At 41.3% G+C, this 62,324-nt stretch overlaps 1 protein-coding gene across 2 annotated transcripts; it reads right to left on the bottom strand.

Annotated features, from left to right (window-relative positions):
• Positions 1-14,915: 14,915 nt before the first annotated feature.
• pold4 (DNA polymerase delta 4, accessory subunit) lies at positions 14,916-57,217 on the bottom strand. 2 transcript variants are annotated; one of them, XM_039767543.1, is made up of 5 exons: positions 56,913-57,217; positions 56,705-56,817; positions 47,529-47,630; positions 44,146-44,257; positions 14,916-15,302 (listed from the first exon to the last, which is right to left on the bottom strand). In XM_039767543.1, the coding sequence occupies exons 2-5, from the start codon at positions 56,796-56,798 to the stop codon at positions 15,278-15,280; spliced, it is 333 nt and encodes a 110-aa protein (XP_039623477.1). In that variant the 5' UTR covers positions 56,799-56,817; positions 56,913-57,217; the 3' UTR covers positions 14,916-15,277. The 2 variants fall into 2 exon arrangements, with proteins under 2 accessions (XP_039623477.1, XP_039623478.1); XM_039767544.1 differs by lacking the exon at positions 56,913-57,217 and adding an exon at positions 51,435-51,513 and having other exon boundaries at positions 56,705-56,804.
• Between the last annotated feature and the right edge of the window lie 5,107 nt (positions 57,218-62,324).

Raw genomic sequence — 62,324 nt, 5'->3', positions numbered from 1 at the left:
TGAGCCCCTCCCGGATGACTGAGCTTCTCACCCTATCTTTAAGGGAAAGCCCAGACACCCTGCGGAGGAAACTCATTTCAGCCGCTTGTATTCAGCGATCTCGTTCTTTCGGTCACTACCCATAGCTCATGGCCATAGGTGAGGGTAGGAGCGTAGATCGACTGGTAAATTGAGAGCTTTGCCTTACGGCTCAGCTCCTTTTCACCACGACAGACCGATGCAGAGCCGCATCACTGCGGATGCCGCACCGATCCGCCTGTCGATCTCACGCCCATTCTTCCCTCACTTTCGTGAACAAGACCCCAGATACTTGAACTCCTCCACTTGGGGCAGGATCTCTCCCCAACCCTGAGAGGGCACTCCACCCTTTTCGGCTGAGGACCATGCTCTCGGATTTGGAGGTGCTGATTCTCATCCCAGCCGCTTCACACTCAGCTGCGAACCGATCCAGAGAGAGCTGAAGATCACGGCCTGATGAAGCAAACAGGACAATATCATCTGCTAAAAGCAGTGACCCAATCCTGAGTCCACCAAACAAGGACCCCTTCAACACCCTGGCTGCGCTTAGAAATTCTGTCCATAAAAGTTATGAACAGAATCGGTGACAAAGGGCAGCCCTGGCGGAGTCCAACTCTCACTGGAAACGGGCTCGACTTACTGCGGCAATGCGGACCAAGCTCTGACACCGTTGTACAGAGACCGAACAGCTCTTATCAGGGGTCCGGTACCCCATACTCCCGAGCACCCCCACAGGATTCCCGAGGGACACGGTCGAATGCCTTTTCCAAGTCCACAAAACACATGTAGACCGGTCGGGCAAACTCCCATGCACCCTCCAGGACTCTGCTAAGGGTGAAGAGCTGGTCCACTGTTCCGCGACCAGGACGAAAACCACACTGTTCCTCCTGAATCCGAGGTTCGACTATCCGACGGACCCTCCTCTCCAGAACCCCGAATAGACTTTTCCAGGGAGGCTGAGGAGTGTGATCCCTCTATAGTTGGAACACACCCTCCGTCCCCTTTTAAAGAGGGGACCACCACCCCGGTCTGCCAATCCAGAGGCACTGTCCCGATGTCCATGCGATGTTGCAGAGGCGTGTCAACCAAGACAGTCCTACAACATCCAGAGCCTTAAGGAACTCCGGTATCTCATCCACCCCGGGCCCTGCCACCAAGGAGTTTTTTGACCACCTCGGTGACTTCAGTCCCAGAGATGGGAGAGCCCACCTCAGAGTCCCCAGGCTCTGCTTCCTCATTGGAAGGCATGTTAGTGGGATTGAGGAGGTCTTCGAAGTACTCCTCCCACCGACCCACAACGTCCGAAGTCGAGGTCAGCAGCGCACCATCCCCACTATATACGGTGTTGACACTGCACTGCTTCCCCTCCTGAGACGCCGGACGGTGGACCAGAATCTCCTCGAAGCCGTCCAAAAGTCGTTCTCCATGGCCTCTCCAAACTCCTCCCATGCCCGAAGTTTTGCCTCAGCAACAACCGAAGCCAGCCCGCTTGGCCTGCGGTACCTATCAGCTGCCTCCAGAGACCCACAGGACAAAAAAGTCCTATAGGACTCCTTCTTCAGCTTGATGGCATCCCTCACCGCGGTGTCCACCAACGGTTCGGGATTGCCGCCACGACAGGCACCGACCACCTTGCGGCCACAGCTCCGGTCAGCCGCCTCAACAATAGAGGCACGGAACATGGCCCATTCGGACTCAATGTCCCCACCTCCCTCGGGGCGTGGTTGAAGTTCTGCCGGAGGTGGGAGTTGAAGCTACTTCTGACAGGGGACTCTGCCAGCCGTTCCCAGCAGACCCTCACAACACGCTTTGGGCCTACCAGGTCTGACCGGCATCTTCCCCCACCATCGAAGCCAACTCACCACCAGGTGGTGATCAGTTGACAGCTCTGCCCCTCTCTTCACCCGAGTGTCCAAGACATATGGCCGCAAGTCCGATGACACGACCACAAAGTCGATCATCGACCTGAGGCCTAGGGTGTCCTGGTGCCAAGTGCACATATGAACACCCTTATGCTTGAACATGGTGTTCGTTATGGACAATCCATGGCGAGCACAGAAGTCCAATAACAAAACACCGCTCGGGTTCAGATCGGGGCCATTCCTCCCAATCACGCCCTTCCAGGTCTCACTGTCATTGCCCACGTGAGCATTGAAGTCTCCCAGCAAAACGAGGGAATCCAAAGAAGGTATGCCCTCTCGTCCACCGGGGTAAACCCCAAAGCACAGGCTCCAAGTCGGGGGCAATAAGTATGCCCACACCTGCTCGGCGCCTCTCACCGGGGGCAACTCCAGAGTGGTAGAGAGTCCAGCCCCTCTCAAGGAGATTGGTTCCAGAGTCCAAGCTGTGCGTCGAAGTGAGTCCGACTATATCTAGCCGGAACCTCTCGACCTCGCGCACTAGCTCAGGCTCCTTCCCCTTCAGAGAGTGACATTCCACGTCCCAAGAGCCAGTTTCTGTAGCCGAGGATCAGACCGTCAAGGTCCCCGCCTTCGGCCACCACCCAACTCACACTGCACCCAACCTCCTTGGCCCGTCCCATAGGTGGTGAGCCCATGGGAGGAGGACCCACGTTACCTCTTCGGCTGTGCCCGCCGAGCCCATGGGTGCAGGCCCGGCCACCAGGCGCTCGCCATCGAGCCCCACCTCCAGGCCTGGCTCCAGAGGGGGGCCCCGGTGACCCGCGTCCGGGCAAGGGAAAACGTTGTCCAAAGTTTTTGCTCTTCATCGGAGGTTTGTTGAACCGCTCTTTGTCTCATCCCTCACCTAGGACCAGTTTGCCTTGGGTGGCCCTACCAGGGGCATAAAGCCCCGGACAACATAGCTCCTAGGATCATTGGGACACGCAAACCCCTCCACCACGATAAGGTGACGGTTCAAGGAGGAGATCAATAATTAGTCATTAAACTTTATTTCGACACAGGTGAAAATGTATGCAAGCTTAATACATAATAACATGAGTCTACTGGATGTCTTACCTTGTAATAAAGCAAATGTCTCTGTTTAAGCCAGCAAAACGGTGAATGCCAAACCACTGTTTCACTTTAAGGGTCTCAGATTATGCCCTCAGCTGGAGGATCTCCTCTGTGAGAGACATGTTTTCATCAAGCACCAGGTCCACCATAGTCATAGTCCTCAAGGATTTATTATCCTCCTCCTCACCTGGTGTATCATCCTCCGTCAGTTGGTTCCTCCTCTTCCAAAACCCCTGGGCTTGAAAGTGGAATGGAGAAATTGTTCCACTCAAACAACGCAGGAACTGCTCTCTCTTCTTCAACAGTCTCCTCTGTGTCTCAGACCCTGGCTCGTGAAAATCCTTTTTTTTTTTTAAATGCTTGGAACTAACCATAAAGCTCTCTCTCTCTGGAGAGCAACAATCCATTTAGATCCATCCGCATTGAAGGGAAATGTAAGAAAACTCAGAACAGTAGAACCTCTGGTCACAAATGTTTCCAAACACTTATAAATCGAGTTACGATCAAAAAGTTTGCCAAACTCTTGCATCTGTTCTTGACCACATGCTCTGGTGGCGGACAAAAACACTAACGGCCAGTTTCCCTTCCGGTTCGTAAGCGCCAATGATTTACGCACGTGTTCAGTCTCTCCCTTAACATCGTTCTCGGTCAGATGTGCGTGCATTTGCGGTGAACTCTTTGTGCTTTACAGTATTTCGTGTCCTTTTGCATTAATTTTGCAATTAACCATGGCCTCTAAGCAAGTGAAGAGTGGTAGTGTTGGTGAGAAGAAAGGTTCAAAGAAAATTGAAATCCAATTAAAGAAAGAAATCATTGAAAAGTATGAGTGTGGCGTTCATGTTACCCATCTTGCCGCCGAGTACAACAAGTCGAAATCTACTAGAAATCTATCGATTTCTAAATCGGAATCTTCCTTTGCGGAGCCAAACTCTCCCTCAAAACTGTAACCTCCTCTCCACCCAGCTTTCTCCTCACTCGACTCATACAAGGTTAGTTTTCTTGGTTGTTTATGGTTTGTCTTTATATAAATTAAGGATTTTTCAAACTTTAATTTTTTTCCCCTGTGCTTAAAACTCATTAAAAAAGTGTTTACAGCGAGCGGTTCGTAAGGGTGTAGCAGTGTTAGTTTTCTCTGTTGTTCAAGGTTTTCTCATTGTTATTCAATGTTTTTATATTTAGTTTACTATTACACCGTACATTCTATGGTATATTTAACTATTTTTGTGCTTAAAAATCTTTAAAAAATATATTTACATACAGTTTGTATGGGCTGGAATGGATTAATTGTATTTACATACAATCTTATGGGGAAATTACGTTCAGGTAATTGGTTCACGTCCAGAGTTTTGGAACAAATTAAAATCATGACCAGAGGTACCACTGTACCCTGTTGTACTTACTGGAAGCTCGACATAAAGGTACACAACAATGTTCAGCTGTAGTGCTAACTGTATTCTGAAACTTAAACTTCTTTTTCTCAGACATTCTCACCTCTAAGGAAAAATCACAACCGCAGTATGGACAACGGAAGAGACTGAGCTGGCTGAGATTTGTGTGCTCCAGCCTTCTGCCCTGTGGTTCTCAGATACATTGGTTTCCTGCCACCCAGACTTGGATTAGAGGTTAGTAAAATGGATTGGCATTGCTTTCTACGCAACGGTCCACTGGTATATAACTATAAATTAGCCTTTTACCATGAGCAATTTTAAAATTGCTTACAAAATAATTAACAGATCTACACTACTGTGTAAATAGCCACTCTAGACAGCAAAAGAAACGAGTTAAATAAAACAAAACAGAACGATTTGCGGTTAAGGTGCTGGAAAAGTAAAATGCAAGGTCACCGTTTTTATCCTCCCTACTTATTCACTCTGATTCCCTTTAAATTGACAGGGATCCAATTGCAGTAATATGGAAACAATTGTCTTCATGTTTTCATGCTTTTTTTTTTTCAAATTAAACGGAGGAGTTGGAAATCTCAAATCTGGAACAGACACAGAGGTAAGCAAGAAGGCTGCTTAAATAGCTTTTCCATTTTCAGACAAGTTTACACACATTTTGCAGCTCTGGGGTACAGTATATTCTGGGGGACTTGAGTTCAGGACTTTTTAAGTGAATGCCAGAACTTTGCACATTATCCTGAGAAAGGACAGCAAGCCGTTGGAGGTGGTGCTGCTGAGGAGTAAGGAGGTCACATAGTTTGATTCATTTTAGAACACTGGCAGCGGCATTTAGAAGTTTGTATGTCGTTACCGTGAGAAAACCACAATATATCAAATTTTGATGACGGAAGCACAGGGTGATTGTAATAATGGAAGAAATATTTTTTTCATCTGAGATAAAAATACAAAGTCACATACTAAAGATGTTAAATAGATACAGTAATATGATAAAGTTTTAATGGTAGACGAGGCATGAGAGTCAAATTTTAAGCTATAATTAAAATTCCCGACAAGGCTGGCCAAGAAAAACAATGGCGTAGTTGGCAGAATTGATTCAATTCAAGGTCACAGGGTGCTGGAGCCTATTCCTGCAGCATCAGGCATAAGTCATATACCCAGATTCACACACAGGTGCCAATTTGGAATTGCCAGTTAACCCAACCTGCCTCCCTTGGGGGTATAGGGGGAATACTGAAGTACCCTGAGAAAGATCCATGCAAACACAATGGTCTTGCATGTGAGTTAAAACCAGATTCTGAATCCATGAGATGGCAGCCAACTGGACTCTTGGGACATGAACTTGACCCTGTATCTCATACAGAATGTGGAAAATAACTGTGGGAGCAAACTTAACTAAATAGATGGTCTCAAGTGACTAATCAGGCTGATAACTATGGAGGTACATCTACTTTACAGCAGGCTTGTTCCATTTGAGCCGTGTTACACCGGAAAAGATGATGAATTATGTCCAACTCACCATCCAGCGGTATTTTGATATCGGCTTTATCACACACATCATAACCCACCAGCCATGTCGCTGGCTTTGCCCTTCTTCTTCTTCTACATCTTTTCCCACTTCTATGCAGGGTTGATGTGCTTGATCAACCTTCTCCAAACAGTTTGCTCCTCCACCTTCTCACCAATCATCCCCTTTTCCATCAAATTTTCTTTGACTTTATCCATTTACCTCCACTTTGACCTCCCTCACTTCCTCTTCCACTAGGCTCCCATTTCCATCACTCTTTTGCCCACATATTCATGGTCTGTCATATCACATGTCCATATGATTAGATGAAAATATCATAATGTTAAAGTTTCATCACATTAAGGTCATTATCCAACCTGCTATATCCTAACACGAGGTCACGAGGGTCTGCTGGAGTCAATCCCAGCCAACACCGGGCACAAGGCAGGAACAGACCCCGCCAGCATCACATTAAGTTGAACGTACATTATGTGATTTTGTCAAATGTTACAACATCAGGAGAACACATTTGACAACTCATTTGTACTGCTCAAGAATGATCAGAGGCCATCTGAGCAATCTCACTTGTTTAGTGAACCCTCTGTTTGAGGCTTTACAGTGTCATTGCAATTTGACATTGTCCAATATGTATTCAGTGGAGGAGGCAATGTTTTTCTTGCAGAAATTTAGTCAAACATCCTTTTTCCAGGACTTTGTAGTTTCTGGTCAACATTTGTCACTGTTTCTCTTTCAGACATCTGATCATGATATTTCTTGGAAGGAATTTCATGTACTGGATGGTTTTCTTGTAAGTTAGCAACTAACTTGTCATCCTTCTTGTGCTTTATCACCCACGTTATAACCTGCCAGCTATGCCACTGGCTTTTAACCTTCTTCTTCATTTCCCATTTCCATGTGGGGTCCAGTCCTGCACCTCCTCTTCTGTCAGACCCTTTCCCTTCAGATATTCTTTTACTTTACTCATCCACCTCCACTTTGGCCTCTCTTGCTTTCTCTTCCACCGGACTTCCATTCCCATCGCTACTGTGCCAACATATTCATTTGTATGTCCTCATCACATGTCCATACTGCTAGTTGAAAATAATGTCACATTTTCATCACATTAAGGTGAGCATTCATTATGTAAATTTCTTATATCTTACAATATCAGGACAAAACATTTAATGACTAATTTTTCAAGAATGATTGGAGGCCATTTGCATAATTTCAATTGTGGGCTGAAACTCCTGGGTGAGAGTTTACAGTACCAGTGCATTTTGACACTATGAAGAATGGATTCAGGGGAGAAATTAGTGTTTATCTCCTGCAGCAATTTAGAGTATAATCCATCCATCCATCCATTATCCAACCCGCTATATCCTAACTACAGGGTCACGGGGGTCCGCTGGAGCTAATCCTAGCCAACACGGGGTGTAAGGCAGGAAACAAACCCCCAGGCAAGGCGCCAGCCCACCACAGTGTAATCAAAAAAAAAGAAAAGTCAAACCTAATTCTTCCGAGGACGTTGTAGCTTCTGGTCAATGTTCCTCAGGTGAGCATTTCTTGGTTGTAAGCTGAACACCCCCATATGACTGTGACTTGGAGTTGTGGACTAGTTGGACTGAGTCATTGGGGATGTCGGACCACATCACTGGTGGTCACTCGAGTGCTCTGTTAACTGCCTCTGATCATGCTATTTCTTGGAAGGAATATCATGGACTTGATGGTTTCTTTGCCACTAAGTAAATAATTTGTCATCCTTCTTGTGCATCCAGAAGTGCTTCACAGCTATTCTTGGAAAACTATAAACATGGGGTTGTTTCCTAATTGGTTAATGGGTATTAAATGATAGAACTGGCTCCTCTCACACCTGACAAACTCAAACTGACAGCGGCCAAATTTTATGTGAAAAACCACGTGGAGTCGATAAACCACTCTGATCAGGCCAAAGTGTGAGTAGCGACTTTACTCCTTTCCAAGGCTCCCTTGTGATTTTGTACCAATTTGAAAAAAAAAAAAAAACACTTGTGAGCTTATAAGTAGGGCTACAATTTCACAGGGTGTGTTTTCCTTTACTCCTTGTTTCCCACTATCTTCATTGACAGTAGAGAAGCAAAATAAAATATATTGGATTCGCAAGGGAAAGGCTAACAAATGTACAGCTTTGTTTACTGGATAATAGCTTTCAGTTTCTGTTTGGTGCTTTGACAATCTGTTTCCTTGTGTTTCCCCGTTGAACTGAGCCTTGCCCTACTTTTTTTTTTATTGTTTTTGGCCTTTCGTTTTCTGATCTGTATTGAATAAAAAGATAAGCCCTTTGGGAATTTGTCAGTAGTTGGATAGTATGGTTTTATTTAATTTTTTAAATTATACCTGTGGTTATCATTGTTAATAATTTTGATGTCATTTTGTGAACCATATTTGTTTTTGATGTTTTTATGTACAGTGTTTTTCAAAATACGTTACTAGACATGTGCACTTATCATGTCACCTCGATAAAAAGATAGTGGGTGGTAAAGCTAAGCCACATGATTAGCGCAAAGATTTTGCAGTAAAACGTAGCATTCCAAAAATGCATGAGATAATTTGTGTTTCACTTCCAGCAAAGTTTGTGCCATTTGCACAAGAAGAAATCCATTTGTTTTCAATCTGGAAATGTTTTCATGTACAAATTCCACTTGCTTCTGCCTGTCATTTAAAATTTAAATTAAGATTTCTTTTAGAAAAAAATATCATTGGAAGTGTGGATGTCCTCAGCTAGGATAAGGTGATTACTAGGTGAGAGGGGTGGAGGTTTAGGGACAGTTGGCGTCTCAAAGGGCCAGTTTATACTTCACGCTCAGAATGCGTATGTACGCGTATCACAGCTGCCATGCGTTCGCAGCATTGTTTTAATGCATCCTCTGAGCATATCGTCTGAAATTAACGCAACATGTATGTGAGTTGCAGTACCAGCAAAAATACGGGTGTGTGTTCAAGTTTTGGTACTTGACATCAGCATCGTTGTTCACTATCAATATGTGACGGTAAGGTGCAATGCAGCGCCTTAACAGGATCAATCTGCGTTCTTAGATGTTTGATGAATGGTGAAGAAAATCAACTTAAATGCTGACATGTGAATGTATTTATGGTGGTTTTTCATCCATTTCTCACATAGGCAATACAAGCATCGCATATTCCCCATCATAATGTCACCGATACGTTTAAAGGTACAGTGGGTATAGAAAAAAATCCCGCCCTTCGAAATATTCCCATTTCTTTTTTTGCTTTACAGCCTTAAATGAAAACACACACAAAAATAAATTTCTTCCCAGCTTTACTTACTCAATGCAACCTATAACATCCAAGTGAAATACAGTATATCACAGCTACAGTTGGCAAAAAGGGCAGTGGAAGCACCTATTTTCTGTTGTGTGCCCAAGGCTGCCCTCACTGGGTGTTTTTTCTGCTCTGCAGAGGGAAAAAGAGATGATACTATCAGCAACAGCACCTCCTTTTGTCCCGGAGTGGTATTGCACACCTTAGCTGAGTCCAGAAGGTGATCCGCAGATGCCCATGCGTGACAACAGACTTGGTGGGTGTTAGTGATAATGAGCCAAGGTGAACATAAATGTAGTGCCTAATAAACAAAGAGAGCTGGGATAACAAGGTCTATGTATGGCAGGTTGAATTGGAGATGGACGCTTCTCCTTTCAGAATATGTGGGGTACAATAAGAACAGTGAGATAAGTAAGAGGTTACAGATAACAATTATATAGCTGGTTTCCACATTCATCTTACATTAAGAAGTGAACCCAAGAGACAATATAGGCCGTGATACCAACTCTGAACCCGGCACAGTCAGACACAGGAGTCACATTGCTGAAAACACAAGTGCTTTTATTTTTCTTCACTTGTGGAGAATGTCTTCTCCGTTCCCACGAGTCCACAACACACAGTCCGAAAGCATAATACTGCATAATACTTTCCTCTTCTCTTTATCTCCACCACTCCTCTCCGGCAAGCTTCACCCACTACTACCCGACTCTGGCTTCCTGAGTGTTGGCTGCTGGTACCTTTTATAGCCCAGAGCTCCAGGTGTTGGATGACCTATTTCTGACTGCACTTCCGGGTGTGGTGGAAGAACTGCACACACGGGCTCAGGAACAACTGCAACACCCCCTGGCGGCACCCCCGGATCCCAACAGGGTTGTAGAGGACTCCATCTCCCATGGAGCCCTGCGGGAATCCAAGGCACCACTGCCACCCATGGGGGCTGCAATCTAGCGTCCCGGGGGAGGTACTGTTCTGTCCATGCTTGCTCCCCAAGTCTCCTCAGTGAAGAGGTGTCTCAGCCGGAGAAGGACCCCGGCCATCTGTGACAAGGCTCCTTTCATCATAAGGGCACATCACAGATGATCTGATTACATGATAAAACATCAGCCACGATTCTTCTGCCCATTAGGTCAAATCATCATAATTTACCTCACCGATCATAAGGTCATCTCTGATCCATCACACTATTAGTCCATTAAAGCACAAACTCTGCCCTTAATGTAAAAAAAAAAAGTTTCACAAAAGAACTTCATTATTTTAATTCAATATATGATAGAGGGATTAAGAGCTCATCTAGAAAGGTAAAGAATACCCTTGGACCAGGATTAAAAGAATTTACTCAGGCATAATTTCAGCATACTTGTTTTTACATTTCTTCTTTTTTTTCATCCCATTGAAGGCAGGCAGCCTTTGATGATTGCAGCTTTGTTAATACTGTATTTTATAACCAGTCTTTCAGAGTCTCATTTCACTCCCACACTGAAGTGTTTTGTAATAATTAAGTACTTATGTCTCACTCATATTGCACACAATATAGGCTTAAATTCTTTTAAGTAGCATACCTTACAAAGAGGGTATTCACTGAAAATGCGCCGCTGTAACTGGACGAACGTTTGTAGCGGCAAAGGCGTGGTTACAAATCTCCAGGGGTGGGAGGAGTGTAGGGAGAAGGGGGTGGCGGCTTCTGGGGGGAGGGGTGTGTAAACTATCTATCGTTCCTTTTCTGAATATGCCAGTGATTAAAACACACACACAAACACACACTCTTTTTGTAACCGCTGCAATCTCAAACAAAGAGATTCGGAGCAACCTGCAAACTTAAGATTAGTTTGATCCTTCAGCAAACAGAAGCGATTCACAATAAATGAATTCAATAAAAAAACATACACTGTGAAAAACACTGAAGTGTCCAAGAAAGCAATTTTGTGTTAGTTTTACCAAATCACTACATTGCTGACAGTTGGTTTAAGTGAGTTGATTTCTGTATGAGTGTCTTGGGTGGTGACATTAGCAAAGAAATAATCTGAAACTGTAATGCTTCCAGAAATCTACAAAGTATATTTGAATTCTGTTTTGTCCCCCCAAAAAGCCTTCAGCTTTTCCATATCTTTATTTTCCTCCCCAGCTGTCAATGTGTTTTAACATACAGTATATAGGCATGCCGTTGCTTTTTTGGGGTATAAGTGGCAATTTAGGCTCATCTTCACAAGAAAGCCATTCCATGGTGTTAAAAAGGCATATGATGTCATCACAGGTGGTAGACACACCTTGTGTGGAGTGTATGTGTAGGGGGGCTAACTTGTTCATTGAAAGCAAATGGGATGGAACAGCGCAGATGAGCAGTGCCAGTCATGGAAAAATGGTGGAGTCCAGGAGTGACAACAGCTCAGAACATCTTCAGAATAGACAGGCCTGTCTTAACACGTTGCCCCAGCAGATCTAGGGATGCAGGGGGCCGTGAGATACCATTCCATTCCAGGCTGACAGTTTTCAGTGAAGCTTCTTTAAGGAGCCTTGACACCTGCCAGTGCTGCATACCAAGCTGAAACTGACAGGAACTCTTTCTGTTCTGCTCTGGAAATGTTGTAGTCACATATTCATGTGCTTAATGCCACAATCAATATTATGGTGGTGAATGTACTTGGTGACATACCATGCTGAAGCATGTAAATTTATTTATATACCCCCTGCCACTTTATTAGGTACACCTTGCTAGTACCAGGTTGGATTCCCTTTTGCCTTCAGAACTTCCCTAATTCTTTGTGGTGTAGATTCAACAAGGTGCTGGAAACATTCCTCAGGGATTTTGCTCCATATTGACATAATAGCTTCATACAGTTGCTGCAGATTTGTTGGCTGCATATCCATGATGAGAATCTCCCATTCCACCACATCCTAAAGGAGCTCTACTGGATTGAGATCTTGTGCCTGTGGAGGCCATTTGAGTCCAGTGAACTCATTGTCATGTTCAAGAAACCAGTTTGAGAGGATTTGAGCTTTGTGACATGGTGCATGATCCTGCTGGAAGGAGCCATCAGATGATGGTGGTCATAAAGGGATGGACATGGTCAGCACCAATACTTAGGTAAGCTGAGGCATTTAAATGATGCTCAATTGGTACTAAGGGGCCCAAAGTGTGCCAAGAAAATATCCCCCACACCATTACAGCACCACCACCAGCCTGAACAGTTGATATGAGGAAGGATGGATCAATGCTTTCATGTTGTGGATTCCAAATTCTGACCCTACCTTTTGAATTTTGCAACAGAAATCGAGACTCATCAGACCAGGCGATTTTTTTCCAATCTTCTATTGTCCAATTTTGGCAAGCACATGCGAATTGCAACCTCATTTGCCTTTTCTTAGCTGACAAGATATGCTTCAAGATATGATGTGTTGTGTGTTCAGAGATGCTCTGCCGCATACCTTGGCTGTAACAAGTGCTTATTTAAGTTACTGCTGCCTTTCTATCAGCTCAAACCAGTCTGGCCATTCTTCTCTGACCTCTGGCATCAACAAGGCATTTTTGCCCAGAGAACTGCCGCTCACTGGATATTTTCCCTTTTTTCTGACCATTCTCTGCAAACCCTAGAGATGGTGGTGTATGAAAATCCCAGAAGATCAGCAGCTTCTGAAATACTCAGAGCAGCCCATCTGGCACGAACAACAATACCACATTTAAAATCACTTCTGTCTCCTTTCTTCCTCATTCTGATGTTCAATTTGAACTGCAGCAGGTCGTCTCGACAATGTCTAGAGGCTGAAATGCAATGAGTTGCTGCCATGTGATTGTCTGATTAGATATTTGTGTTAACAAGCAGTTGAACAGGTGTACCTAATAAAGTGACCAGTGAGTGTATGTCCATTTATACACCAGACAGAAGGTTCATAGGGACACACATGTTGCTTTAAAATTTCTTCAAAAGGCTTAAAATTCCTGAGGAATGTGGAACCATTTCTTAGAACATAAGAACAAAGGTGGGCTGGTGTGCCAGACAGGATCAATGGTTCCTTAAGTGGGCCGGAATGCCCTTACAATGGATAGACAAGGATGGACGGACATCCCGGCCAGTTTGGTTGCTGGTGCTTTTCCTGGCTAGGAGAACAATGTGTTGCCCCAATACTCTGACTGGCAGCATTCTCCTGGTGGAGTTTCCGTTTCTACACCTGTAGGGCAACAAGTGAGCTGTAGGCCTTATGGGCAGCCCTGCTGGGGTACTTGGGTGTTGCCGGGAAGCATGCTTGGAGAAGTCTGATCCCAAATAGGAAGATTCCATCTGTTATATTTCAGCCAGGATTCCTTCCATGGCTGGGGTTCATATCTTTGTTTAATGCTCCTTATGAATGTTTTGTGTAGATTAACATTGATTGCATTTATTTTTTGCATTCTTGGTTTTACATTTTGTCTATGTATCAATGCCTTGGTTATGTCCAATGTGTTTTGTGGGTGTTCCCTAAAGAGGTGGGGCCACCTGCCAATCACCACCAGGAAATACCCTCTGCCCTATAAACCTGGAGGGTCTCCCACAGTTTGCAGCAGCTCATTTCTAATGTGCTCTGGAGTGGGGAATTCTTGTGTATTGTAAATTTTTTATGCCTTGATATTATTTAGTATTTTTTTTTTCAACCTACTGGTCTGTATTGGGATTTTATTCGATTTGGATTACCTTGTGTTTCGGGAAATTCCATTTTGCTTTTGTGCTCCACGTAGCTGCATCACTGCAAAAAATGAAATCTAAGCAAGTGAAAAGTATTTATAACATGACATTATATCTTGCTTCTCTTATTGTAAGAATTACTGGCTTATGAAAAAAAATGCATTTACTATTATTTAGCTTATTTTAAGAAATCTGGTCAAGCAAATTTTACTTGCCCCATTGGCAGATTTGTTTGCCAAATAAAAGTAAAACAATTCCCATTCTGTCTAGTTTTTGCATATACATTTTTTTGTGGTGATGGCGAATGGAATCCTTATTGTGAAGAATAAATCTTTTATTTTATAAAGATTCTTATTACTAGCTGGTGAATTTTAGCAGGTTTCACTCCCTCTGCCCAAAGAAATCTCACTATGGCACATTATTCAACAATCCTGCTATCCCAAAGCGGAACATCCATGTTTATTTGACCAGGGCTACAACAAGACTAACGGCAGAGCACCGCATGCTGTGTGTTCGAACTACCCATAAGTCATTGCAAATGGGAATCCGTTGAAATTGTAATTGTAATTTTCAGATTGACTTTACTTTTTGATTTACCTATGCATTATATATACCAGGCAGAAGGATCGATTGTCGGAACTACCCATAAGTCATTGCAAATGGGAATCCGTTGAAATTGTAATTGTAATTTTCAGATTGACTTTACTTTTGATTTACCCCTGTACGTATATATACCATGCAGAAGGATCGATTGTCGGAACTACCCATAAGTCATTGCAAATGGGAATCCGTTGAAATTGTAATTGTAATTTTCAGATTGACTTTACTTTTTGATTTACCCCTGTATGTATATATACCAGGCAGAAGGATCGATTGTCGACTTACTGTGTATGCCAGACTGAAAATTCCAGCTCACCATCAATTTGTACAAGAAAGAAAGGTGACGCATATTTCATTATAAAAGCTTAGATAGGATATAAGTGACATATGAACCCGATCCTTTGGTCAGCTCCTGTGACAAACACACCATTTGAAATCTCCAGGCTCATAAGTTTCAAATTTTAATATACAAAAAAAAAAAAAACAAGCACTCATGCTACACCAGCGTATCTGGAATTTTACACAAAATCTCCCTGTAACCAGAAGCTCTCTTACATTCACAAACACAAGACGCTAATCCGGTATAAAGTTCTCTGTAATTGGCCGAAATTTTTTTTCTCTTCATTTTCTTCTTCTTGTTTACTAAAGAGCTGCATTCATTGCTTTAATAAAACTTGCTAATGAGAAACTGGGAAATAGAATGGCAGAACACCACAGGCGCTATCCAAGGAACGTGAAGAAGAAAAGGGAACGAACATCCAGAAACAAAAAAACTTTTTTTTTTCTTCTCCTTCTTCTTACTCTTCACAGGGGATATTCATGCCATAAGCTGCAAGGTAAAAAAAAAAAGAAATTAGCAGCAGAGACAAACTAGGCAACCCAACCTGCACCTTGCTCTGGGGCACGATCACATCCACCTGCTCTCTAAGCATGAAATTGGGCTGGGTGAGAATTTGTGATCTGATCCCATGTGAGACAAAGACAGAGAAAAAGCGAGACAGGCTGGCCCAGATTGTGGACGCCCAGCTAGAGACTTGTTGGCTCCTTTTTAGATAAGGTGAGTTGGTTAATCCTTTACCAGCTTGTGGCGACCCGAGTGAGGACGCCCTTTGACATGGAGAATGCAGTTTTGTCCTTGTTTTCTTTATTTCTTTTTATTTTCTTAATCTATCGGGACTTAGCAATAATGTAGTGAAGACCATGACTGCCACAGACAGTTTTTTGGGGCTAAACAGATGTTTCCATATTTGTGGCCCACGCAGTTCACACATGCTACTCTTTAGAAAATGTTTCACTCAGAATGATTCATCTGTCCATCCGTTTTTCATGCCTGCATGTTTCCCTGAGAAAAGAAGTGGCACTTTTCTTGAGATCATGGGGAGAACTCACAAAGGAACCCACATCAAACCTCTTTAGTGTCATTCATTACCAAAATCACTGGGAAATCACTGAAGGAGCGAACCAGACAACCCAGACAGAATGTATCTGAAGATGGCGAGAACTTGTAAACCCCACATAAAAAGGGACCGATTTGAAAATAGGTCTCTGAAAATGTGACACAGTAGTACTAACCACTGGGCCCCACTAGAACAACACTGCAAGGATAGGCTTCATCTCCCCATAACCCTGTAATCGAGTAAGTAGGTTCAAAAACTGTATTGAATTTTGTTTTCTGTTCTTCACTCTTGCTTGAGTTTTGTACTTAAAAACACTCTCTCTTCACCTTGATTGTTTTGAAGATACAAAAATATTCTTTAATAGTTGGCCCGGACACAGACAGGCGGACACTGATGGTTCCCCCAACACATGTTAATTATACAGTACATATTATTTACAATTAGTGCTCACACACAACCCCAGTACTCCCCCAAAGTCCAGGCCTTCTTTCCAATGCCTTTCTCAGGTCCGCCTCCTCTCCTCTCTTCCAAGACTCTGTCTCTCTTCCTCCCGACTCCAACCATTGAATGGAGGGAGGTGGCCCCTTTTATGCTCACCCAGACGAGCTTGAGGTGCCACCCGATAACCTTCCGCCGGCCCTCCCAGGTGTGGAGGAAGTGCTGGCTGTGCACCCAGAAGCACTCCGGGTATCCCTGATCTTCTTCCCTCCAGCACTTCCAGGTGTAGCAGAAGTGCTGAGGGCCAGGGCTCTTCAGGCATCCAGACTCCACCTGGCGGTGAACACAGGCCCCTATAGGGTTGAGCTTCCACACTCTGTTCCCGTGGTCCCCATACCATCCAGGGTGGCTGCCCTCTCGTGGTCCGGAGGAGACTTGGACCCTCTTCCGCTCCTTCTGGGCATCCCGGCTGGGTACCACCCCCAGCTACTCGCCACTATATAGTGTAAAATATTGCTTTTGTTTTGGAACTCCTACAGTGGGTATAGAAAAGAATCACCCACCCCTGCCCCCCCCTTCAAAATATTCACATTTTGTTGCTTTGCTGCCTGAACTCAAGGCACACACAAAAAAATATTTCTCCAGCTGTATTAATGCAATGCAACGTATAACAGCCAAGTGAAAGATATAAAACAGCTCAGAGAAAAATAAAAATTAAAAAAACAGTATCACTGGGATGGTTAAAGGATCAGTTCATGTGCCTGGCTCACCTCCTCTCCACTTTTATACTTCCTGTCTTTGAAGGCGACTCTCAGTGTGGTTCCTACACCTTTACTTCTCCTCATGTGTCTCACACTCACACTTCCTCTTTTGCTTGTATTGCCAAAGTCAAACTGACCAATCAGATTGCTCTGAGGGACAGATCACACATACACACAGAGACGTTAGTGTTTTATTATATAGTAGAAGATTGTGATGAGAACTGGTCATTCATCCCAACAAGCTCAGCCACCCTATTCTCCTAGATTGTCCAAAACACAACAAACTTCTTGATAATTTATTCCATATGTCTCTGATTTTTCACTTGAAGAAAAACTTGCTAACATTCGAGATTTAAAGGTCCTTCTCTCCGTCACATTCATATCATAATATTTAACGCTTCAATCACGTCACATTTTAATCTCCATTTGCTTAAACTGAAAAGGTTTAAGTCTTTCAGTCTCTTCCTCATGGCTCTTAACTGCAGTACAATAGATCCTTACAAAAACTGCAACAAAGAATAGGCGACTCAGCCTAGCAAACTCATCCATCCCATTCTTCTGGATTGTCCAAGATAACATCAAGTCAAGATCAGAGAGACCCTAAAGTCCAACTCTTCAACATACTTCTTGATAGTTTATTCTGTATGTCAAGGATTTTCCACTTGAAAAAAAACTTGCTAACATTTATGTGAAATCAGACCCTTAAGAAGTTTTGTTAACTGTGGGCCTGTTTTCAGATTAGTTGTCCTCCTCTGGACTTTCTCTAGTGCTGCATTGTCATTTTTTGTAATATTGAGACCAAAACTGTATAGAGTTCTCCAGGTGAGACCTCATTAGTGTGTTATATACCGTAGATCCCAGAACATAAGCGGACTCGGTATATTAGCCGACCCCCTTCTCTACCTACTAAATTACACGTATTTGCCGATGACCGGTATTTAAGCCGACCCCCTTCTCCAAGCAAAATTTTCTAAATTTCCTTAAAAGTGTCTCTTCAGATATATTTATCATGTTTATTGGCGAGAATTTGAGACTGCCGGCATTTTTGATGAAAACCAGAAAGTGATTGTGGAGAAGTTTGGTAAAATGAAACCTTTGTGTTGAAACTATATACGCAAATACGGTACATCGTCGGGTGGATTTCCAGAGACTCGTTATAAATTTGATTAACTTAAATACGCAATACAGTGGACCCTTGACTTACGAACTTAATTTGTTCGCGAAGGCTAACCCATAATGCCTTCCGAACCTCCCACTGCAACACTTACTTAACCTTTTCATAATAAAAAGGGTTGTATAATGTGCATAATTTACCAAAACACCAATAATTTTTCTAATGTACTAACCAAAAAGTTATACAAAGTACCTAGCCTACCAGAAGTAGGCTAGATTAAGCTAGGAGCATGGCAGTGTGCATGGTCGCAGCGGCTCAGGGCTCTCCGTTTCAGTGCACTTTTTGTTGTTTTTGTACTTTTTTTTTCATTGTTTGTGCACGATCGGTTCGGCGAACATCCGCTACACCTGTCAGAACCTTATAGACATCTGTTTCGAGTGTTTTTCATCACACGCACAACATCCCAGACAACACAGCGAGACCAGTGGGCTCTCCGTGGATTGTTGTCGGGTCTAGGAGACGACGCAGACAGAGGAGGGAAAGAAAGCAGAAGCGGGGCCGCAGATCCGGCGTTATGCTAAGGCTAAAAAAACAACCATACAAGCCCTATACAGAACTTTTAATCTCATTGTAGATGTGTATAGTGACAGTAAAATGCATTCTATTCTATTCTATTCTAGAAACAACAATTTCATACTGTACTCACCATTTAATTTGACTTCTTTGGGCTGCAGGAAGGGAGGAGAAGGAGAATGAAGCGGAAGGTGGTTATTGTTTAGAAGGAGCCCCCTTATGCAAATCTTTTCTTTGTAAAATTGTCGAGATGGTGGATTTTGACATGCTGTACATATTAGCGAGATCGGTCACACGAACAGCACTCTCATATTCCCACACAATTTCCATCTTCGTTTCGATTGTGATCGCTTTCTTTACCTTCTCTTCCTTCCTTAGCAATTATGTGTCTTGTTTGCATGGTCTTAGTGAATTATATATATAGGTAAATCACTGCAATGACCAAAATTACATCCACAAACACATGTATCTGGGCTCCAACTGACGCTACTAACGCTCTCGGTTGTTTGTTTACAATCGCGCAAGCGGATACACGTGACCGCATTTGGGTCGTAACGCAAGATGTTGGTCGTAAATCAAAACAAAATTTTTATTTTAAACTTCCCGATAATTTATTATAAATTTTATTAATAAAATCAACAACTAAAACACTTTTTTGAATAAATTCTTTATTTAATTTAAAGTACGGGCATGCAAAGTTACTTCTTCATCTGAAAGATGGCTCTGTGGTTTAGTCATTATTTACTTCCATATTCATCGGTAAAACCGGCATTGCGCTGGAAATCTTGAATCTGAAACGATACTCGCTGTATAAACCGACCCCCAAACTCCAAGCCAAAAATCTAGGACGAAATACTTGGCTTATATTCCGGGATCTACTGTAACTTAAGCATAACCTCCCTTGACTTGTACTCCAAACTGAATGCTGTTCTGGTCCCTGTGTAACAACTTAATTGATTCAACATTATCTGCCCATCCACCTAGTTTGTTACCATCTGCAGACTTAACCATCTTATTGATTATATTCTTGTTCCGAACATTCATGTATGTTAAACAAAGAAGCAGTCCCAGCACTGACCCCTGAAGGACACGACTTTTAACATCACCTAATTTTCAAAAAGCTACCCTCCCCATAACCCTTTGCTTTCTATGAGCCAATTTTGTACACACCTACGCACCACACCCTGAATGGCCCAAAGAGATTTAGGGGTCTTCCAGGTGGTTTCCAGAGCTAACTTAGCAGTAATGGCACCCAAGAAATACAGTGGATCCAGCCCCCTTCATGTTCTGCACACTTTATTTTATGGTACCGTGAAAGAAAAATGAACAGCTTGCAAGCTACTTAGGGTTAATAGCTGATAAAGCCGTACGACACTATAGAAAAAGTGTCAACACTCTAATGGCAGGTTATAAAATACAGGTGTCTGTCATAGACAGGGTGAAGTAAGCTGACACAGGACAATTTCCAGATTCTTTAGGAACACGTCTATTTGACACAGGAAAGATGACCTTTCCTTCTTTAGGGTCTATCTGACAAATGAAAAGAATAAGAACAGATGGCCCATTAGCGTAATAAAATAAAATGCTTAAGTAAACGATATTATGGTGTTTTTATTTTTATAAATAAGGGGAAGGGGAAGGAAGAAGAAATTATAAAAAGCCAGTACAAAAATGTAACTTTGCCCTTCTGCCTTGCAACGTAGAGTCCAGGTACTCATCTGTGACTGAATAAAAATCGAATTGATCTATCTATCTATCTATCTATCTATCTATCTATCTATCTATCTATCTATCTATCTATCTATCTATCTATCTATCTATCTATCTATCTATCTATCTATCTATCTATCTATCTATCTATCTATCTATCTATTTCTTCCATCGTACGTTTAATTTTAAATGGACTGCCATTTTTGCCCACCCATCTGCACTCAGTAATCCATAATGGCAAAGTGAAAACATGATTACAGAAAGGTTTGCACATTTATTAAAAATCAAAAACTGACATCCCTCCTTCTTAGCAATATTTGGCATTCCAAATTGTGCTCTGGTGCATCCTGTGTGCTTTAATTCTCCTTGAGATGTGTCTAGAACGTGATTGGAGTCCACCTGTGACAAACTGAATTGATTGGGTAGAAAGACACACGTGAACCTGTTTATATAAGGTCTCACAATGCATAGTGCGTGGCAGGACAAAAACAAACCACGAAGTCCAAGGAATGCTCTGTAGACCCCTGTAATCAGATTGTGGTGCGGCATAGATAAGGGCAACATAATAAAAAAAAACATTTCTAAAGCTTTGAGTGTCCCTAGCAGCATAGTGGCCATCAATATTTGTGAAAGTGAAGAAATAAGGAAACACCAGGATTCTGTCTAGAGTCGGCCATGTGGCCAAACTGAGTAACCAGGTAAGCATAGGCTGGGTTAAGTGGGGTGACCAAGAACCCAATGTTCATTCTAAGGGACCTTCAGAAGTCTATTGCTGAGGCAGGAGAACCTGTTGGAAGGACAACCACTTCAGCAGCACTCCTTCAATCAGCATTGTTTTGGTACACTGTATTAATCCCTGAGAGGAAATTGTCTTTTCGCATGATCTTTGGAGGTCAGAGCACAGGGTCAGCCATTGTACAGCACCCTGGAGAAATTATAAGGTTCAGGAACTTGCTCAAGGGCCCAACAGAGTAGGATCTGTACCGACAACCTTCCAGATAACAGAGCAGATCCTTAGCCTCAGAGTGACCACTCCACGTTTTATAATATAGCAGATATAAGGAACCAGAACTCCAAGCACTATGTCTGGTAAAGACCAGGAACTGCTCATCACCTGCCTAATATCATCCCTACGGTGAAATATGGTGGTGGCAGCATCATGCCATGGGGGTGTTTCTCAGTGGGAAGGATAGGGAGACCTGTCAGAATTGAAGAAAGGAGGAATGCAGCCAAATACAGAGAAGCCCTTGAAGAAAACCTGCTCCAGACTGCATGCGACTTCAGATTGGGGTGACAGTTCACATGTACAACAATGACCTAAAGCATAAAGCCAAGACAATGGGACAAGTCTCTTGAATGTCCATGAACAGCCCAGACTTAAACCTCACACATCTTTCCATCCAATGTAGCAGAGCTTAAAAGGACCTGCCAGGAAAAATGGGACAAACTGCCCAAAGCCAGGTGTGCAAGTCTTGTAGAGTTACCACGAGCACTCAAAGTTCTAACAACTGCAGAAAAAGGATTCTGTAAAGTACTGAGGTAAGGATATACATACTTTCTGATTTTTAATAAATTTGCAAACCTTAAAACAAAGTGTGCAGGAAACGAAGGGGTCTGAATACTTTACAAATCCACCGAGAATAAGGAAGCAAGAAAAGCAAAGAGAATGTGGGAAAGAAATGAAGAAGATAACAGGACACCACCTGGAGGTAAATGAAGAAAGAGGAGGAAGGTGTAGAAAACTTTTAAAATAAGAACGTATGTTTGGATTTTGGTGAAGCCAGGCAGCATAAGGCTTCATGAATCAAGAAACCTGGGTTGGAATTCCATGTTTGGTTGATGCTCATGTGAAAGGTTGCACGTTTGATCTTTGTCTGAGCGGATTTCATCCCACATGTCCAAAAACACGCTGGTTAAGTGAAATGGCTGATTCAATGTGAATGAGTGGACACTGTCATGAACTGACATCCAATCCAAGTCTGGTTCCTGCCTTGCCCCCAGTGTTGTTGAGACAGGCTAGGGGTCCCTCTGACCCTGAATTGGATTATGGGAGTTTGAGAATGAGAGCCAATGAATCTGTCTTTTTTTTTTTCCCATCTAGCATCTTTGATTGTCGGACCACCATACAAAACTTTAAACTTCAGCACAAAGATGCTACTGACAATTTCAGTTTTCTCTTTTTACCTCTCCCTTCTTCTCCCAGCTTCAAGTCACATTTTTATTTTTGAAACTATTTGTTCTCCTGATGACCATATGTGCCCAGAGGTTTATTTTCTCTGGAACTCAAGTAGGCTGGAATTTTGTTTTTCTCTTCTCCGTTGCCAGCTGGCTTTAGCTTAATACATTCCTTGTTCACCATTTACTTATTAATATTTAGAGTTTTGTGCAATAATGTGGACACCCCTGGTCATATTACAGGATTTTTTAAAAAATGTTCTAACCTCTGTATGGAACAAAATTAAAAAATACCATATCTACAAATTTGACTATTTATTTGCCAGATGTAACAAATGTTTGTACACTCTTGCACTTGATCTACTAGGTCTTAGGTACTTATTCGACTCCTTAGGGCTTAATCTAAATTAACTGAAGATACTTCGAGAGTTTATGCCTTTAAACATTTCAGGGTGTTGTGCTTACACTCAAAGGCCATGTGGTTTTGTAAACTACCTCAGACTATAAATATAACAGCAGCTCCTGTCATTTTCAGAAATTTTGAGATGATTTTGCACTTTGGGATGTTTTGACAAAGGGGATGAGATAGAGGAAAGGAGTTAGGGGGAGAACTTTGATTTTTGGTGCAAAGAAAATTGTGTGCATCTTAACATCAGCAAAACCAAGGAACTGGTTATTGACTTTCACAGCACCAAAGACCCTCAATGTCTGGTTATGGTTCAAGAAGCAGAGGTAGAAGTGCTCCACTCCTACAAGTAAATGGGGGTCCACATTAATAACAGGTTGGACTGGTCTGGGAAAACAGAAAAACTATAGATGAAAGGGCAGAGCAGGCACCTTTTTCTTAGAAGATTGTGTTTCTTTAATGTGGGAAGTGACATCCTTCACATCTTCTATAACTCTGTGATGTCCAGTGTGATTTTCTATGCTGTGGTGTGCTGAGCTGATAACATCATTACAAGAGAGGCCCACCGAATCGAAGAGCTAATTAAAAGGGCAGGATCAATTACAGGACATACTCTGGACCTGCTGGAGGTCAGTGCAAAGGAAGGAATGAAAAGAAAACTGAGTGCCATTATGAACAATGCTGCACATCATCTCTCTGACACACCAACACTGGCAAATTTCAGACAATGAATCATTCAGCAGAAATGTGCTGAGAAACTCAAAGAGGGCTCCTTTATATCAATATCAATAAGTTGGTAAAATGCATTATTGTGACTGCCAAGTCAGAATTTTAGTTCCTCTTTAATTTTCTCGCCTTTTTGTCTTTCTGGAGTGATTTCAGACCAAATGGTTATACTTATGTACTTACTGAAAGAGCTTCTGTAATACAACAAATTCTGCCCAAGGGACAAAGTTAAGTTCATTAGTTGGTTAGTAAGCCTCTAGATTGTCCAGAGTCAGTCCTGTGATGGAGCTATTACTTGAAATCTAACGTAACATAACTGCTATGGTGACTTGCTCAAAATTATTTCCTGCCAGGTGTTTCAATCTTCAATAAAACGAAGCATCAGAAAATCTATCTATCTATCTATCTATCTATCTATCTATCTATCTATCTATCTATCTATCTATCTATCTATCTATCTATCTATCTATCTATCTATCTATCTATCTATCTATCTATCTATCTATCTATCTATCTATCTATCTATCTATCTATCTATCTATCAGAGGTGGCCTTAGGGGTGTGCAGGACCTAGGGCTAACCAATCCCACGTGGGCCGGTTTTGTCAAACACTGTTACCGATATCTGTGGACTGTATAAACTTGTGCGCGAACTCAATAAAAATGATGTTAACATACACTGGATTTTCTCGTTATAGTATCCAGCTAAATTTTTGCAAGATAACATGCGGACTTTATCAAAATATAACTGGAGAATATAACTTGACAAATCCATTTCGAGCGGGATACACGGAGCTCAAAAGTGGGGTCCCCTTAGGCGTATCTATCTATCTATCTATCTATCTATCTATCTATCTATCTATCTATCTATCTATCTATCTATCTATCTATCTATCTATCTATCTATCTATCTATCTATCTATCTATCTATCTATCTATCTATCTATCTATCTATCTATCTATCTATCTATCTATCTATCTATCTATCTATCTATCTATCTATCTAGGTGTTCCCAGCACCCTCTAGTGGTCATGTTTTGTGACTGTGTAATTGTAATGGAGGGCTTGGGAAGAAATATAACTGCAGCACAAATGAGGTAGGTGCCTGTAGGGTGTAGGTGCTTGTAGATGGGAACATCAAAAGAGGGTGCTATGTCGAAGCTTATTAATTGCCCTGGACATTACCACTCCTTGACCACAAAATATTACTAGGATTAACTGTTAAAAAAAAAAGACATAAAGCGGGCATAGAAGTCACTTAGTATCACCAGGCCAGGCTGTAGCCAGAGGACCTCTAAAGTGGCCCAGAATTGGTCCAGGAGACTATCCCAGAAGGATCAGAAGGTCTTTTCCAGTCACTAGTAAGGTGAGCTTGGAGTCATCTATGGAAAACAGGAAAAAACTGTCTTTCAAGAAAGAGAATGGGAAGGAAAAGGAGGAGAGCAGAGGTTCAAAAAGGATTACAGAGATGAGACAGGAGAGCATTAGTGTGTGTGGTTTGGGAAGTACTCAATAGCTTTAGGAACCCAAACCACCCCAGAAGCTGCATCGGTGGGCTCAGAAGACCACGAAACTGTGCAGGGTCTTTTCCTGCCTTGCACCTGATGCTGCTAAGAGAGGCTCCAACCTCAAACAACCCTGAATTATATTAAGCCTTTGTAAGAGTATTATGTATGTTTGTACGTTTAAATAACTAAAGTGTACTATAGACAGATAACTCGCAGATAAACAACATAGAGCACTAAAAATGTGATTTCAGTATTGGGAAGAAAAACTTGTCAAACGTTCTATGAAAACAAGCCTTTCTTAAAAAAACAGTCTTTTACTGATTTGTTTAAAAAAATAAAGGGGAAAAATGGTCTTTTGCTTTAGAATAAACTGGATTGCATGCCTCGTCACACAAGGTTGATTTGTTGAGATGGAAAAATCAGTGCCGTTCAAAACCTAATCCCTCGCAAAAAGCCGGTTATACCACCCCGAAGCCTAGCCCTGCTTGGAGCACAACGGAGGGACTGGCGGCTGTGCTGCTTTTTAGCGTCACCTGTCCTCTGGCCGACACTTTCAGAGGTGAAATAACTCAGTGGGCAGCCTTGAACTTGTGTTTATGCTGTTTCGGCCCCATAAGTGTGAGTTTGCTGTCATCAGGTTTGACAAAATGGAGACAGTAGGTCACCACCTTAGTGTCTGCTTACATTTATCCATAAAACTGCATGACTGGAATTGTATTTATTTTTATACATTTTTGTCCCATCCTTCCTGTCATGCAAGGAATTTTGAATATTGTTTGATCAAACAGGGACCTGGCTCCACCATGAATAGACGTAAGAGAAGCGTAATGTACTGTAGCATCAATCAGTCATACAATACATTAACTCAGAGATAATGGTTCTATCTTGAACTTTCTTTGAGTGGGTCATCATGTTCACGTAGATTTCCTTAAGATACTGCGAGCTAACTACTGTCATTAAACCAGACCTGCTTTATTTAAATATTAACAGCCTTTTCATGTAAATCTATGACACAACTGGGCAGATCTGAGCACATTTTAATCCGTTTTACTCCCACCTATAAACCTGTTATTAGACGGCTACATAATAATCTCTCTATTATAATAAAAAAAAGTCCTAGGACGAGACAAGACTTTTTAGCTTGGGACAAGACGTGACTTTTTCAGAGAGATACTTTCACGTCCCGCGAGACGAGACTTTATGCTAAGAGATTTAACCACACCCGGCGCCAGAAATAAAAGACAAAGAGTAAATGACAAAGTAGAACGTCGTAAAGAGGTTCCAAAACGTTGGTATGATACACATGCAGAGCAGTTTAGAGATAATGAAGTACTAAAATTCGAAAGTCTCAAAAAAATGATAGTAAAGATCGCACTAGAGCTAACAAACGGAAATTATTACTTGGTGAAATAACAGAACAGCGAAAATAAATCAAATATATTGTTCAGATTTAAACTTTAAGTCGGAGACTGGTAGATTGTCTAATTCGTGTTGTCATCAGGAAAAAGTAGTGTTTCTTCCCAATGAAGAGGTGTATCTGGGAGAATTAAAAAATTTGTTGTTTGGTGAAAGTGAAGTCCACAAACGCGAGTGGCAGAGACACAAAGTGGCTGGTGCATAGTGCAGGCCCAGAGGTTGGCGAACGAAGCCCCCTACTTTTCATGATATTACATGTGATTCTTTAAAGTCTTGATTTCCCCTTGGCGGGGGCAAAAACAGTATGTATGTATGTATGTATGTATGTATGTATGTATGTATCTATCTATCTATCTATCTATCTATCTAGCTGTGATATAATGATATGATATTTGATATGACATTTCTTACCCTACATGTACTTGCCGCACCTTTCCTTTGTATCCTTATGCACCTGAACTTTACTTGATTGGCACAAGCTTTACCCCTCATATGCATCTCACATGCGCATTTCTTCTTTCGATCACGTAACCATTACCAAACTGACTGATTAGAATGCTCTAAAGGACCAGATCTATCTATCTATCTATCTATCTATCTATCTATCTATCTATCTATCTATCTATCTATCTATCTATCTATCTATCTATCTATCTATCTATCTATCTATCTATCTATCTATCTATCATATAGTGCCTTCCATATCTAAAGTTTTATTAGTAATGAAAGGGCAACAAATGTTATATTCCACTTGAAAAGTTATTTTGTTATTTTACTGTTGTTAGAGAATGTTATTAAAAATTGTTATTGACTACTTCAATGACTGTGCTGAATATGGCCTTCACTGGCAGAAATGCACATTTCTTCATGATGTAACATCTCTGTGCCACACCCTTGTGTCATTAAAATATTCATGTCAACATAAGCCAATGTCACACTATGGGACTTCTAGTTATACGGTATGTCAGTTGCTAATCTTGTCAGACTATGTCAGTTTACATGACTGTAAATTGCTGCACATGTCAAACTTATTGAAAAAAATAGAGGACCCTGAAGAATTTCTGGGCTACCATGTTCTCCAAGATAAGACCATGTCACATTAGATGACTTTTCCAGCGATTTTCAGTCGTAGCTTCCCTGCACATAATTTTAGCATGTCAGAAGCAGGCAGCCACGCTCCTGTGAAGGCCGATCGTCTAGTCTGACTTATCCAATGACTCATTTCAGTTAGTCCAAGACTCACCCTGACAAAATCAAACAAATGTGTCTTTAGTCATAGCGACGGGCTCTGTGTGCACGACAGCTGACAACCGTTCACTGCTCATCTGTTAGTACAATGCATATAATGCCACTACAATGAATAAGGCATGTAGGTGTTTTGGAACTCACAAACGGAAGATAAGCTTGTCCATCTGATGTTTTGTGTTTTAGGTACCATGACAGAATGGAGAAAAGACAGAAAAAAAGGCCAAAATTGTGGCTGAAATTGCCATGCCTGTTAACCCTTAGTCAGGCAGCACATACTATTGGTTGTCAGGAAAAGGGACAAGCAGGAGTGAGTTTGGACATTGGCACTCCATTGCGTAATTTGACATCCATCCATCCATCCATTGTCTAACCCGCTGAATCCGAATAGGGTCACGGGGGTCTGCTGGAGCCAATCCCAGCCAACACAGGGCACAAGGCAGGAACCAATCCTGGGCAGGGTGCCAACCCACCGCAGGACACACACAAACACACCCACACACCAAGCACACACTAGGGCCAATTTACATGCCGAGCATTTTTCAATCATTTAGACTGACATTGTCTGGAGATGACATCAGCAACTACAGTTGATAATGTGACATCGCCTATAAATACTGATCATATCTGCCAGGACCCTACAATGCAATCAAGTTAAGGGGCTACCTGGAGCACCAAATCCACAAAGTGAAGAGGACTGAGGATGAATGGAGGCCTCAAAAAGGCTGCCTTGAAATCTCAGCCCAGCCACCATCAATATGAAGATTGCATGCTCTCCTTGGGTCTGCGCATGTTTACAACGCCAAGACACACAGCATGACTGGTGACATTAAATTTTACGAGCCATTCCTGTGATGGACTGGTATCCTTTCCAGGATTTGTTCCTTTCTTGTTACGGATCCTACTCGGCTTGTCACCAGACTTCTAAAACCCTGAACTGGATTAAGTGGGATGTGTGGCGGATGGCTGGAAGGACCCGGAGAGGGACTATACCTCCCCTGGGCCATGAGAGGGCGGCCTCCCTGGTTTGTGTGGGGGCCACATGGAAGCTCAGCCCTACTGGGGCTCGTGGTCACCACGGGCTGGCCCGCAGAATTGTGGAGTCCTGGACGTCAGTACTTCCGCCACACTTGCAAGTGCTGACCGAAGGAGTTCCAGGGACACCTGGAGTTCTTCCGGGTGCTCATACGGCACTTACGCCACACCAGGAAGTGTCGGCAGAAGATCGTCAAGGAGCACATGGAACACATCCGGGTGATTATAAAAGAGGCTGCCTTTCTCCATTCAGGAGCTGGATTCGGGAGGAGGAAGACGAAGCTTGGGAGGAGAGGAGTAAAGGCAGAAAGGAATACAGAGAGTGAAGGAAAGAAGGGACTGAATAAGGCCAGATTAGAGCTCTGTGTTGTGCGCAGGACACTTTTCTATAAATAAAAAGTGTGCTTTTGGGCATTCAGCGTCTGTCTGTCTGTGTCTGGGGGGCTGTCATATCACAGTTGAAAGAAAACAATTTGATTGATCGAGTGATTGTTGGTGTTCAGCATGAAATACTAAGTATAGAGATTAGCCGATGGCTCACTAAACACTAAATTGTATGCTTTTTAATTCAGATTAAGACTAAGGGCCTTGATCTGCATTTCACCAAAGCAAACTTCAAATGTTCTTCAATCATTTCTTAGGGGGAAGAGAATAGCCGGGCAACTGTAAACCGAATAATAACAAACGTTGGCCTGGACAGGGGGACGTGGGCAGGCATGGCGAGATTTAAGCATGAGAGGCTCCGCTGATTTGAGCACACTAACCTGATGGCTTCCCCTGCACTTTCCACATACACTGCCAACAGAAACCCAAGAGTGAAAGCTGCTGCCAACCCACACTGTCAGGGCGATGTGCCAGTTACACTTGAGTGCCTTCACTCATTTCCAACTTGGAGTGGAATCCTTTACAATCCATGCCATTTGAACCTGCGTGTGTATTTTAGGCCCAAAACAGACCTGCAGTGGTCCCACCAGACTGATAGACAGGTGGGTGGACTTAAAACAGACTGTGACTGGACTGGAGAAACACCATATGATGGCTGAACGAGGAAAGATAATGGCTGATGTTAGTCTTTATGAAATATGCTAAATAGTAAAGACTCTCAATCACTCAGCCCTTATTGACGCACCTTCTACTTACCTCATGCTCATCATCCATCTTTTATGTGTATGTGTTAATTATAGTTGCTGTGTATTGTGAGAGACGTCACACAGGGACTGGCATCCCAGCCAGAGCTGCACCAGGATCCTTATCCGGCCATGATGCCAATATGATGGAAGGGCTGGGGAAGACAAGTTATTCAGGTTGTTGTCTTCCTCAAACAAACTAAGTGGCAGCCCCCCTGGGTTACGCTACAAATACCCACATGGGAACTGTAGCCCCTTGGGTCAGCCCTGTTGGGTTCCATGGGTGCTGCCAGGGGGCGCTAATGGGGATTAGTGAGCCCTACTTTGTGGGGTTTCAAACAGTATTCCTAAGCCACACTCTCAGGACACCAGAAGGACTCTCAGGTTTATGGATAAAAGGAGCAGCCTGCTTTAATATGGGGAGCCAGAGTTGGGAGAAGGAAGACGAATCTCGTGTGAAGGAGCAGAGGAGAGACGGAAGGATTGCTGACTGTTTAGTTGGTCTGTTTTGAAGCCCAATGTACAAGGTTTCAACAAGGTGTGTCAAGAGTTTGGGGGGTTACAACGCTCCCTGGTCACAGTATATATCATGTCATGTTATTTTCTAACCTGCTTAAGGGTCGTGGGGGGCTGGTGTCTATCCCAGCAAGCACAGGGCGCAAGCCAGGAACAAACCCTGGATGGACAAAAGTACATCCACATACCAAACACACACTTGGACAGATTTAGCATCGCCAACTCACCTAACCTGCATATCTTTAGACTGCGGGAGGAAGCCAGAGCATCTGGAAAAAACCCACACGGACACGAGGAGAACGTGCAAACTCAATGCAATGGGGACCCCAAGATGTGAAAAGTTGGACTCCATACTGCAATGCAGCAGCGCTATCCCTGCGCTACCATGCTGCCCATGTATTTAACGTCTGACTAAAACATCCCATTTATGTATCCAACCTGTGCTTTTGTTAACGTTGTGTGGAGAGTTCCAGAAATCGACTGCTAAATGACATTCACCAACACAGTAAGGGAGGTCAGTCCATCCAAAAGCACACCCATATACAAGTCTCCATGACACCTACCAATGTTCTCAACGCATTTATTCCAATGCAGGCTTCTGGTGAGATGTGACCTAATGGTCGTAAGGCTGGAACCAACATTGGATGAGACACCAGTTCACGGCACGACATACACACTGGGCCACTTTAAAGATACCAATCAACCAACCTGATGTGTCTGACATAACGGAAGAAATGACAATGCTATGAGAAAACCTACCTGAACATGCAAGCTGCACATTTTAATGAAATGAATTAGTACAAGGGATGTTCAAAAAGTTTCTGCACTTTTATATTTTCGTTGCAAATGGTGAAGGCAGGAGGAGTGGTAATTAGGCATTAAAAAGTGGGTACAACGCTGGGAAAATTGCATCACAAACGAAGGTGACTATGTTGAAAAGTGACGTCATTTGTTTTTGAAATTCTTAATAAATAGAGTTAAAAAAAAAGTGTGGAAATGTTTTGAACGTCTCTCGTATTAATTCATGATTATACAGAATAAGCACATCAATATGACACTTTATCGATTATGGCCAGCGTTTCCAGTGTGGAAGACAGGAACAGTTCAATCAATCAATTTATTCAGTCACAGATGAGTACATGGATTCATCCTTTGCAAAGCAGAAGAGCAAAAGTTCCGCTGTTTCACCCGACTTTTAATAATTTTCCTCCCTCCTCCTTCCCCTTACTTATCAATAAGCACAATATGTTTATCTAAGCACTTCATCTCACATTGCGTGCATCGGCTAACCGTTTCTATTTTGTGTACATTGCAAAAGGGGCCTTAAAGAAGGACAAGTCATCTTTCCCGTGTCTAACGGCCGAGTTCCACTGAAAGAAATTGTCCTTGATCAGCTTACTGCACCCTGTCTTATGACAAACGCCTGTATGAATAACCTGCCGTCATATCGCAAAACAGCTTTGTCAGCTTTTAACCCTTAGTAGCTTGCAGGCAGTTCATTTTTCTTTCACACCAGATCTGCAGTTTTCCTGAGCAATTGGGTTATTTTTGATCAGTGCCTGTAGGAAAAAAATGTCCTTTATGGGTTTCAGTTTTGGCTATTTTGGGCTATTTTTTCCAACTCCCTCCTCTACTCTGTTAGCACCTTTTTCACCCACTGGGGTGCTTTTCAGTCCTTTATAACCTACTTTATCACTCTCCGATCTCTGAGGGGGAATCTGTTCAATAGTATGCACCCAATCCTTCACTCTCAAATGTCCTAGGGGGACCTCACCTCCTGCTTTTTGGTGTGTCATTTTGTATTTGTCAGGTATTGGGCTGGTCTCTTGTGGGATCTGAGCTGTCCTTGGGCTGGAAATTTCTTTAGGGCATGGGCATCAATATTTTATAAATATACTGTATATATAAATAAAATATACTGTTTTATAAAGATACTGTATATATGGATAGTCAGGGTTGCCAGGCCTTAAAGAAAAATAGAATGTCTGTCTGTTTGTTCCCTATTCAATCCTACGCCCTTTTACCGATCTGGACCACATTCTGCACAGTTGCTCTCTAGGACCATATGGACAAGGTAGACTACTTTGGAAGCCAAATTTTTGACCCTGGGGGAGTCTCAGTGTTTATTTATTTATTTTTCTATGTGCACTACAGTATGCACACCAGTGCCACCTGCTGGCTCAGAGCAAGTGAAACATCTGAAAAGACTGAAGCCAGCAGACAAAATGATCAGAGCTTACCATCGCTTACCTGGTCAACGCGCAATGCTGCTTCTATCTACTTTAATATAAACAGGAGAATCATGAACTTTTGAAGTGGAGTATTGGGTGAGGCTTGATCAAGATTAGAAGTGCAGTGCAACACAAAGTAGATTAAAGGGTTGTTAAGTTTTGCTTTGTTGGCTTTTCTTTATAATTTAAGCACTATGAACTGTCCACCTTGAACTAAGAGGACAAGTCAGGCATGACACCATTCATGAAAAATCCAGCAAGGATTTACTGCAATTCCGGAATCCAATCAGACTCAAAAAGGAACAAACGTTTGACTCCCGTCGCTACTACCGATTGGATGGCTTAGTGAGGTCCTCGTATTGGCCCTGCCGCGGTTGCTCGCAGCCTCTGGCGGAGCACCAAGAAGATGATCGAACTTGGCTATCTAGAGGAAGTAAAAGTCGCAACAAGGTTTCCGTAGGTGAACCTGCGAAAGGATCATTACCAATGCCATTCCCAGTGGACGGTTGGACCAGACCTCTCAGGCCCGCTTCCCCCCACTCTCCAGAGAGGCACGGGGGCTTGGGTAGAGGAGGCGGAAGGGATTTCCTCCCTGGGCGTCCTTCCCCTCTCCCTCCGTTCCACCCTTCGCACCCGGCTCCGTCAGTACTGTCCCTCACTCTGGGAGGTGGGGGCAGCGGTGGTCCTCCCCAAGGGGTCGCCCCGGATGTGTGGCCTTGGAGAGGCCTAAGTGGTAGCCACTACCCTTCCGGGCGCCCGCCCAGACCTCAAGTCCCACGCTGGCCGGAAACGGTCACCGAGTTGCCTTCTCCCCTGATTCTATCTGCTGTAATATAAACAGATGTATCGTGCGCTTTTACAGAGGGTTGCTGGGTGAGGTTTGATCGAAAGTGGATGTGTAGAGCAACTCAAAGGAGAATGAAAGGGTTGTTGTTTAACTCCTGCCTTGTCGGCTTTTCTTCATAATTTAAACACTTTGTACTGCCCACCTTCATCTTACAGAACCAGTCAGCCATGGCAGCATTCATGGATACAACCCAGCATGGAGTTACTGCAATTCTGGAATCCAATTGGACCCTAAAAGAACAAATTCTCAACTCACAAGCGCAGAGACATTGATAGAGAGGTAGTGTGGATAATAATTTAATAAAAAAACACATAAACCTTTACTCTTTTTCCTCATCCCATTTTACAAATAAATACCAGCTACTTTGGCTATTGGTGTATAAAAACTGATTTAAAGTGTTCAGTATCTTTCATTTAGGAAATCTTAATACCAGAGAAAAAATAACCACAATCAGTCCTCATATACTGTAGTACCTGTCAAAGAATATTTTAGTAATCTTTCAATAAATTAATTTAAAAAATCATATAAATATTCACTGACACTAATTTGTATAAATAAATACAAACTAAGAGGACAATGATGTGCCAGGAATGAAATGAGGTCTAACATATACAAAAAAAACTTTCAGCGATATAAACAAGTAACTAGTTCAATGTCCATAGGTCAGATTTCAATTTGAGACATGTACAGTATACATTTATGTTGTTTTTTTTTTGTTTTGTTTTTTTTTGTGGAGGGGAAAAATTTTTATATTTTTATTTTTTCCCTTTTTTTTACAGCTCCAAACGTGAAGAGGCCCCGGAGGGTCTTGTTCCACCCCTTGTGCTATATAAAATGAAGATTGATTGACTGATGGATAAATGAGCTCCTTGAGATCATGAGTCATCCAGCTGCCCTGAATAGTGTTAGACAGTAAGATTACGAAAGAATTCATGCAAAACCTATCGGGCATCGGAGCGAGACAGAATGATAGATACATCAGGACCTCACACAGACTGGAAGAGGCTAAGCGTTTTAGCAGCTTCTTAAGGGGCATATTAGTACAGATGTTTCCTGATTTTAGATTGTTCAATTTGATTTGTAGGAAGTGAAAAAAAAAGAAACAGACAGTTGAAAACAAATCTGAACAGGATCCATACAGCTTGAGAAATCATCAATCATGTATTTTTTAAATGTGTAATTATGATATATATATATATATATATATATATATATATATATATATATATATATATATATATATATATATATTACAATGTAATGTATACTATATCAGTATTATGTATAATCATACATTATATAGTACCTTCATAAAGAATTCAGACCACTCCACTTTCTGACCATTTTTATTAGGTTGTATTATGCTAAAATCTTTTAAATTCATTTTTTGTCTCATCAGGCAACACTCAATACCTTAGAATGACAAAGCGAAAGCAGGATTTTAGAGATTAGTTCAAATTATTAATAATAAAAAAACAAAAATATCACACTGACACAAGTATTCAAACCCTTTCCTTAGTACTTTGTCGAAGCTCCTTTGGCAGTGAATCTAGCTTGGGGTCTTCTTGGGTTTGACGCCACAAGCATTACACATTCAGTTTTGGGGATTTTCTTCCATTTTTCCCCTCAAGTCCTTGCAAGCTCTGTTAGGTTGGGTGGAGACCATCAATGGACAGCTATTTATGGGCCACACTAGAGGTGTTTGATTGGGTTCAAGTCTGGGCCACTCCCTATGTCCCTATGCCACTTCTTTGTAGTGTTTGCTTTGTGCTTAGGGCCAGGGCCGTTTTTACGCATGGGCATGCTGGGCAGTTGCCTGGGGGCCCCACGAGCATAGGGGCACCATGCTCATCTATGTATGTTGTAACTTGCTGAGTGGTTATATAGGTAGGGGCCCAAGTGCACTGCTTTGCCCGGGGGTCTATAATACTCTTAAGACAGCCTTGCTTAGGGTCACTGTCCTGTTAGAAGATGGACCTTTAGACCAGTCCAGGGTGATCTGGAGAAGTTTTTTTCCTTTAGGTTATCTCTGTACCTTGTTTTATTCAGCTTCTAGACTCCAAGCTCTTGCTTCTGAAAAACAATCATGCAATATGATGCTGCCACCACCTTCCTTGATCATTGGAATTGTATTGCACAGGTGATGAGGGTGCCTGGTTTTCTCCATACGTGATGCTTAGAATCAAGGCCAAACAATTCCAAACTTGGGTCCATCAGATCAGAGAATCTGATTTCTCATAGTCTTGTGAGTCCTTTAGGTGCCTTTTTGCAAAGTCCAAACAGGATATTCATGTGTTGTATGGCCACTCTGCCATAAAGACCAGCTTAGTGGAGTGTCGCAGTCATGGGTGTCCTTCTGGAAGTTTCTCTGGAACTCAGCCAGAGTGACCATTGGGTTCCTGGTCACCCCTCTCACCATGGCTCGTTTTTCCTCCAATTGCTCAGTATAGCCCAGTGGTTCTCAAACTGTGGGGCAGGCCCCCCTAGGGGGGCATGAAGTAACAAAAAGGGGGGCTCGAAGATGTGAAAAAAAGAAAACAAGAATCAAAAATATGAAAAATACATCTATTGAAACCGAAACAAATTAACTTAAACTGCATTCTGATTCTAGAAAAATAAATATAAAGTTAAATAAATGTTGATAAAAGCTAAGTAGATATAATAAAATATGTATCTATGGTATATCATTAATTAAAAAAGAACACATCGGTATTGGTGGGCTCCTTTCAAAAAAACTTTAGGGGGGTCGTGATTAAAACTGTTATGAAAACTCAGGTCTCAAATACGTAAAGGCTGAGAAACGCTGCATTGTCAGCTCTAGGAAGACTCATGGTGGTTCTAAACTTAATCCATTAAAGAATTACTGAGACCACTGTGTTTTTGGGAATCTTGAATGCTACAGATATTTTTGTAGCTTTCCCCAGATCTGTTCCTCGACATAATCCTCTGTCTCAGGCACTTCCTTTCATCTCATGACTTGGTTTTTCCTCAACTGCGGGCCCTTCTACAGACAGGCGTGTGTCTTTCCTAAGCAGTCAAATCAACTGAATTGACCACAAGGCATAGAAACATCTCAATGATGATCAATAGAAGGGGATGCACCGGAGCCAAAACTTCAGGTGTCAATTAAAGGTCTGAACACTTGTGTCAATGTGATATTTCATTTTTTTTTATTTAACAGGGCTGCTCACCAATGATAATTGTGATTAATGCATTACAAATTTCTACAATTACATTTTTTTTTTTTTTTTTTATTAATTTTATTACAATCAATACATAGCAATCAAGTTTTACAAAAAAAAAAAAGAATTATGCTAAGAACAGATCGATCCCCACCCTTGAGAGAGAGAGCAAGCCAAACGGTGTAAAATTTAAGGCTTTTAAAAATACCTAAATCAACAAATTCTCTGTGCTTTATAAACATTTCAAAATATTACTGATTAGATCCTGCCATGTTTTGAAAAAGTCTGCACAGATCCTCTAACTGAGTATTTGATTTTTTCCAATTTTAAATAATATAACACATCAGTTTCCCACTGACTTAAAGAGGAGAGTTTGGGTTCTTCCAGTTTATCAGAATAAGTCTGCGTGCCAACAGTGTAGTGAATGCAATCACAATTTGTTTGTCTTTCTCCACTTTAAGACCCTCTGGAAGAACCCCAAACACAGCTGTTAATGGGTTAGGAGGGATTGTGAGTCCAAGACTGTCTGAGAGGTAATTAAAAATTTTTGTCCAGAATAATGTTAATTTGGTGCAGGCCCAGAACATGTGACCTAGTGAGGCTGGGGCTTTTGCAGCGTTCACAGGTTGGATCATGCCCTGGAAACATTTTGGAGAGTTTTAGTCGAGACAGATGTGCTCGATATATAATTTTGAGTTGTATAATTGTATGCTTTGCATATGGAGCTTGAGTGAATTCTCTGCATTGCTACTTTCCACTCCTTTTCTGATATATTAATTGAGAGGTCATTTTCCCAGTGTCCTCTTGGATCTTTGAAAGGAAGGGATTGTAAAAGGATTTTATATATTGTAGAGATGGAGTCTAACTCCTTGAAATTGAGCAATAATTTTTCCAGCGTGGATGAGGGTGCAAGATGAGGAAAATCTGGAAGGTTCTGTTTAACAAAGTTCCTGATTTGAAGATAGTGAAAGAAATTTGTAGCTGGAATGTTAAATTTGGAATGTAATTGTTCATAGGATGCAAAGACGTTGTCTATATAAAGATCTCTAAGCAAGTTAATTCCAAATTTTTCCAGATATTAAAACTGCATATGTTTGTGAGGGTTGAAAGAGGTGGTTCTTTTGCAGGGTGCCACAGAAAGAAGCTTCTCCGTCTTAAAATGCTTTCTACATTGGTTCCAGATTCTAAGTGAGTGGAGCACAATTGGGTTATTAGTGTATTGCCGATAACGTGTGTTTATTGGAGCACAAAGCAAGGAATACAAAGAAGTACTGCAGGATTTTACTTCTATTGCGGTCCATGCCTGTGTATGTTCTTCTATTTGTGTCCAGGTTCTTATCGACTGTATATTTGCGCCCAGTAATAAAACTGGAAGTTAGGTAGAGCCATGCCGCCTTCTGCCTTTTGTCTTTGTAGGGTCGCTCTTTTGATGCGTGGATGTTTAGAATTCCAAATAAATGAGGTTATTGTTGAATCTAATTGCTTAAAGAACGATTTATTAATGTATATTGGTATGTTTTGAAATAAAAAGGAGCTTAGGAAGAATATTCATCTTAACAGTGTTAATTCTTCCAGCTAGTGTGAGATGAAGGGTTGACCATCTATGCAAGTCTTGTTTAATTTTTTCCATGCAGACGACGAAATTTTGTTGATAAAGAGCTTTATGTTTACTTGTGATGTTTACCCCGAGGTATTTAAACTGTTCTGCAATGATAAAAGGAAGGGTGTCTAATCTAATATTATATGCTTGCGAATTCACCGGAAAGAGTACACTTTTATTCAGATTAATTCTGAGACCAGAGAGCTTTTGAAATTCTGTGAGTGCTGCTAAGACTGCAGGCACAGAATTTTCTGGGTCCGATATATACAGTACCATGTCATCTGCATATAATGAGATTTTCTGTTCCAGTCCTTCTCTGCTAATCCCCTTTATCTGATCAGTATTTCGACAATGTATTGCCAGTGGTTCAATGGCAATTGCAAACAGCAGTGGTGACAAAGGGCATCCTTGTCTTGTGCCACGCTCTAGTTTAAAGTAGTCTGAGCAAATGTTATTGATGCAAACTGAAGCTTCTGGGTTAGTATACAGTAATTTAATCCATGCACAAATGTTCGGGCCAAACCCAAACTTCTCCAAAATAGTAAAAGGTATTTCCATTCAATCATGTCGAATGCTTTTTCTGCATCCAATGATAATAATATTTCTGGGGTGTTTGATTTAGTTGGTGAGTATATTACATTAAACAGGCGTCAAGATTTGAAGATAAGTGTCGGCCCCTAATAAATCCAGTTTGGTCTTGTGATATTACTGAGGGGAGCACTTTCTCCATCCTTCTAGCTATGATTTTAGAGAGTATTTTAACGTCGTTATTCAGAAGTGAAATTGGTCTGTATGATGCACATTGTAATAAGTCCTTATTTTGTTTTGGAAAGACAGTGATTAGTGCTTGGCGAAAGGTTTGTGGAAGAGATTGGTTATCTCTGGCTTCTGTAAATGTTGCTAATAGGAGGGAGCTAGCTGAGCGGAGAATTTCTTGTAAAACTCTGCAGGGTAGCCGTCAGGGCCTGCTGCTTTTCCACCTTGGAGTGACTTTATAGCATCCAGTAATTCTGATAATGACAGAGGTTTATCGAGCTCCTCCACACTAATAGCGTCAATTTGTGGTATCTGTAATTTATCCAGAAATGCATTAGATTGTATATTGTCTTCTTTAAACTCAGTAGTATATAGGGATTTATAGTAGTCTCTAAAAGTGTACATTATATTTTTGTGTTCGATGATTTTATCTCCGTTCGTGTTAGTAATTACGAGATTGCGTTATACATCTTGCTTGTGAATTTGTTGCGCTAAAAGCTTATTAGCTTTCTCCATGTTCATAATAATGATGTCTGGATTTGTAAATTAGTTGTTCGGTTTCTTTAGTTGTCAAGAGGTTTAATTCTGAATGTAGAGCCTGCCTCCTCTTATGTAGAGTCTCGCTTGGTAGTCTGGCATGTTCTTCATCTATTTTAGTAATTTCGCTTTTATCTCTGCTACTTTCTTCGCTCGGATTTATTTCTGTGGGAAAGATATGAGATAATCTGTCCTCTTAAGAAGGCCTTAAGAGTTTCCCAGAGTATTCCTGCAGAGATCTCAGGGGATGTATTTGTCTCTAGAAAGAATTCAATTTGTTTGGATATAAATTCAGTACAATTCTCGTCAGCTAATAGAAGCGGATTGAGACGCCATCTGGGGTGAGTGTATGGGGCTTAGTAATTTCAGCTCCAAGATCATCGGAGCATGGTCTGAAATAACAATAGCATCGTATTTACAAGATTTAATCTTAGGCAAGAAGTTATTATCTATAAAGAAGTAATCAATCCTTGAGTAGCAATGATGTACTGGTGAGTAGAAAGAATATGTTCTTGAATTTGGGTTTAAAACCTCCAGGGATCTGATAAGTTGTGATCAGTTATAAACTTTGTAATTATCTTTGCGGTGTTAGTTGCCGTTCCCCCTGTGGAGGAAGTCTTATCTAAAAGTGGATTTAGAACACAATTAAAGTCCCCAGCCATTATAAGTTTATGAGTGTTCAGATTGGGAATGGATGCAAATAAATTTTGTATAAATTCCTTATCATCAACATTAGGTGCATAAACATTTATCAAAATCATTTTACAGTTAGATAAGTCTCCCATGACCATCACATATCTCCCTTCAGGATCCAATACTACATCTGATGCTACAAATGGTACTGTTCTATGTATGAGAATTCCCACCCCTCTAGTTTTCTTTGTAAAACTAGAATGGAACATTTGGCCAGTCCAGTCTTTTTGCAGCCGGAACTGATCCTTACTTAGTAAGTGGGTTTCCTGTAAAAATACTATTTTAGCATTTAGACCTGTTAGGTGAGAAAGTACTTTCTTTCTCTTTAATTCGTGATTCAGGCCTTTAACATTCCAGCTTACGAAGTTAACTGTCCCATCATGGAGACACTGATTCTGAGTTTTTGGTGTCATATTAGTCTTAACTGGAAGTGAAATAGTTTAGGTCTTAATTTCCTATTCCCCCAAGAGTTGTTGCCATGCAGCTTATTATTACGTTGATAGTTATAATTATAAAGATTGAGATGATAGATTAGGTATAGATCAAGCCTGCTCTCTTTCTCTTCCCCCCTTAACCCCTCACCCTCCCTTTTTGCCTCCCCAGGTGAGGCTAAAACCCACTTCATGCAGTTACAATTACATTTTTTTAACGCAACCCTTAATTGCATTAATTTAATCCAGCAAACCTGACTGCACTTCACACGTTGATGATGAAGCAGTGCCCAATGAATCCAAGTCTATTACTAGTAGTAGTGGGTCACAGGTACAAAGGAATTCCAGCCCATCTTATCCAGCAAAATATGATTACATCCATAATACTCTCCCGGTCTACCAGAAGTGCATCTGCTACTCTAAGGCAAAAAGTAATTACACATGGTACACAACCAAATTTAATTATCCTTAAAGCTGTTAATTTTACATTGATCCACTGACCCCGGATTCTCCAGATGTCTTCTTGAGCCTTCCCGGGCATGTAAAGTTTAACGTGAATATTTCAAAAGCTTATGGAATGTAAGGTTCAGCGAACCTGTGTGACATTTTCGCTGTCAGTCACTCATTTAGCCCCACATCATTAGGGCATTAAGCTGGCTGCTACAGTACAGTTTGCATTCATGACCATCTGTGTGTTGATACTGCAGTAATGCTTGTGATTCACATATGCATTAGGGGCATGCGGCGGCACGGTGGCACAGTGGGTAGCGCTGCTGCCTCACAGTTAGGGGACCCGGGTTCGCTTCCCGGGGTCCTCCCTGCGTGGAGTTTGCATGTTCTCCCCGTGTCAGCGTGGGTTTCCTCCAGGTGCTCCGGTTTCCTCCCACAGTCCAAAGACATGCAGGTTAGATGTATTGGGGATCCTAAAGTGTGCTTGGTGTGTGTGTGAGCACCCTGCGGTGGGCTTGCGCCCTGCCCAGGATTTGTTTCCTGTCTTGCGTCCTGTGTTGGCTGGGATTGGCTCCAGCAGACCCCCGTGACCATGTAGCTGGATGGAGTATGATTTGCACTATTCCACATTACCTCACGTGGAATGCTGGGAAAAATGTATAAATCTGTGTATCTCCTCACGTATTATAATGGTGTTCAAAGCTTGGTGTAAAATATCCAAATCATCACTATTGCAAAACTGCATTTCCCCGTGGTCAAAAAACATAAAGTTACCAGCAGTTTCATTTCGGCTGACAGTGCGTGTCTTGTCCATATTGATGGGAGTGTTCACGTGTCATACAATATTTGTTACAAGTATTATTCCATCTCTATCAAATTGAGATCTTTTTATACATCATTTTTGTCCAGTGTTTCCAAAGCATTCTGCCGATCATTCCAAACTCTGCCTGAACGGCTTCTGGCAGCTCCTAGTGAGTCATGACAGCTCTGTTGATAGCTCTGCTAAATCTTGGTGAAGTTAGCAGTAGCTTCATAAACTAGGAAAATGGATAAAATGCCATTACTCCTACTCCTAAGAGTTGGATCAAATTTTTGCTACTCTGAGGTTTTGAGCCAATTAGGACCATTTTCTTTCTTTAAGATGCTTGATAAATATGGGAAAATGATAAACAAATTTCCATTTTTAGTCATACAGCAACCAACTCTCAATGTTTGTCATCTCCAGAACCAGGTTTGGTATAGCATGTGAGATGTTCAGCTTGAAAGCTGAATTTATGTCTGCCACATGACTGGCAGTATCTTAGGGAGAGTATGGAACCATTCTGATTATATTTGCAATATTATGTCTACCACACCTTTCAGGTGAGAAGAGAGCCCATGTCAGTTAAGTGGGTAACAGAATCTCCATGAGCCTGGGAGACTTCAGGAGGACCAACCTCAAGGGAATGACTCTTATCAGAGGAAGATCCTTCACAATCAGGGTCCTCTACAACAGTGGCATATCATCCAAGGGCACAACCCGTGCATTACATCTCGTATTGATTATCGTAATTCTATCCTATCTGGTGTGGAAGATCAGCCCGACCCAGACAGAAACTCAGACTCAGAAGTCCTGCACAACACACACAGTGCACAAACCCCAATAAATTCAGTCCTTATCTCTTTCTTTTCTTCTGCCACCTGCATTCCTCACCCACAATCTCTTTCATCTGCCTCCCGACTCTGGCTCTCCGGATGTGCTCCCTGATGACCTTCCTGCAGCACTTCCTGGTGAGGCGGAACTGCTGCATGGGCACCCAGAAGAACTCCTTGTGTACCTGGTTCCTGTTCCAGCAGCACTTCCTGGTGTGGAAGTCCATGGCTTTGGAACCGTCCAGGCACCCCCTGGCAGTGGTCACGGCCCCCCACAGGGTTGAGCTTCCAGGCTCCGTGGCCACCACGCAATCCAGGAGGGCTGCCCTCTTGCATCCCGCGGAAGACACTGCCCCCTCCCAGTCCTTCCCTTCCCCAGGTATCCCAGTGGGGCAAGGTCCCCGGTCATCTATCACACTGGTCTTCCTCACAAACTTCAATTGGTTTCTGTTCTCAATTGGTTCATAATGCTGCAGCTTGTATTATTACTACAACCCCTTCCATAGAACACATTACTCCAGTCCTTCCTATTAAATAAGATTCTTCTTATTACTTAAAAGACCCTTCATTATCTGGCATCTCTTTATCTTTCTGATCTTCTTCACATCTCCATTCCTTCTCGTATCCTTAGATCTTCTTCCTCTATCAGTCTTATTATACCTCCTGCGCACTTGAGTACCACGGGGTTTAGAGCTTTCAGTCGAGTAGCCCCTCGCCTGTGGAACTCTCTCCCTCAAGACATTCGTAATATCAACTCTCTTCTACCTTTTTAAGATGGCTTATTCTGTCTGATAATTTTAGCTGATAAATTTAAATTCAGTTTTATTATTGTATTTATTCTAGTTTTATTGCACTGTAATATCTTATTCATTTTATGTTGTGACTGTTGTTATTAATGTGCTCTGTAAGGTGTCCTTGTGTGCCTTGGAAGGTGCCTGCATATAAAATAAATCATTTTTATCATTATTATTAATATTTGACTTTGATTTGAATTACTTTGTTAATCCCTGAGGGAAAATTGTTTTTCACAAAACCTACGGAGGTCAGAGCACAGGATGTACAACATCGCTGGAGCAATTTTCAGGTTAAGGCCTTATATATTGTATAAACTTTCAAACCGCATACTAAATAAATGGCAGAACAAAGAAAAAAAAATGAATACAGTACCTGTTTAAGTACTTTGGGTCCTCCAAATGGTGCTGAAGAAGGTCATACACCTGAAGTGGTGGGTTCAGACCCAATTCGTCTGCTCGCTCCCACCTTTCCAGGCGGGTGATGCCTGTGAGAAGACAGGACAGTGCTTTCAGACAATGGTCATCGACTGCTGTTTTTTCTTTACTTGAAATCACTCTCTCAGCTACCTCCACACAATGTCACCTCTTTCTAAGGTTAGGCGTCTCATTAGTAACGTCACTTAAAAGCCACTCTTGAAACAAGTTATTCATTAAGAGTCAGCGTGACAGCAAATCCCATGGAAATGACAATCAAAATAGGAAACAAATACAGCTCACTTTGCTCATTTTCTCCTAAATGTTTTTATTCATGTAAAATGTGGAATCTCATAATCATCATAATCTTCCTTCCATGTTTCATTCTTATGTTCACAGTTGTAAAATGCTGAGCTGAGTTGGGCTGGGCTGCTCAGACCTTCCTAACCCAAGCAAATTTCTCCCAGATATTCCTGAGGAACAACCAAGGCCAAGGGCAATTAAGAAATAGTGTGTCCTGTGTCTCACTCTTAGTCTTTACTTTGTGGGGGGCTTTGTCTTACAGACATCCCATGGGAGTTACCCAGAGGCAACTTTACCCCTCATTGCAAATCACCTCATCTGGCTCCTCTCAAACCTCAGATGCAGTAATTCTATTCTGAAGACCACCTGGGTTACCAAAGCTCTTCATCCTGCCATGGAGAGTTAGCCTAGCAATGTTGTACTCCAAACTCACTTCAGCTGATCATACTCATGGTCACCTCATTTCAGTCTCTGCCCAGTACTTGTGAATATATGTAAGGACAGGTATGTAGACTGACCAGTAAAGAAAGAATCTGATAGTAATGTTTTCCTATGCTGTGTTATAGCCAGGTCCCTGGCTTGTGAAAATGAATTCAAAATTACATTTTTATATAATTTCTATTAGCTTTGTTAATCATTTGTTTATAATTTACTGTGCTGTCATTTCTTGTATTTTTGTGAGTAGAGCCCTAGGGGGCGGGGCCACCCCAACATCACAGCTGCTGGGCCCTCCTCCTGGCTTTACCTTCTCAGTCAAAATCGAGACTCGCCCGTGGAGCTTTGAATTTGCATTTAAGTTTATATATTAAATATTGTTATTTCTTGTTTTGCTGCGGTGGGCTGGCACCCTGCCCGGGATTTATTCCTGCCCTGTGCTGGCTGGGATTGGATCCAGCAGATCCCTGTGACCCTGTGTTAGGATATAGCGGGTTGGATAATGGATGGATGGATTTCTTGTTTTGCTGTTTTTTAAATGTTCTTGCTTGTTTGCTAGATTTGCCTTTAGAATTTGTGAATTGAGACTTGTTTGCCATTTTTGGTCAAAAATCTTGTTGATCTTTTGAATATTTTGTTATATTTTTTATTCTTGACAAATAAACTGTCAAGTTGTAAAATGTACAGTTTGGCTTGTCTTCATACACCAGAGTTTTATGGTTTATTCATGATTACGACTTGCTTGTTGATGTGTTTCAACATCTTGTCTTCTTATGAGAGGGGGCTGTGTCACCCAACCAAAGGCTAGATATAAACAACCATAAACTGTCAGTGTGCATTTCTCCATCTTTGTTGCTCTTGCATTAGGTATCTCACATTTGATGCTCAACAGATGGCGTTGCTATTGATCCCTTTTTTCTATTATGGCAATCATCACATAATCAGTCTCTACAATTTGCTTACTGCTCAGCAGATGTCGCTACTCTTCTTTTTCTTTCCACAATGTCACTTGACTGAATGGTCACTTGACCATTATAAACCCATAAGCACAGGTCACTTTTCTGTTACTTCAAATTTTTTTAATTCCAAAATATATCAGGTCATTAGCTTTTGATTAACAACAAGATCAAGGTTCTAGCTCCAGTAGTTCATGGGCAATCTTGTGACAAATGGACAGACCTTAGCATTTTATACATACAGATAGAAACTTCCAAAAAAAAAAAATCACAATTCATAAACAGAAAACACAATTGACATAGGACTGATTTTAAATTGAAGATCTGCATCCCCGCTTCATTCACTGCTCAAGAATGTTATTTTCATTTCAAAAGGTCAATCCCCTGTCAATTGCATTTCCGGTTTTTCATGTGCATCAATTTTTCAGGAAGTATCAATTTAACAATATTTAAGCAAAAAATGAATGCGCATTGCATGTTTTGAACATAAAACTAGATAACTAACATGGATTTTGCAACATGAGTAACACAAGATTTCTTTTTCCATGGATGTCTTTCCCATTGTTTGCTGTTGTACAGCATTGGTCACCATTGTCTTGTATCATACCATAAACTACTTTTTATCTTAAGGATGTTTATGGAAATCACGCTATCTGGAGAAAACGCATGTGGACGTGGGCAGAATGTGTAAAAAATCATAGTCTAAAAAATTCCTGGTCTTTGAAGTTTAGGGGCTGTATCAGAAAGCTCTCTGGCACTACTCTCTTACACTGATTTCAAACAAAAAGCCCAGAATTCTAAGAGATCATAACAGATCTATTGGTCCACTGAATTAGATAGATGTATATATAAGCGCAGAGGCCTTACATGTTGAGAGCATGTACAGGGAAAACAAATAGTAAAAAAGGTGAAAACCTCCAAAATATCCACAAAGTAGGCCAGGATATTTACTGGCCTGCCTAGACACAGGCCTTGCCCCAGGCAGCCTTCCCCCATACAACAGGTAGGCTTCGGCCTATACAGGCCCAAGATGTGGCTTGCCTTTCAAAGTTCGAAAATACACTTGAAATTTCCCCAAAACACAAAAATATGCAAAAATTGCTTTCAAGGGAGAGGAAACAATGAAACTTCTGGCTTGGAAGGACAAGGCAAATGCAGAATCTTTATACATGGAGGAATTTATTGGAATTTAATAAAGTAAGAACAGAAAAAGACAAACAGGCAAAAATGAGACAAAAGGGGATGGCTAACAAGTCAACCCACAGATAAAAAATCCAAAGACAAAAGCAGAAAATCCAGAAAACAGAAAAATACAATACTTACATATAAATGCACTTTTCAACAGACACTGAACCACTGAAGGACCTACTCCTCAGCCTGTAATACTAAGACTGAGGCCGGCTTCCTTAGCAGTGATGTCTGGGTGGCTCCACCTCCTGGGGTTCCACCCACAAAGCACAAGAAATGAATGCAAAGACAATAAAAACACAATACTTGACAAATTAAATAATTAAACAAAAAGAACTAAAAAAGAAAAACATTAGTTTACATAAAGGCAATTCAAAAATGGAAATAACAAGAGATATGAAAAAAGTAAGAAAAAGGAACTTAAACCAGGGCAATAACCCTGGTTGAACAATAACATTACCTAAACAGGGTCCAAATTCCCAGTTCAAATCAAACTGCTTGAGGAGGTCTAGGTCCAACTGTCTTTGAGGAACAGGAACCAGCTCTGGCTCCTGTTCAGGGTCTGTAATAAAACAACAGCAAATTAGTCAAAGAAGGTGACTGTCTGCAGTGTAATCAGATCAAAGAGCAACAGGTTATGTGTTGTTACAATTATTTAGAGAACAGTAAGCAGGGGCTAGAAGGGTCTGATTATTCAAATCTTATCTGACATGCATAACATTTTCAAACACACTAAATCCAGTTGACACTCACAATACCCTAGCAGATCAGCCTACATTGGACTGGACTGCCAATACTGATTCTCTGTGCAAGAAAGGTCAGAGCTGACTATACTTCCTTAGAAGCCTGGCATCCTTCAACATCTGCAATAAGATGCTGCAGATGTTCTATCAGACGGCTGTGGTGAGCGCCCTCTTCTACGTGGTGGTGTGCTGGGGAGGCAACATAAAGAAGAGAGACGCCTCACGCCTGGACAAACTGGTGAGGAAGGCAGGCTCTATTGTAGGCACGGAGCTGGACAGTTTGACATCCGTGGCAGAGCGACGGGCGCTGAGCAGCCTCCTGTCAGTCATGGAGAATCCACTGAACAGGATCATCTCCAGACAGAGGAGCAGCTTCAGCGACAGAAGTCCTGCTCCATTGACAGACTGAGGAGATCGTTCCTCCACCACAGTATGCGAATCTTCAATTCCACCCGAGGGGGTAAACATTAACATTAGAAAAAAGTTATTGTCTGTCTGTTATGCCTTCATTTTTATCACTCTAATTTAATATTGTTTTTTTATCAGTATGCTGCTGCTGGAGTATGTGAATTTCCCCTTGGGGATTAATAAAGTATCTATCTATCTATCTATCTCTATCTACATCCACACTACTATGTCGTTTTTAAATGAAAATGATCTCCATCCACTCTAGGGTTGTCACATCATTTCGGAAAGTACCTCAGCTCACACTAAATATTAAAATGACTGAAAACACATATGACATAGGCTTCACATATGTCGTCCAATCTAAGGGAGTTTGCAAGGACCTGCCAGGAAGAATGGGATCAACTGCCCAAATCCAAGTACGCAAAACATGAAGAGACTCACCAAAGAGGCTCAAAGCTAAAGTTGCAATCAAAGGGTCTTTTACAAAATACTGAATTAAGGGTCTAAATCTTACATGGCTGCGAGATTTCAGTATTTGATTTCAAATAAATTTGCAAACCTTTGTGAAAAATATGCTTTTGCTTCATCATTATGGGTTATTGAGGATAGACTGATGGGCAAAAGTGGCAAATTTATCCATTTAACATTAAACCTACGATACAATAAAATGTGCAGAAAGTGAAGGGGTCCAAATGCTTTCTAAATTTACTGTAGATAGATAGATAGATAGATAGATAGATAGATAGATAGATAGATAGATAGATAGATAGATAGATAGATAGATAGATAGAATGAACTGTCATCACCGTCTGGTCTTCCACCACACAAATTACTGTTGAAAGAAGGATGTATTATAATGTTATTGCGTAATTTATGTCTGAGTGATGAACTATGCAATAGGACAAGATTAGTTGTATTTAAAATTGGTTCAACAATTCTGACATGTCAAATTTTAACAGGCAACAAGAAAGGTAATACCTCGCAGTTTGGAGACCCAGGTTCGCTTCCCGCGTACTCCCTGCGTGGAGTTTGCATGTTCTCCCCATGTCTGCGTTGGTTTCCTCCGGGCACTCCGGTTTCCTCCCACAGTCCAGAGACATGCAGGTTAGGTGGATTGGTGATTCTAAATTGGCCCTAGTGTGTGCTTGGTGTGTGGGTGTGTTTGTGTGTGTCCTGCAGTGGGTTGGCACCCTGCCCGGGACTGGTTCCTGCCTTGTGCCCTGTGTTGGCTGGGATTGGCTCCAGCAGACGCCCGTGACCCTGTGTTTGGATTCAGCGGGTTGGAAAATGGGTGGATGGAAGAAAGGTAATGTAGTACATCTTCCGCGGATAACATTCGACACCAAAGGAGATCTAAATATGCCATTCGTATTAAAACGTTTACAGTTTCCCGTTACAATAGCTTTTGCTATGACAATTAACAAATCACAGGGACAAACATTCGAAAAAGTCGATGTATTTATTAGAGTGAAAGAAACGATATTCACTCACGGGCAGTTATAAGTTGCATTGTCAAGATGTAACTCCAAACACAGAATCAAAATTCAAAGCGATATTGATGAAAAGTTAATTCCAAATATTGTTTTTACTGAAGTTTTACAGTAAAAGTTGTGATGGGCACCCGGGCATCTGCCTGCCCAAACTCCGACATGATTACAAAAACACAGTCCTTTATCAGAATAAACAAAGGTTTTATTTTAAATACATCCAAAAAGTGTTACATATGCACAAAACACTGGTTTCTCCGTTTCTACAATAAATCTCTAACCACCGCACTTGCCCTCCTCCAGTCAATTGTTGCCTCTCTTCCACCCAGCTCTGACTCGCCTAAATAAGGGAGTGCGGCCCCTTTTATTACAGACCCAGGAGCACTTCCGGTGCCAGGGCGAAGAAGTCCATTATTAGAGTATGGAACTTGTTTCCCATGAACACTCTCTTGCGGCACCCCGTGAACCCAGCAGGGATGCCCTGCCAGACTACATTTCCCAGCATGCCCTCCTGGCTTCCCACTGGGTGGGGATATCTGGGACTGCTGCCATCTAGCATATTGGGGGAATAATAGTTTCCTAGTGATCTCTCTACTTCTATAGGGGCTGTCCATCCATCTCTTCCTTCCGGTTTTTGCTTCCTTTCCTGGCCGGAATAAGTTTAAAAAGTATTTGCATGTTAATTTCAAACCCAAACAGAACGAAAACGTATAACACAACGAATACCTCTAACGCAACATGAAGCATAATTTTCTTTCAATTTATTATGTTTTACTATTTTTTACTACGGTTAATTACTCGCTGTAATGTAAAATAGTTAGGTCTATTATGCATATGTAACAATTCCCATGAAAATAACAATCTGTTTAAATTGTACATCCGCTCCCCATACACGAGCAGCAGATCTATGAAGTGGCTAGTCCAGGGGTCCTCAATCCCAGTCCTGGAGAGCCGCAGTGGCTGCAGGTTTTTGTTTTGACCTGGTTGCTTAATTAGAAAGCAATTCTTGCCAATAAAGCACTAACAAGCTATGAAATTAAATGAACTCTGCTATGTCAAGTCATTCTCATATCCTAGATTTTCTTTCCCTTTCTATCATGCAAATGATTTGAAGGCTAAAATGGACGAGTAATTCTCAGTCCTTCACTTTTTTCTCTTCGTTTTTCTTCCAAGTATTTAATTAAACCCATTAGTGCAGATAAATACACACAGGTGTAAATGTAAATAAGCTAAATGGAGAAATGCTGCTCTCTCTTGTCATTTGCATGTTATTGATAATAAGGAGCAATTAAACTAGCTGTTTAAGACAAAATTAAGCAATAAGGGCTCAAAATCACTAAAGTGAAGCAATTTGTTACTTTAGCAATAAGTGCTTTTTATTAAGCAACTGGGTTGGAGCAAAAACCTGCAGCCATTGCGGCTCTCCAGGACCACCGTGATTGAGGACCCCTGGGCTAGTGCATTGCGCCCACCCGGGGGTTGGCAACCGAAGCGAGAAGGGGGCAGAGCACACTAGTACTACAATATATTTTCGTATTAAATTTTTTCGCATTATATGTTGCTTTATATTGTCCTTTAGTTATCTTTGTGTTTCATTGTTTTTCTGCAGTATACATTTGAATTTCACCTTAATGAACTACATCTAATCTAATATCTAATGAAAGGACACGCGCACAGTAGTTCATTTTAGGCTCATGAATTAACCTAACATTCTATTACTGAACTGACCAATGAAAGAAAAAACTGACTCCCAAGATGGTGCCCAGCCAAACTTCACAAACTGCAGCATCCTGCATAGGTACAAATACTGTAAAAAAAAAAAAATCAATGTTAACTGCTGTACTCCTGTGCCTCCTGACATACAGAAATCCATTAAACAAAATTATCAATTAAAGCATTCTAACTTCGCCAGGTGTTAAGATTCCAGAAAAGATGGAGCAGCGCTAGTATATGTCCATAGAAGAGTGACTGACTAAGCCGATTCCAGGACTGCAGGGGATGAGTTATGAGCAAAGATTAAAGGAGTTGAACCTTTTTAAGCAAATGGGGATTAAGAGGTGACATGATTGATTGACGTGTTTAAAATTATTAAAAGGAATTAGTAGAGTGGAATGAGGCCGTTACTTTTAAATGAGTTCAACACAAACACGGGGACACAAATTAAAACTTGTTAAGGGTAAAATTCACTCAAACGTTAGCAGTTTTTCTTCACACAGACACGTGGAATAAGGTACTAAGTGGTGTGGTAGACATTAGAACTTTAAGGACCTTCAAAACTCAAGTTGATGTTGTTTTGGATGAAGCAGTTGGATAGGACTGGTGAGCTTTCCTGGGCTGAATGGCCTGTTCTGCCGTTCTAATGATAACTGACACCCACTTCAGAAATCACGAGGGGTGACAAAGCAGATCAGATAGCCTGCCGGCACTTCACCTTTCATAAATATGTAAACAGCTGAACTCCAGCTGTGTAGCTGTAAAGTGTCTTGACATCATATTAACAACTGAAGGACATTGCATAAAAATACACATCTCGATTACGATTACGACATTACGATTTTTGGGACACTGAGGGAGTCAATAAAGGCAAAATGCTGGGTCTCTACCATTTAAAAAAAAAAATGTGGTCCTTCAGAGCACAGCCATTTGTGGTTCCCCAAGAACCTTGCACATGAAGGGTGCAGAAATACTTCCACATCAGGCTCCATAGATAACCATGAAAAGGGCCAACAGATTAATACAAATCCAATAGCTTCATGATGGACACTTGCTGCACATCACAGCACAGGCCAAGCTCAGGCTCTGTTGATCTATCAATACCCTGCTAGGCAGCCATTGAAGACATTGAAGGTTTTTTTTATTTTTCCACTAGGGGGCTCTGCCCCCTGCTCGTTTCGCTCACCCGGTTAACCGGATATACAATATACATGGGAATTGTTAGATATGCATTATTTTCACTTTTACTTTTGTAAAAACAATATTTGGAATTAACTTTTCTTCAAGATTGCATTGCATTTTGATTCTGTGTTTGGACTGACATCATGACAACATAACGTATAACTGCCTGTGAATGAATATCATTTCTTTCTCTTTAATAAATAAAATGACTTTTTCGAATGTTTGTCCATGCTCTTTCTTCTTCGCTTAGTTGTTGACATGTCATCTACAGGGTGGTCCAGATCTAATTATGCAGATCCAGATCATCTGGATGACTTTGATTTATGCGGGGACGATTCCAGTTTGGCGCCAAGACGATTCTTCATGTCGTCAGTTCGCACGCTTCTCGATGGTCCGGAATTTTTCGGGTGATTTTCTATGTAATAAACTTAAGTTATAGCATAATGAAATTTGTATAATTAGATCTGGACCACCCTATAGAACATATAAAATTATTGTCCTGATAAAATTTATAAGAGCTGAGAGCGCAAGAAGTGTGTCTGCCAAAAGCATTCACGTGACTGAGGTTAGATGACCGTGGTCTTGTTTGAAAATAGTTGTAAGTAGGGTGTGACTTGAAAGAATCTCATGTTAAAAGTCTCCGTCTCACGGGACTTCATTCCACGCCAACATTTTTAGAATTTTTTCATTCTTGCTGGCAACACCAATTAGACGATCTACAAGTCTCTGACTTAAACTTTAACTCGAAACAACATATTCGATATCTTTTCGCTGTTCCGTTACTTCACAGAGTAATAATTTCCATTTGTTTGCACTAATGTGATCTTTCCTATCTTTTTTTTGACACTTTCACATTTTCGTAATTCCATTATCTATAACCTTCTCTGCATGTGTACCGTGCCAACATTTTTGAATTCTTTATGACATTCTACTTTGTCATTTACTCTTTGTCTTTTATTTCCAGCCCCGGGCATGGTTAAATCTCTTTCTCGCGGGACGTATAAGAGTCTCTCCGAGAAAATCACGTCTTTTCTCCTTCCAAGATTTTTTTTTTATAATAGAAAGATATATAAGGAACATTTTCAAAGCCCAAAAAAAACATTTTATATGTATAGAACCATTTCCAGAATGAAATGGTTCATTGACAATCAATGGAGCTATGAGGAACTGCACGACCCAGACAAGGGCCATCAGAGAACCATTATATTCAGGAGCGTACCCTCATTTTTTATTATTTATTTTTCTCCAGCATGACATTAACACTTACCTTTTTTTTTTTCTTTCTACTGTACAGGGAGTGCAGAATTATTAGGCAAGTTGTATTTTTGAGGATTAATTTGAATATGGAACAAACACAGTGCTATCAGTCAATCCAAAATGTTAATAAACCTGAAACCTGAATGTTTCACAACGGAAATGTGAGTGTGAACATCATCAGGGGAATACATATGTGCGCACAATTATTAGGCAACTATTAGTGTGCAGATTTATTATGCAACTAAAGGAAAAATGAAAATTTTCCCATCTCACTTGTTTCTTTTCATCTGTTATAGTGAGAATAATAAACAAACACCTCAAATTTTACAAATAAACATCTCTGACATTTAAAAAAATCAATCAATCAATCAATGACCAATATAGCCACCCTTCTTTCCAATAACAGTCATAAGCCTTTCCATTCATGGAGTCTGTCAGTTTCTTGATCTGTTGACGATCAGCTTTTTGTGGAGCAGTGACTACAGCCTCCCAGACACTCTTCAGAGAGGTGGATTGTTTTTCTCCCCCGTAAATCTAGCGTTTAAGAAGTGCCCACAAGTTCTCGATAGGGTTTAGGTCAGATGAGGAAGGGGGGCCATGTCATTATTCCTTCATCTTTAAGGCCTTTACTGGCTGGCCACGCAGTGGAGAACTTCGATGCAAGTGATGGAGCATTGGCCTGCATAAAAATCATGGTCTTCTTCCTGTATCACTGTTTGAAGAAAGTGTCTTCGAAAAACTGGCAGTAGGTTTGGGAGTTGATTTTGAGTTCATCTTCAATGCAAAAGGTCCAACTAGCTCATCTTTAAAAATACCAGCTCATACCAGTACCCCACCTCCACGTTGGAGTGGAGCTCTGTGCCCATTACTGATCCACAGGTCCATCCATCTGCTCCATCAAGAGTCACTCTCATCTCATCGGGTCCATAAAACCTTTGAAAAAAATCTGTCTTCAGATATTTCTTGGCCCAGTTTTGATGTTTCAACTTATGTTTCTTGTTCAGTGGTGGTTGGGTTTCAGCCCTCCTTACCTTGGCCATGTCTTTAAACACTGAACACCTTGTACTTCTGGGCACTCCAGGTAGGTTGCAGCTCTGGAATATGAAAGTACTGGAGGATAATGGGTTCCTGGTAGCTTCACGTTTGATTCTTCTCAAATCTTTGGCAGCTAATTTGTGTCTTTTGTTCTCAACACGTTTCTTGCGACCCTGTTGACTATTTGCAACAAAATGTTTGATGGTTCTGTGATCACACACCAATATCTTAGCAATTCCAAAAGTGCTGCATCCCTCTGAAAGACTTTTTACAATTTTTGACTTTTCAGAGTCAGTTAAATCTCTTTTTTGGCCCATTTTGCCTGAGGAAAACTAGCTGCCTAATAATTCTGCACACCTTGATATAGGGTGTTGATCTCCTTAGGCCACACCCTCCCTCATTACACAAATACACATCACCTGACGTGCTTAAATCCAATAAGCATTCAAGTTAATACAGCTTGGAGTTGGAATATACGCATTAAAAAATGATGATATGGTCAAAATACTCACTTGCCTAATAATTGTGCACACAGTGTATATACATTTGGCGGCACGGTGGTGTAGTGGGTAGCACTGCTACCTCGCAATAAGGAGACCTGGGTTCACTTCTTAGGTCCTCCCTGCGTGGAGTCTGCATGTTCTCCCCGTGTCTGCGTTGGTTTCCTCCCACAGTCCAAAGACATGCAGGTTAGGCGCATTGGCGATACTAAATTGCCCCTAGTGTGTGCCCTGCGGTGGGCTGGCACCCTGCCCAGGATTGGTTCCTGCCTTATGCCCTGTGTTGGCTGGGATTTGTTCCTGCCTTGCGCTGGCTGAGATCGACTCCAGCAGACACCCGTGAACCTGTGCTAGGATATAGCGGGTTGGACAATGACTTACTGTATATACATGTTACGTTATTATTTCCCCTGGGTAATAAAAAAACTATTTTATGATAGCTGATGCTGTAATGATATTGGACAGGGTGTTTTCCTCCTGTATAACTGATGTGGCGCATGCTCTGTCACCCGAACAGGTATATACTGAAAAAAATGTTTGGATTATTTCATGTGATTTTAATATATTTGTGTGCACCACCACCTAATCAAAGCACCGTTATGTTCTTACATTGATGGATTAAAGGCCAGAAGTCCACGTGACCGTCATCATCAGGTTCTAGAATGAGATCCCTGAATACAATGAGGACTGATTGTGAGGTCATTTATGTTAGGTAGAATGCCTAGAGGAGGCTGGGTGGTCTCGTGGCCTCGGACCCCCTGCAGATTTTTTTTATTTTCCCTCCAGCCGTATGGAGTTTATTTGTTTTTTCTGTCCTCCCTGGCCATCGGACCTTACTTTTATTCTGTTAATTAGTGTTCCCTAATTTTAATTATTTATTTTGTCTTTTATTTCTCTTTTCTTCATAATGTAAAGCACTTTGACCTATATTGTTTGAATGAAAATGTGCTATAGAAATAAATGTTGTTGTTGAATCCTTCATATTAAGTCATTTTGCCATCGTCCACGCTGCACAGACATGAATAATCTATCAATTGATGTTTTCTAAGTGTTATAAAGAACAACAGAAGCCATTGTTAAGGTCTCATTGCACAAAAGTAAACAAGTAATTGATGCATTTTTGCAGTCCCTAAACTAAAGGGTTACCCAAACGTCACATCCACGAGCCAATCCGCAGTCGCGCTGTGAATTTGAGGATCGCAGACAACAGAGTGCAATAGTATTCCATACATAAAGCAAGTTAAACAAGCTGCGATTGCGGTATTTTATAGCAATGTCAAAATGCTGGAATTAAAAAAAAGGCATCCTCACCAGGCTTGACCACCTTTCCTTCTTTCACCTCCTCGATTTTCGCCTTTTTGACCACTTTGAAAGTGTCCGTGATCAGTCGTTTCTTCGGGGCCATTCTTTCTGACTTCTTACGTCTATAAAAAAAAAATTCAATTACAAAACACGGTTAAAGTCGAGCTTCTTTGATCTCTTCACGTATCAAACAATTTCAAACGTCTTAATTTCGTACGTTTCCTTGGGCACTTTTTTATGTCTGATCGCCAACAGTGGCTCTCCTCGCCTGGTCTATTGTGTCCCGACACAAAGCAAGCTGAACACGAAGCGAGCACAACTGGGATCGTAATGAGTTTCAAGAAGCTGATGACACCGCTGGGAGAAGTGTCAGTAAAGAAAAAAGAAAACTGTGCCGGACAAATAAATGGTGCACTTCAGGGAGCAGCCGACCGCCGACAGATACGGCATATACGCTGTCAAACCACGAGCACCCCGGACTGATTGTTTGCAAACAACATCACAAAAACCAGGAAATCCGGAAGTGACATGTGGGATTTAAAGACACAGCAGCGCTAATACCGCAGTCGTGTGTCTGTGACAACAGCGCCGCCACAGACTGACCTTTCCATTCCTCCTGCTTGTTAGGCTAATCGGCCGTTATTAAACTGGCATCGCGAAGAATTCGGATGTGCCAGTAATTATACCCTGTGATGGACTGACACCTCGTCTGGAGTTGGGTGGCAAGAATAAATTCCAGGCAAACCATGGACGGATATTGAGGATCATTGCAAAGGCGAAGAACAGAAATGCCCAATACATGCAATGGCAACTTAGCCCCGACGTTAAAAGAAATGTGTATGTATGCTAACTCGCAAATATCTGAAGTCATCAAACATAGACTGCTTTAAAGACTCACCCTACAATTTCAGAGCATTCAGAAGGTATTCTGGGTTCTGCAGGAAGACCTCCTGGCTATTATAATTTTCACAAAAACATTAAGTTCATTGTCATCTCTAAATGAGCCAGTATGATGGAGACCATCCAGATCTACTTACCGTGCACAGACCCCTATATATATATATATATATTTTTTTTTGCACATGTTGCTATGTTGGGTGGACTGTCCTACCTGCTGGGATAGAAGGTCACACCTTGCCCTGCCAGAATGAGTTCATGCTGGATGGGGCAGTGAGATGAATGGGAATCCCAGTCACAATGCATGATGCTACAAGGTTAACAAAAGGACAATTGTAGACTGCTCCTTTGCTGCACTGGTAACCTCACTTCAAGTGAGGCCCACCACAAGCGATGTCAAAGTTTCAGTTTCAGTTATGGGACACACTCTGGACCCCCTGGAGGTAGTAGTGGAGGAGAGAATTAAAACAAAACTGAGTACCATTATGAGCAATGCTGCACATCCTCTCTGGGATCCACTAACACAGAGGACTTTCAGCCAATGAATAATTCAACTGAAGTGTGTCAAGAAATACTAGGGGGGCTCCTTTATACCAACATCAATACACCTGTAAAGTGCCTTGCTGTGTCTTTAATGGTCAAATCAGAGGTTTTCTTTATTTTGTATATGGTGAATACAGTATATATATATATATATATATATATATATATATATATATATATATATATATATATATATATATATATATATATATATATATATATATATATATATATATATATATATATAGGTTAAGGGCCTTACTCAAGGACCCAACAGAGCAGAGTCCCTTTTTGGCATTTACGGTATTCAATCCAGCAACCTTACAATTGCCAGTGCAGATCCCTAGCCTCAGAGCCACCACTCCACCTTCATCCATTTTACTCTCACCTATGTATCAGTTATTAGACAGCTACAGCTCTCTCATCATTATCCAAAGACATTTGGGGAGTTGTTGTTTTTATATTACTTGAGCTTTGCTCTATCTATCTATCTATCTATCTATCTATCTATCTATCTATCTATCTATCTATCTATCTATCTATCTATCTATCTATCTATCTATCTATCTATCTATCTATCTATCTATCTATCTATCTATCTATCTATCTATCTATCTATTATATAGTGCTTTTCACATCTATCTATCTATCTATCTATCTATCTATCTATCTATCTATCTATCTATCTATCTATCTATCTATTATATAGTGCCTTTCACATCTATCTATCTATCTATCTATCTATTATATAGTGCCTTTCACATCTATCTATCTATCTATCTATCTATCTATCTATCTATCTATCTATCTATCTATTATATAGTGCTTTTCACATCTATCTATCTATCTATCTATCTATCTATCTATCTATCTATCTATCTATCTATCTATCTATCTATCTATCTATCTATCTATCTATCTATCTATCTATTATATAGTACCTTTCACATCTATCTTTGATTTGTATAGTGTTCAGCCAGACACCATCAGGATTCTTGGTCAGCTCCCTTATCATGGCCCTTCTCCCATGATTGCTCAATTTGACAAGTTCTAGAAATAATTCTTATTGTTATTGTTGTTACTGTTAGATTGTTGTCCTTGTTGTAGCCTAAAAGTACAAAGTTTCTCTTTAATTACTATGTCTGTGTCCCCTTCATGCCTCTCATGAGGCTTATAATAAGACCAAAAAGAGACAGTAGGAGAGTGTTGGGAACCCCGCAGGCAAACCCTATATACTTGAGTTGTTGTCAAAATGAATTGCGTGTAAATGCAAAATCGAGTCATTTCAGACCAGTGTCCTAATCAGACTGTCCAAGATGGCACTTCTTTCAGTTATATGGCTGCCGGGCAGAAAGAGGTGGGTCCAAGTGGGCGGGCACAGGAAGTGACATCATTGGCAGAAAGCGGTCAGTCTCCTGGTCTGTAGAGAGAGGAGAAGAGTAAGCGTTATCACACAGCGCCACTCTCTAGATTGGTGGAGAATTCCCATCACCTGAACCCTTAAACTGCCTCCATGCACACACTTGTGACAGGCTACTGTTATAGCTGACATATCCAAGTATTTCCATCGCTTCAGACAGTCTGTGGTCACCTGAAGACTGTATCCTTCTCAGTTCCAGACCCTTCAATATTTTCCTTTATAAAATGTCCAAAAACAAATCTTGCATACCCCCTCAAAACAGAGGGTCTTGCAAAACAATACAAAAGGCAGCCATAAAAGAGCAGCAGCCAAAAATTGTAGTTTTAAAAAGTGTGTTTCCCTGTCACTGTGTACATGCTGTATATATAGCAGGCGAAACTCTGTGCAGTTATGGTGGTCCTTCCAAAGCTTATCCAAATCAGACTCTATTTGATATTTCTTGTTACCCAATAAGGATTATACAGTAGCTATTCTGCTAACATCACACACATTGCAAGGTGTTATGTAAATATGTGCAAACACTAGTAGGATGTTCTATTCATCAATTGCAACATTCACAGATTTTTGTCATTAGCCTGTTTCAGTTCCCCCGTGTCTATTCTTTGCTCTTCTGCTCTTACACACATTTCATTGTCTTGCTCATGTCAATGTCTTCAGATTCTGTATAATCAGTGTCAGTTTTTAGAAAAGAAAATCAGCAGCAACAGGTATTTTGGACATCATCACATGCATTCATTAACCATCTATACCCACCCAGAAAAGGCGGGTGGTCCCGCCGCACCCAGGCTCGAGATGCACCTGAGAGGTTCTCTTTCAATTTCCACAGAAAAGAAGGCTTTTCCCATCAGTGTTCAAAGAAGACTCGCTGGACACTTTCACAAAGGTGGGAATGCGAGGATTAGGCTGACTGTAATCTCTAGATGGGTGCGTTTCTGTCTTGGATGGAGGATTTCGAGTAGAATGCCTGTTCCCCATTTCAGAAAGGAGAACAGCTGAAACTGTTGCTCTATGTGTTAACCTGTTATGCTCCAAACTCAAACCCTGACATCTATGATGCAAAAAAATTTAATAAATAAAAATTAATAAAACCCACATGTGAATTAAAAGCACATTTCCCAAACATTTGTAGTTCATGGATTTTAGTTTAAAGGCTGGGGCAACCTAAACTCTGGAAGCTTAAAAAAAGGCAGCTGAGCCTTGACTGTTTCCCTCACCGCTGTCCTGTTTATTTAAGATTCCATTTACTGAAGTACAAGTGCCAGAAATGAAAAAGAGACTGCAGGGGAAAGTATCTGCTTTTACGAAGATAAAATTGAAACATCTCGGGGTCCAAGAATCCCAAATCATCCTACCTCAGGGGAAGGAATGCAAGGAGTTTGCTGTTTTTATTGTAAAACAGAAGTGCCCATTTGCTGTCTCTCAAATCCATGTGTTCTCAAGAAGAAACGGTGTAGCTTTTCAATAAAACAGGAATAAAGGAGATTTGTGGAATAGAAACTAATATAATATCATATAATATAAGGTCAGCACAGCGCAGTGTCCTGGCATCGAATCCCAGGTCCAGCCTGCCTCATCCAGGGAGCTGGTGACGGGAGAAGGTGGACAAGGCCTGCCATGGAGCCTGCAGAGTCATCTGGGCAATGGGCACCGGCTGGGGTGCCCCAGGAGGACAGGGGCCCATGTTTCTTATGCCCATGTATGTTTCTACTTTACTATCAAAACAGGTCCTCAGTGCGTTACTTTGCCCGGGGGCCTATGATGCTCTTAAGACGGCTCTACATGAAGGATTGGAAGGAGAGAAAAGGGAAGGTTCAGAGCGTATTGTTTTATATTGTGCTGTGCTGAACTGACTGAAAATGCCTGGTAAAGGTATTTGTGAAAATAAAAAAAATCATTTGAACTCGGGTCTTCACTAGTAGGTTTCGGGGCCTCAGGGATTCCCTCCCAGGCCACAGTTGCTTCCCTTAATATACAATATATACTTGCATTTAAGTTGTCCCGCAGATAAGTTGGGGCTTGATTTTACCGTATAGTTTCCCGTATTTTATAATGTAGGTCGTATAAGTCGAATGCGGAAAACGTCAAGAGATTATGATATGCTAACGCCCACCTGAGTACGGAAGCATATTAGGGCCATGGAGAAGAAAAAAAAATACGGGCACATTGAAGAAAAAAAAAGAGCATTTCGAGAATAAAGTTGACATGTTAACTTTATTCTCGACATTTCTACTTTATGCTCAACGTTTACGTTGTGATTAAAGTCGATATGTTGACTTTATTCTCGTAGTTTATTTTGTTATTAAAGTAAAACGTCGTAAACGTCATTGTAAAATCAATGTTTAATTTACTAGATTTTCTCAAACCCCATCATAAGTAATGTAGCAAAATTAAATGCTTTGTGTTAAGTGTTCCCTGACCCATGTTACTTGGTACATGCTTCTTCCTCTCTTCGACTTTATTCTCGACATATACTTAATTTTTCTTTAATGTGTCCGTATTTTTTTTTCTTCTCCGTGGCACTAATATGCTTCCATACCTGAGAGAGTAACCATGGAGCACGTTGCCTTTTTTTTCTACGTTTTGTGCCCACGTGACCACACAGTAAAACCCAAACTATTCCGAAGTGACATTTGCACTGTTTTGTGTTTTTTGTATCTCACTACCTCATACACTTTTATTGTAAGAGCATCCCTTATCTACAATGGAGCATTCGATCAGAAGAAAATATGAAGCTGGTTTTAAATTAAACGTCATTGAAGTGGTGAAAGA

This window comes from Polypterus senegalus, chromosome 10 (genome assembly GCF_016835505.1).
Source record: "Polypterus senegalus isolate Bchr_013 chromosome 10, ASM1683550v1, whole genome shotgun sequence".
In the NCBI taxonomy this organism is placed as follows: domain Eukaryota; kingdom Metazoa; phylum Chordata; class Cladistia; order Polypteriformes; family Polypteridae; genus Polypterus; species Polypterus senegalus.
The sequence above is the reverse complement of the archived record's forward strand: the minus strand, read 5'-3'. Positions and strand labels throughout refer to the sequence as shown.

Bases quoted from the DNA above. Each gene is read 5' to 3' on its own strand.
- pold4 (XM_039767543.1), bottom strand. From the start codon at position 56,798: ATGGCCCCGAAGAAACGACTGATCACGGACACTTTCAAAGTGGTCAAA. The intron at 44,258-47,528 runs GTAATGTTATTG...GTCTTCTCACAG, and splicing joins GGAATTTGGACCCTGTTTAG to GCATCACCCGCCTGGAAAGG. The intron at 15,303-44,145 runs GTACTGTATTCA...TTTACCTTGCAG, and splicing joins GACCCAAAGTACTTAAACAG to CTTATGGCATGAATATCCCC.